General features: G+C 39.4%; 2 protein-coding genes across 4 annotated transcripts in view; one reads left to right on the forward strand and one right to left on the reverse strand.

The window, feature by feature from the left end:
• PEX5L (peroxisomal biogenesis factor 5 like) overlaps positions 1-8,286 on the forward strand; it is a 41,400-nt gene extending 33,114 nt beyond the window's left edge. For all 3 annotated transcript variants that reach the window (XM_029084803.1, XM_010167240.1, XM_010167241.2), the window contains 7 exons: positions 1,514-1,630; positions 2,266-2,409; positions 3,282-3,352; positions 4,539-4,736; positions 6,664-6,829; positions 7,203-7,360; positions 8,082-8,286. In XM_029084803.1, coding sequence (XP_028940636.1) covers positions 1,514-1,630; positions 2,266-2,409; positions 3,282-3,352; positions 4,539-4,736; positions 6,664-6,829; positions 7,203-7,360; positions 8,082-8,286 — 1,059 coding nt within the window. The remainder of the gene's footprint in view (positions 1-1,513; positions 1,631-2,265; positions 2,410-3,281; positions 3,353-4,538; positions 4,737-6,663; positions 6,830-7,202; positions 7,361-8,081) is intronic.
• Positions 8,287-20,908: 12,622 nt separating this feature from the next.
• Positions 20,909-60,378, reverse strand: USP13 (ubiquitin specific peptidase 13). Its single transcript, XM_029084802.1, has 20 exons — positions 60,252-60,378; positions 56,270-56,330; positions 47,032-47,153; positions 46,470-46,612; positions 46,080-46,264; positions 41,637-41,731; positions 39,803-39,990; positions 38,050-38,121; positions 37,703-37,796; positions 33,030-33,155; positions 31,552-31,705; positions 30,069-30,243; positions 28,762-28,850; positions 28,271-28,393; positions 26,117-26,143; positions 25,211-25,354; positions 24,056-24,222; positions 23,397-23,559; positions 21,690-21,774; positions 20,909-21,060 (listed from the first exon to the last, which is right to left on the reverse strand). Exons 1-20 carry the CDS (start codon positions 60,348-60,350, stop codon positions 20,967-20,969), a joined length of 2,406 nt encoding a protein of 801 aa, XP_028940635.1. The 5' UTR covers positions 60,351-60,378; the 3' UTR covers positions 20,909-20,966.
• Between the last annotated feature and the right edge of the window lie 4,207 nt (positions 60,379-64,585).

A 64,585-nucleotide genomic window follows, 5' to 3' on the forward strand; every position in this document is an offset into this window, starting at 1 on the left:
TTGTAGCAAGTCATGCAATCACAGGCTAAGCTCTATTTTTGCAAATCATGTCTGGTTGTGGAGCAGTAGCACAGCAGTCAGTCTTGTAATGAAGGTTCAGACAAAGCTATCTGGACCAGTTTAGAATACCTTCAATTAATTTTGGTTAGCACCTCACTCTCATATAGTTTTGTCTAAACCTCAACAGAATTATCTGTGCTGTTGTCTTGGACATAAATAAGCTGAGAAATTGTGCCCTCGGTAGTGTCTGTTCACTGAAGTTCTGGCCATGACCTTACAGGAACTGGAGAACTTCGCAAAGGTTTGTAGTGCTGAGCATATATTCTACTATGGAACTGCTTTTCAAGGCTTATGACTAATGTGTGGAGGCTGAAAAAAATAGCACCTCAACTTGGATTCTCCCCCCCCCCTTTTTTTTTTTTGTTTTTAATCCTATATTTGTTTCTTGGCATCATTTTCTGGAAGCCACGGTGGTTTCCTCATTCTGGTTGTTACACATCCTAAATCTCATTCTTTTTCATAATTTCTGTTTTTCTTGTATATACATTTTTCCCTCCTGTCTTTCAGCTGAATGTTAATTTTACTGCACAATTTTATAATCTCTTCTAGATTCCTTTCACCAGCACAGTATATGATGCAATATTAGGATTTCTCCACTATGTTAAAAAGCCCCCTTTGTATTAATTCTCTTGTGCAAACATGCTCTAAGCTTTGCCATTACTCTTTTACATAATTAAAGTGATGCTGGATCTTCCAGAGAGGGATGCTTGTTCTCATTCAAATTGTTTTATCTACTATTATTCTTTAGCATGTATTTTCAGATGTTTTTTTCTTTTTTTTCTTTCTCTTTTTTTTTTTTTTTCCCCTTCCCCTCCATAGTTACAGATCCGTCTGGAACAAAATCGGAGACATGAAATCAATGCAGCCAGTGTTGGAATTCATCTTATTGTGACAGAAATATTCCATTTGCCCTAGCTTATATTTTAAATTACTTTCTGATATACCAGGTTATTATTTTTTTAGCCCCTTTGGTTCCTTACATAATTAAATGCCACACGGCTCAGCTTTTACAATTACTTTTACCATTTTCAGAGGAACACTGACACTCAGCAGCTTTCTCAACTTTTTTTTTTTTTTTTTCTTTTTTTTTTTTTTTTTGGCCAGCCAGGGACTAGAAGCATCCATTTCCTTCAAATTTTATGTAACAATTTGCTGCTAACAATAAGATGCAGTGTAAGCTGCTGCAAATCCTGCTTCAAATAGAACAGACACTGCCTCTGAGATAAAGAGTTTTCTGTTGACAAACCGCATTCCAATGTAAGAGATGAAATTTAATTATATGGAATTAGAAATTTGTGCTGTAGTATTTCAGTCAGTATGATTATTAATAGAATTAATACCGCTCAGCCAAATTGCCAGACTCAGACCATGGCAGAAAGAAATTAAAAGCTTACTGTTTTATTTTAAAGTTTTGTTGTTAATTTTCTTCCCTTTTTTCCTCTTTTTCTTTTAGTCAGACACAGAGTTTTGGGATAAAATGCAAGCAGAATGGGAAGAAATGGCTCGCAGAAACTGGATTTCTGAGAACCAGGAAGCACCAGGGCAAGTCACCATCTCAACTATTGAGAAGGTAACACAACATTTTTTTAATACAGTACATCATTCCTGTGAAACTTTGAGATGAACCTCAGCTATTCAAGGGAAATCAAGAAAACTCTTTAGATATGGAAGCTAATTTTACCCAAAAGAGCTCATCCTCTTTAAGCATCTGTGAGTAGGGTAGATTTAAAAGACCTTACCATGGTGAGAATACATTTAGACTGGCACGCAGCCTGTATTCAGCTGAAAGGATTATGAAGCAAACTGCTGGATTATAGGCACTTAAGTAAGAGCACCACCAAATAAAAAAATCTGGGCAGGCACATTCAAACACTGTTGAGGATAGAAATTACAGAGATTCTGTCTCTCTTCTTCATCCCTTCCATTGTATGTTTTAATTTGGTTTATATTATGTGGCTGATATTAGCATACACCCTTCACACTGCAGTGGCAGGAAGATAAAAATGCAAAATTTAAAGAAATTCTAAAATAAACTCAAGTGCTCAAAACACTGCTACAACACTGAGCTTGCACCGTTTTCATAGAACAAAGGATGTTTATTTACATCCTGTTGGAAAATAGTGAGTCATTTAATTTTATAGAGTTGCCATTCCATGCTACAGTGCTTCATCACGGGTCCATTATCTATCTTCCTAACCTATCCAGGGTTATTATTTCCATACTGAGAATCCCTTCAAAGACTGGCCTGGTGCTTTTGAAGAAGGACTGAAAAAAATGAAAGAAGGTGACCTGCCAGTTACAATCCTATACCTGGAGGCTGCTATTCTGCAAGAACCCAATGACGCAGAGGTATTCACTCACGTGCTTTTTATTGATAAAGGAAAAGAGGACTCCCTTTAGCATGATGGAATGATTTTGGGTTCCAAACCCTTGCTAGCCATGACTGACTGAAACAGATTACTGAACACTAACAAAGTTTTTTTTAATAGTGTATGCCTTGAAATAGATAAAGGTAGAGCTCTTCATAAGATGAGAATCTACTTTTGAAATTATAGCATTTCCAAGCTGTCATTTAAAATCATTCAAAATAGATAGTATTTCAAACCTTTCCTTCTTTTACTGATGTTTTCAAACTCTTTTAAACATGGCTATTGAAAAGGTGAACATTTTTGATTTAAAAAGAATTTTGACAAATTTTTTAAAGTTATATCAGTTTCTGCAATATTGATGTTTTCTATTAGTATATATTTAAAGAATGTTTTCTGTGAAACATGAAAAATATTTACTGTTTAAGTATCTAAGTCTCTTCGAAGCTACTGGTATGTTAAATTAAGCAGCAGTATTTCGAAAAGCAGAGAGAATTCCCAGGGTCTCTAGAATCCCTTAAACCTATACAACTTCATAATTGTTTTTCACCATTTTCCATAAAATTCTAGAAACATTTAAAATGTAAAGTAACTCAAATTTAAGCAATCAGCGTGTGATCATACACTGACAGAATTCCTTTGCATTCATTGATTATAAATATTATCAGGTCCAAAGATATTCAAAACCACATTTATTTGTACTGTTGGCATGCACGCCCCAGAAAAATCTGTATTTAGCACTGGACAGATCTGCTGTTTATTCACCCTGCTGCTTACCAGTGATGATATTAGTTGTAACTCTGCTTGCAGTTGGGTATATATAACAAAATAACAGAACGATGATTATTTTTGCAGGCCTGGCAGTTCCTGGGCATAACACAGGCAGAGAATGAAAATGAGCAGGCAGCCATTGTCGCCCTCCAAAGGTAGATGAAGATAATTGTTAAATAAGGGGTCTGATGAGGATTAGGTCATGGTGGCCTGGGTATATTTAATGTGATAGTTACCTTGTAACATGAAGCATTTATTTAGCTAAGTAAAGCATTGACACAGATATAGGAATCTTCCCAGTGACTTCAGAGGGATGACTAGTGATTAATAACTGCAATATTTATTCTAGAAATGTAAGTAGTGGCACAAAAGTTACATGGCCTGATAAACATGAATTAGGCATAATGCAAATAAAGTGCCTTTTTGATATTCCAGCCACTTAGCGTATTTTCTGTAGTTTGTCCTTTAATTAAGAGGTTTTCTTAATTGGAACAAGCTCCCTTCAGCTGCTGAATACTAAACTGACAACATTTTTAGGTTGATAGAGATGTGAAGATCACGGTATGCTTGTATGTAAAATGTCAGTGCTAAAATAGCAGCATTAGTATTATCTTTCTGTAGTGGGTTTTCATGTTTCCATTTGCAGCAAGTATCCTCTCCATATTAATTGCATTAGCAATGTTAACCATCAAGTCATTTCACCTAAGGATACTCTCACTTATTTATATGCAATTTACTAGCTTACTTGGATAGAAATCCAGGGGGTTGCCTGATTTAGGGCTTGCTCATCCCCCCTGCTTTTGAAACAGGCAACAGTGATGTTCACAAAATAGACCAGATTCTGTTTTCTGTTAATGGCACATCACCATAGAAAGACTACTTCAATCCATTGGCCCCAGCTTATCAAAGAAAAACTGAGAATTCAGGATGGCTGCCAAGATTCTTAGGGATGGAAGAAATTTTGTTTTCAAAATATTTTTTTGTATAGCTGCAAACCATATTAAACTGTTCACTTGAATTTACATAGATCTTCTCTTTGTTTACTAGATAAGATACTATAAAAATGAATCTACCTACCTTTACTCATAAGCAGAAGGATGAAAACAAAACTTGTATGCATACATTTATGTACATATGTGTGTTTGCACAGCAATGTGCACTTATCACAGAAAAATAACTTTTAAAAGTCCCTTCTTTAAAAGTATGATTGGGTAGATCTTACTTCTGTGAGTGACTTTTTAAAATTATTTTTATTTTTTTTTACCACAGTTTACTTTGGAAGAATTCAATAATAGTTTTTGGCTAAAAGAATACCTCATTATATTTTTATTTTCTGCCTAGGTGCTTGGAACTACAGCCAAACAACTTAAAAGCTCTGATGGCCCTGGCTGTAAGTTATACTAACACTGGGCATCAACAAGAAGCCTATCAAGCTCTAAGAAACTGGATAAAGCAGAATCCAAAGTACAAGTATATAGCAAAAAGCAAAAAAGGGTCCCCAGCACTTACCAGGAGAATGTCCAAGACATCAGATGAAAGGTAAATGCAGTGTAAATCCTGATGGTGGAAATTTTAATGATATGACTAGAAACGATGGTGCATGCTGTGCCCCTGACTCTGGAGAACTCCAGCCTGTTCACTATGATGATGAAAGACTCAGTGTCTCTAGTGGCAGCAGTGGGAAGCCAACACAGGACATTTGGTTTAGTGACTGAAGACTGTATCTTACGCCATCCCTGGAAGTTGAAAGAAAAAAAGAAAAAGAAAAAAATTACAGCTAAAAAGAGATGCTTCCCCTCAACTCCCATCACTTCCCTCTGTCTTGTCTGCTGACTATTCCCACATCCTCATTCTTCAGCTGCTTCCAAATCCATACCAGGCCTGCATCCTGCTCTACATGTGTGTGTTCTTCCTACCATTCATCTTGTTTCCTAGATCCCAGACAAGCCACTAGAATCCAGGAATGATGGCCATTTTGCAGTGGGACATGGCTTCCATTCACTGAAAATACTGGGGGGCAGCATCTGTTTGTTTAAAAGCCATTCTGATTCTAACCAAAGAGAGAGTGTAGTCATCTTATCTGACTTCAGCCTTGCACACTGTAATGGGAGCTGGCAGTCATTTTAAATAACAAAAAAATTCATGAGTTGGCAGCCCTCCATCATGATTTCATGAGGTTGATAAATAAGTATTTCTGAATTGTGAGATGCATGATAAAGTCATTAAGGGCATAAACATGATTTATAGAACTAAAATGCTAGGGCTATCTCACTGCTTGTCATTTTGAAGACAGGCCTTTTGTTTCACCCTTATCACTAACAAACCCTGGGTTGATAAGATAATTCAGTAGAAGCAAAAATAAAATATGCAAGTTCTGCTTAATTGCTAAATGTGTTATTCTACTTTGGCCTCATCCCACTGACATCTGGTGTTATCAGTGCCAAGGTTTTATGAAGCTTACAGTGGGTATAGAAGTCTTAAATTTTGGCACCTTTCTTCAGGGGTCCTGGCTAGTCACTTGATCTATTCCTCTTAAGAATGACTGCTATTTACTCTTTTATGTCTGAGAAACTCATCCAATTTTAATAGTTTTAATAAGCATGTTATCTCACTTGGGTTCATAGCTGCGCTTTGATGCACAGAATCACAGAATTATTTATGTTGGAAAAGACCTTTAAGATCATTGAGTCCAACCTAACTCTGCCAAATCCACCACTAAACCATGTCCCTAAGCATCTCATCTACACATTTTTAAACACTCATCCAATTTTAATAGTTTTAATAAGCATGTTATCTCACTTGGGTTCATAGCTGCACTTTGATGCACAGAATTATTTATGTTGGAAAAGACCTTTAAGATCATTGATTCCAACCGAACTCTGCCAAATCCACCACTAAGCCATGTCCCTAAGCACCTCATCTACACATTTTTAAACACCTCCAGGGATGGTGACTCCACCACTTCCCTGGACAGCCTGTTCCAATGCTTGACAACCCTTTTGATGAAGACATTTTTCCTCATATCTAATGTAAACATCCCCTGGCACAACTTGAGGCCATTTCCTCTTGTCCTATCACTTGTTCCTTGGGAAAAGAGATGGACACTCACCTAGCTATAACCTCCTTTCAGATAGTTGTAGAAAGCAATAAGGTTTCCCCTCAGTCTCTTTTTCTCCAGAATAAATAACCCCAGTTCCCTCAGCCTGTCATCATACGACGTGTTGTCTTCATTATGTAGGTGAACTTCATTATATGGGTGAACTTTTTTTATTCCAGATGTGAGTTTACAACAGCTCCTGGCAGTAAATCTTTGCCATGTTGAAGAAGCTTATTTTTAAATTTTAGGAGTATATTCTGATACGTTCACTACAAGGATTTTAATTTCTGTCTATGCAATCAATATCGCAATACTTGTAAAGAACTGTAAGATGGAACTTACAGTTAAGTTATTTTTCACTCTACCTAGTGCATTACTTGAAGAAGTAAAGGATTTGTACCTGGAGGCTGCTCACCAGAATGGTGATATGATAGACCCTGACTTGCAGACGGGACTTGGAGTTCTTTTCCACCTGAACGGAGAATTTAACAGAGCAATAGATGCATTTAGTGCTGCTTTAACTGTTCGGCCAGAGGTACATTTTATGCTTTTACATTTTTAAGAATTTAGCTTTACAGGCCATTTTCTCTCTCCCCTCTTGATCAGACGAATATTGATGAGATGTCACTTCAGCCATTAAAATTTTAATACTTGAAATAGAAATCTTAATTACAAGGCAGTCCCATTTAGAAGCAGATTTATACATGTCCAATTCCTATCTCTGTGCTGATTAATTGTCCTAGTTATATAAGGTTGCCTATAATCATGAGTCAGAACCTCACATTCCATGTCAATTAAAGAGAAGATATGATACAGTTATTTTCTGCAGTCCTCCTTACTTGGCAAGCAAAAATGAGCTATTATGTCCCTTTTTGACACCTACAGTAGAAAACTCATTTTCTCACCAGGACTATACATTATGGAACCGTCTCGGAGCAACCTTGGCAAATGGGGATCGAAGTGAAGAAGCTGTCGAGGCCTACACACGTGCTTTAGAAATACAACCTGGCTTCATTAGGTCCAGATACAATTTAGGAATAAGTTGCATAAACCTAGGGGCATACAGGTAAGCTGCAAAAATGTGTAAACAAAAGACAGGGATCATAACTACCAAGTTAAAATTCATTTTCTAGCTCAAGCTATCTAAGAAAAAAAAATAATCAGAATATAGCTACATAATCTCAGCTATTGTAAAACTTTGTAGTTATTTTTTCCAAAGTACTAACAAAACGATGCTTTTCTCATATCCACAAATTCTACAGAACAACTCAATTTCTATCAAAAGAAAACAAATCCCTCATTCAGCAAGCTGCTTAAGCATTTTTTTAGCTCTAAGTGCAGGTACTCTTATACTCAGTGGCATTGTTCTCACACTTAAATTTAGTCCTGTGTTTAAGAGCTTTTCTAAAAGAAAATATAAGACTCTGTCTTTAGAAGCGAAACTTAAGCTGCTTCAAGTAGCTTATGTTGTCAAAAACACTTTCAGTACATCCTTCAAGAATCAAGGGTGATGTTCCAGGGTCCCAACTATCAGCTTAAGTCAGTTAAGATGAATGAGAACTACACAGCAACGAAGACAATATCCCCAGATGTATTAATAGACTGAACTCTGCATTACTACGAGCCACATCCACTAATTTAAAGACAATCAAGCAAGAATAACATAAAGAGACTGATTTCCTCTATTGTAAAATAGTATACTTGAATATAGCACAGAGCTTCAGAAAGTTTTACTGTAGTTGTTATGCAAGTTATAGTGCATGTTTCTTTTTTCTTCTCCCCTACAGAGAGGCCGTCAGCAATTTTCTCACTGCTCTCAGTTTGCAAAGAAAGAGCAGGAATCAACAACACGTCCCCCATCCTGCTCTATCAGGCAATATTTGGGCAGCGCTTCGAATTGCTCTGTCTATGATGGACCAGCCAGAACTATTTCAAGCTGCCAATGTGGGTGATCTAGACATTCTGTTAAGAGCTTTTAATCTAGAGCCGTAATCAAAAGTATCCACAAACTGATTAAATTGTATTAGGAAACAAACAACTCTTTTATTACTCATCTCAAAATGAACACATTTTCCAAAAGATCATGGCTGTAGATCACTAGGGGAATTCTCTTGGACAATATTCAAAAAGGAAAAGTCAAGAGCACAAAATATTGTAAATAAATTCAAGTTCAAAGGACTGAAATGAGCTGCAGCTAAGCTGACAAAACCCTGAACTAGATGAAATGTGAAATAGTCATTTCTGAAGAATGAAATCTTCATCCCATGAAAACTGTATCTCCCTATATATACACAGCTATAAAAAATATATATATTAAGAAGAAATCTAGATAATCGGTTTTGCACACTAGAATGGCAAGCGATGCATCCAAGGAACCTGCTTAGCAGCTCATCGCACTATGCTGACACCACTTTGCCCTACAATGTGGATTCCCTATCCTTTGGTTTCCTCGTTGAAAAGTTCTCAAGGTCCATTTTTAGCATAGGTCTGAAAATAGATGCATGTAAAATGGATGTATTTTGTTTTGAATATATTTATTAGTTGGCAGAAAAGAAAATTTTTGCTTCCAAAGGTACCTTGGATTAATTTGAGCCCGATTCTGCAGGCTCATATAATTGTAAACCATGGACAAAGTTAAGAGGACCATTGTACATGGAGGTCTATGGGATCAGGCCACGTACCCAACGGGAAGGCCAAGCGTTGCCAGCGGAAGTGGTATTTTGCACTAGAATTGTTGCTGTTGAAACCAGCTATCCCTGATCTTGGACAGGGTACGTCTGCTTCAGAGGAGCTCAGAGCAGGGTCTGCACCTATCTATGTACTTATGCACTTTAATCTTTCTTTTTGTAAAATAGTGCTATGCTTTTATTTTAGTTATTAACAATAGAATGTACAGGAAAGCCTTGTTGGCATAAAGGACCAAATATCATTTCCTGACACGTGATGAGAAGGTTTTCAATATTCTTATGTTTAAAAAATGCAAATACAGTATAAACTACAATATCTATTAGAAAGATTATTCTATTAGGCATCCATCAGGTACTACACACATACATGCATGTGCATGCACATACATGTTGTATGTGAATTCTGTCATTTCAGAACATAATAAGCCACAGATCTTTATTGCAAATAAAGTCTTCGTAGGAGTTAATGCCTGCAGACCACGCTCAAGGGAAAACTCCCCTGAAAAAACTGGTCTATATAACGCCTGTAGGATTGATCCTGCTGTTACAGCAAGCAGTAGTATAAGTCTCAGTGATCTCCATGATGGCAGACTAAATCCTTAGATAACATCCATATTTTTAACTGCTTAAAATTTTTTTATATATATATATATACACACCATCTTAATTTTCCCTGATTGGATGAATGGGGAACAGTACTGGGGGCAGTACACTGCCACGTGATGAATGGATTGATTTGGCTACAGTCAGACATTTAGCTCAAGGTGAATGTGTCAATCAAAGACAGGAATAGAAATTTTTGAGGAGGGAATTTTCAGTTGCTGATATTTTTAATATTTTTCCTAAATAGCGAAAGATGAAAACGTGTAATTGGATGGCTACTGTGTTGATCTGTGGTCAGGAATTAAATATGCAGGGTAGCTACTGGAATCTTTTAAAGTGGGACAAATTGCACATTTCCTATAAACAGTGTTAAAAGAAAAATCCAGCTCGATCAGCTGGATTAAAATAAATAAATAAATAAATAAATCTGGCTGCACAGATCACAGAGAAAGCTCTGTGGGAACTGGACAGTTTCACCAGTACAAACTTAAAGTTTCTTACAGCTTCCTGTTATTTTGAGCAACCACTTAAAGGAAAATTCCATGTCAGACAGTGTAATCACTGCATCTAATCATCAACTATAGTTTGTTAAATAAAAATAATCAATTCTCATTAAAAAATAAAAGGCTTACACCTCACTCTCCCACAGAACAGAGATGCTGAAACGGCTACAGGAATTTAATTTTTAAAGTGCTTTATTAATTCATTGTTTACATATATATTTGTATTTATCTATCAAGCGTTGCATAACTGATTCCTGCAATTTTCCCTAAGGATTAGTTCTGAAGGACTGACTGGGAATGTCATTTTAGCTAAGTGGGCTGCTGTATGCATATCTGCTGACAACAGTTTGCTCTTTTGCTTTGACAGCGATGTGTGATGACAGCTCTTTATTGATAAGGCAGAGCAGAAGGTGCAGTGCAACTGAATCTGGAAAGCGATAAGAGAGAAGGGAGGCAGGTTCGAGGAGAGGCTGTAAAGCTAAGGCATATGTGCTTAGATCTTGCTTGATGCCCTGCCATCACACAAGTTCTTGTAGAATAACCTCTGTGCTGTGCTGTAGGATAATAAGTGCTTATCCAGAGGAATTAGCTGTTCAGGAGCTTTATTTTTATACCTTACAAAAAATAATAATAAAAAAACCCCTTAACTGCTTGACTTCTCAGAGTCAGAATGAGACTGAGAAGTCTCAAGGGGCATTTGATGGTGATGGCAGTTCACTAAACCTCTTCTCCTCTAGCATGTGGATGAGTAACACAGCAATTCTGTTAGGAAAGCCTAATGCAAGCCCTAGCCTCCCCAAAAAGAACTGACAAAGTAGGCAGCTTTTGATTTATCCTGGGATGCACTGCTCAAAACTACACTGATCTGCTGATACACATCCACACCCATGTGACTGGTAGGAGGAAAGTTGTCTGTGTAAACCTAGAGACAAATCCCTGGAGCTGAACCCTGCCTCCCAAGGGGATACCCAGCCCCCCAGTTCATCACAAGCACTGCAGTCCTGCTGTACAGGACACGGGCTCCAAAGCCTGCCCAAAGAGCCTGTGCATGCTCTCGGGGATTATCCCAACTGTTCCGTCCTGGTTTAGATAGCCTGGTCAGTTAACCGCTTACTACTGACCGAGATGAAAAAACATGAGGAAAATAGTAAATCAAAGCAGACAGACTTACAGGGGGTGATGGCACATCTCCTCATACCAGACACCAGTTCTGGCCTGGTCTGTGTGGGAGAGTGGCCGATGGCTGAGTTCAGCTCACTCTTAGCAGGTCAGGCTCAGCAGCTCTTGGTACTTCTGGGGACTTCTTCAATATCTTGGGCTTTATCATCCTCCTTTAGTCCCCACTGCCAAGCACCATCAGTGCAGAAGACAGGATTAGATACATCTTTGCTCCAATCTCCTCATGGTGTTTCTTAAATACTCAGTGACAAGCATGTATATGTGCCTGAAACAGCAAAAGGAAATATGTGAGGAGGCTGCAGCATATTAACACCCCCAAGAGGAAAGTCATCTACTCGTGCTTCTAACCAAGCAGGAGGTAGGGTAAATAAGGTGGCTACTGAACAGTAGCACACTGAGCCCTGAAAGTGAGAGACGGGAAATCTGGGTCCTGTTCTCAGTGCCCCCTGTGAACTCGACCAAGTCAAAACCTCCTGTCATCCCCGAGTTGCCCAGGTGTGCAAGGAAGGAAGATGGGCAAACAACAGCTATTGCATGTCATGGCACTACCGGGGAGCAGGGGAGTGCCACCATCTCACAGACAGCATGGGTGAGGCCACCACCCACATAGACTGAAAGGTAACTCACACACACAAGGTTGATCAGGCCTAGGTAAGGCAGCAGTTTTACCCAGAGACTACCAATTTCAGCAGAGAAGAGACTTGGGAGACTTTTCAGGATTACAACTGCACAGCAGCTATGGGGTGATGCTAAATTAAAGTGCTGCAACAGTTTATCATCATCTCCCACCCCTGTTTCACCCTCTTGTTACTCCTCTCTTTCTCCAGAGGTGATTTATCACTGCCAGGTAACTGATTCAAGTTTTTCAGTCTTTCTTCTATTTTCTATTTCATGCAATTAAAAAATGCTTTCCTAACCCCAGCTTGTGACTCTCCCTCTCCTCTGCAAAGCTTTAAGAATACATACGACCTGTAAGTCTGATCCATCAAGCTGCTGAACACCGAAAGTCTGGTCTGCACAGGAGTGCTCAGCACTTTGCATCATCAGCTTGTGCGCCTGCATCCCGTTACCGCACAAGGGCTGGCCTGATACCACTGCACATACAGAACAGGCACTGAAATCAAAGGGATTATTTATGGAGAGAGGAAAGCAAGAGACTCATCTTGCTGATCTCTTTCAGCTGTAATGACTCTAGAAACCTTGTTGCCATAGACACGTTTATGTCAGTTTGAAGAACTGATTTGACCTTTAGGTAAACGCATATATGTATCTGTATCTAATGGTATTTTCTTATGATCTGATAAATCACAGCACTTGTAAAAATAGAGGAGGAGGAGGTTCAAGTGACACAAAACCTCACACAACAATATTGCATGGAACTACATTAACAAATAACCACAGTGCAATATGAACACAGAGCATGCAGCAGAGCTACTTGAGTACGTGTTTACAGAGCGCATGCAGGAGGCCCACACATAGGGTATTTTTAAACTATTGCCTGATACCTTCTATGGGATATTGTAAAAGTAATTTACATCTGCCAAACTCAAAACTGGGTTATGTTGTTTGGAACAGGTTAGACCAAACACAGAGCCCTTTTAAATCCCATCCTTAGAATTCACTTTATTGTGGATTTCATGTTTGCTTCAGTGTTTAATTAATGACAGATATCTGTAGTAACAGGGTTGGCAGAAATGCTTTACTGTCTTCTTAAGAATTAAAAAGCTAAATGCGTGCAGCCTCCACAGCGAAGCTGGGTGTTTGGATTCTCACGTTTTCTCCTCTAGTCTAAACCAGATAGCACCAAACCCAGGAAAAAGATTCCCAGAACCAGTGAAACAACTGTTGTCTCTGTCTACACTTACCATGGGCCAGGCTTTTCAAACTTGCCCACTAGCTCCGAAGGCAGCTCGGTGTCTGACTGTCCCGTTTGAATACGTAGATGTAAAACTCCACAGGATTTGAGTATCTGCTGCATCCACTGATTTCAGCTGCAGACACTGAACTCAGCTGAAAGCTCAGAACACCAAGTTAAGCATGAAGAGCTAATGAGCCAATTTAGAAAACTTGGGCCTGTCTGTGAGATGAAGAGGAGGACCCTGACAACACCAACTGATCAGCCAGGTGATCCCACAAACATCCACAGACCACGGGCCTCCATAACACAGAAGCCACCCTGGCAGAAATAGTGACCGATAGCATTACCAGCAGCCTCAGAGGCAAAGCCTGAGACCTAAATCATTGTCTGTTGGAGACAGTGAGAACTGGAGTGAAACATAAATCGGTTGTAGATCTCTTTTGCCTAAACATGCATCTGGAAAATGAGACATGTTAGTTACTTTGCATCAATAACCGGCACAGTTGGAAAACTGAGGTTTCTGGTCACCAGTGTTGTCAGCTTAGCAGTCTGTACAGTGAATTTCTGTAACAAATGTTTATAAAATACAGAGTATTCACAGATAGAAGTGATAGACAAAATGCACTGCACATTGTGGAAAAAAAAAAAAAAAGGTGGGTATGCAATACAGTATTATCTACTATTCAAACCTCATCTAGGCCAGAAATCAGATCCCTTCATTAAAGTTCTGCTATTTTTGGACTGGTGAAATGAACCAGAGAAAAGGAGTGCCATGCATGAAGAGATCACTGACGCTTTGAACAAACCCAGGCAAAATGAAAAACGAGCACGTCCCAGAATGCAGAGAAAGCTTCAGAGCCTCAGCCCACGAAACAACAGGTATCAGGCATGGGAGAGAGACAGAAGGAATCTAAAGTTTCCTAAAATAAGCTGTAACTTTACAAATGCTTGCACGTGTGACAGCCCATTGAGCAAGCTTGCATGGTCAAGATTTAACGTGCTTTGATCTTTTTTCCCCTTCCACAGTTACAGAATGCCATCGACATTGGCTAAAACTTTAATTTAAATCACCTTTTTAATATCAGTAATCTATTGTAAATTCAGAAAAATCAAAACATTTATAAATATATTTTATATATCAGAGTATAACATATCTAGAGTAAAATAAAACGATATAGTTTTGAGAGGCATTCTGTGCAGCTTCTTCTATATGCTGTAAACCGTTTGAACACCTTTGCAATCTTGCATCAGTTTTTTTGGCTTTATTTTTAAGCCGACATACAAGAAAAGAAGAGATTATAGGGTTGGCAGATACTTTCGCCTGGGCCACCTGAAGAGCCCTGCTGCTGCAAAGACTTACATTGCTCACTTAACTTTTTGTGTTGATAGTTAAGTGTAGGCGCAAGGCTTAGCAGTGAGGCGGGAAGTGGGAGTTCAGCCCTACACCTGAATGTTTACATTCCGTTACAAAGCTTCATATGGACCCAGACTGACAATCTGAGTCTGTAACTACACACGGAGCAAAAGGTTAGTTTCTTACTACAGGTAACGTTGCCTCTGTATACTTAGTGCATTATCAGCTGTGTATAATATTAAACACAGACCTGTAGTTTACTGATGCTTTAATTTGACGTTTCCTCCTTGCACTGCTCTTTAAAATACACTATTTCCTCAAAAAACAAACAACGTGCATATTGGATGTGTTAAATTTATTAAGGTCACAGATGACTATTTGCAGAGCACCACATTTAATGTAGTATTTTTGTACTGTAATGGAAGCATGCCTTCCTTGGGTTCTTTTCCACATATTAAATTGTATTTATTTACCTGTATTTATAACTGTGCAATTTTTAAATATGTTTTAAAAATAAACTTTGTCTGTGGCTTCAAATATTTCAAAATCTCTTTTCAATTTGAAAATGGTCTTGACTATAATTACTTGAAGAGAGGGACAAACTTCTCCAAGTGAAATAAAGGATTTGTTAAAATAAGGTCTTCTATCCTATTGTTTATAATGTGAACATGCTTCTCTGCTTAAAAATTAAGCCCAGAAGAGGCTTTTTTCATTACCAAACTTTTTTCATAAATTCAATGTTACTCTGAGGTAGAGTTATTTTTAGAATTTATTTTTATTTCAACACAGTGATAGATTATACTTAGAACTGGAATTCATACTAGCTGAGGTCTGTCAGAGGGAAGAAAAGGCAAGAGACATTAAAAACAGATCAAACCTTAGGATGGAAGTAACGTGTGCTCTTGACACTGGTGTGTTTTGCCAGGAGATGTTAATGTTAGTTTAGTTCTTGCTGCTCAAGTGTACCAACAAAGAGTCAGCAGCAACGCCCATGAGTTATGTGCTCTGCAGTGAACACAGCACTGCAGTCCTGAAGCCAAACAAAGAAAGTGGTTGGGAAAAAAGCATTAGTACCAAACCCTACATACAAAACTGCTCAAAAAATCACTGGGAAGGATACTGGTAAAGAAATCTGAAAATACAATCACCTACTCCACACCAGCTGTCAGCCACGCATTATCTGTCTTCAATATTTTGATGGCGTTTGTCTTTCACCACGGCTGTCAGTGCCTCCTTTAGTCATGTTATGCTTGTAGCAGACCTGAGGGACAGAGAGGTCCTTCACATTTTAGTGAGGGGGAGCAGTGACCAGAGGTGGTGTTAAATTGTTAACTGCCTTCCACAAGCACTCCACAAAAGCCAGCAGGCACAAATCCTACACAGGAAATTCTTGCATGAAGGCTGAGCAGGGCAGAGCCCTTTAGGTTGCACAAGGAGCCACGTTCTCCCACCTCTTCCAGTTCCTAGAAGTGGTGTGAATACAGTGCAGTGTGACTTCCCATGGACACAAAGGACATCTGTGATAGAAAAGAAACCAAAACAGATCATCAAATTTGGACTTCAGGAGCTGAACCATCTTTACCTTTTGTATCATTCAACACTTCACATGGACTCTACTTCCATGTCAGGAAATGTCACTTACAAGTCTGGTAGGTTTACCTCTCACCTCTCCTCCAGTTCCCAGTCCCATGATCATATAAAAAGATGAAAGAGTTGCTATCCCTTGGTCTTCTTTTTTGGCCTGTTCTTGCATCTACTGAAGAGTTCCAATGGTGACACTGCTATGTAAAGCCCTTACACACGAGAGAAAAAAAAGACATCTCCTATAGTGAACAGCAGGTCAAATTTCCAAAAGAATATGAGGAATTACAGACCAAGATAAAGTAGGAATCTGGGGGTGAAATGGCAACACTCTTCCACAACAACACTGCCAACTGTTGTGTTCAAAGAATGTCAACTGGCTTAAAAGTTAAAAACAACAAAATATCAACCTTAACCTATTTCCTATTTTTGCCATGTTTTATATCCACTCAGGGCCTGGGGATTTTTTTTAATTTTTATTTTCCAATCCATTGAAGTGCTATTTCCTCGCAGGAAATCAAGACTGCCCCAAACCCCTCTGTTCCCTGCGCAGGATTTAAGTAAAGCACCAAACACAATCACAAGGAATAAGAAAAGAGGTAGCATCGAAATATGCTCAGTCTATTCCTCTTCGGTTCAGACAGGAAAGAAAGAAGCAAGAATTCACACAGCCACGAGATGTGAGAATATTTCTTTTTAATTTAAAACAGTTGCAACGATGTCATTCACAACCTTTCTCATCTCAGACAAGTACGCTCCAAAAAGTTAACAGTGCTTCAAGCAAACAACTCTGAGTGGTGCAAAGTAACCCAGTACAGACACTTCCAGGATACAACAGTAAAACCACTGAAGAGTGAATAGAAATCAGAAACTGATCTCAGCCATTCAGGTAGGAAGGGTGATGGCAAAAGAATAAAAAGTTATGTCCAGTTACATATTTTGCATAGTCTTTCAATGCATGAGAACAGCAAAGAAGATAAAAATGGGTGCTGCCAGGATGGAGAACAAAAGGAATGAATTTGAGATGCTTCTAAAACAAGCTAAGGAGCTCTGGTTGCATCCATATTCAGAACGTGTGCTATGACCCAGTGGAGGCTGCCTGAATCAAAGAAACTGGACTGATGCTGGTTTCAGCTACACCAAAGTCAGAAGTAATGCCACTGAACCCACTAGAATTACAAGTGATGGTAATCCAGAAACACCTAGACTTGTTTTTAAACCATAGCTTTGAATAAATTAAATTTTTATCCTAATTATATTTTAGCTAGGAAGATTAAATAGGAGTTTGTGTCTACATGTGTTTGGGAGACTGGAGATTGTGACTCAGAAAGAGGGGTCTATTGGATCCTGCATGCTGGTAGGAATGAGAGGGGAAAAGGAAAACAAGGAAAAAGTTGTTGAGTTTCTCCTCCTTCCACTCTCCTAACCTAAATGTATCATTCAAAAAATGAATCCAGGAAATAAGAGCATTATTTGCTGCCAAGTCCTGGCTTGCCATAATTCTCAGGTTAGATTGTCTCAAACAGCTTACAGTGATTTTTCTTCCTCCATCCTTTTTTCTTCAAGAAGCTCTGGGCACACCTAACCCCCCAGCAGCTATTGCAGTACCCAGACACGTGGAGTTTCCCCATCAGCCGCTGCCCAGGTTGTGCACTGAGGCCTGGCCCGGCACAATTAAGTGCACACAAATTTTAGCAGGCAAAGCCTGAGAAATTAGTCATCTATTCAGTGCAGTCTGCTTGAGTGTGGCTTCTGCATGCTCAAGTTTAAAATAAAACCAAAAAACAAACAAGCAAAACTCTTCTCCCTCACATTACACTGAAGAGTCAGGAGTTTACCTCCTGCTCCTCCAGATCCATGATGTTCTTCACACATATCCCACTGCAAAAGTGAGATGACTTAACTGGTCATTTGAAAAAGGAGGGAAGCCACTACTTTGTGAGATAATAAAATAATTCCTTAAACAGCTGAAGAACTTTAATGTCTTTTCAAGTGCTAAATTTTAGAAGATCCATAAGCCTTTCCCCTAAACTGCTCCCTGCACTTCTGACTCACTTGGTGGTTTAGGCAGGCAGTACAAGAGGGATGAACTGAAAAGAATTTCAGAAGCTGAGCAGCTACAGTTCACCTATCCCAGCCTGCAAACAGCTCTCCCCTTTCATTCACCATTTCCAGTTAAACACCTGCCAACTTTCTAAGTGTGCCTCCTATTAACTGAGAGCAATCAGCCCCACAGCCATTCCAGTCTGCAAGAGTCCAAGCTCCATCCTTAATCCCACGAGACCAGCCGTGTTTCCAGTTTAATAACAAACATGGGAACAACTCTGTTGCCCTTTATTTACTTGAGGTTTCTAAATAAAAAGGTAGTGGCAACCAGATCTTGTTAGTTTATAAATACCCCTTTAAATTCATGAGGCAAAAGGGAAGCTGTTGTGTTAAACTTCCTTGAAATATAACTGGGTATTAAAAAAAAGGTAAAAAGAAAAAAATAAAAAGTAGTCCTTTCTCTACTGCCAGAATGAAAAAGCACAAAATAGAAATATGGAACTTTTGTTCTTTCACTTTAAATAAAAGATGCATTACTGAGTAATTTCATAGAATCATAGAATGGTTTGGATTGGAAGGGACCTTAAAGATCATCCAGTTCCAACCCCCCTGCCATCAGCAGGGACACCTTCCACTAGATCAGGTTGCTCCAAGCCTCATCCAACCTGGCCTTAAACACTTCCAGGGAGGGGGCATCCACAACTTCCTTGGGCAACCTGTTCCAGTGTCTCACCACCCTCACAGTGAAGAACTTCTTCCTAATATCTAATCTAAACCTCGCCTCTTTCAGTTTAAACCCATTTCCCCTTGTCTTGTCATTAGACAATTTGCTGATCTCATTTTCAAATCTTCCATTTTCTGGTGAAATACATAAATATTCAAAACCTGGAAGAAAGAAAAAATTACTGGCAGCTTTTATTTTGTCCAGAACTGGTGGCTCGATAATTACAAGGCAGCTCAGTCTCACTAATGTGAGAACGCCAGGACGCCGTCATTTTGTGTCAGAAAGAGCACTAAGTGCAGAAAGCTTTCCCATTTACACTCTATAGAATTATTGCACTAGAATTTGTCTCATAATCTTTTAAGATCAAAAACTGATTAAAAAAAAAAATCAACAGTGTTTTTTGGCTCTGCATGACATTATATGACTAGAGAGAGAATTTTTTTCCCCAACTGCTGGAAAAAATAAAATGCCCGACTCATAACCAGATTTTTAATTTGAGTTCTCTTCTGTAGTGTGTAGCTGCCTGAAATTTGCTATTAAACTTGCAGGCATTGGCTGCAGAGAAAAAATAATTACACCTCCTTGCCTCTCTTGCACTCTGTAAGGAGGATTTTTTAAAAAAATTTTTTTGACTGTTACAATTTATTTTGAGGGCTCAGTAAGATTATATGAGGCAACTCCAGAAACAGCCTCTAAGCAGTGGCCAATACTTTGAAACTTCGGGGGGTTTTTCGAATCATGAAAGGTTTCAAATTCACCATCGTATTTTTTCTAGAATTAGTGTTTTCAAATACAATTTAAAAAATCACACACATATTCTTGCCTGTGACACAAACTGACACATCTCCCCCCATTCCCCAAAAAGACAGGAAAGGCCAGCCCCTACCTATTCACCCCTTCATCCCTGCTAGAGATATAAAGCCCCTTTTAGAAGATGTCTGTTGAAAAGACCAGATTATTGGTGTGTTTGCAGGTTTTAAGAAAGCTGAAACATGATTTCAAGGCTTTTCTTTGGTTGGGTTTTTGTTGTTGTTGGGTTTTTTTGTTTGTTTGTTTTTTTAAGGGAGGGAGAAGTGAGGGGCAAATCAATCAATCAGCAACTTTACTAAGCAACTTCCCTCACTCATGGATGGAACTAAGTATTTAAGCAATCTTTGGGAGAAAGCAGAATTGCACTGTGAATACTCTGTCAGGGAGTCGACTTCAGCTAGAATGTGAGTGGTCTAGATGCAAATTTTCCTGAAATAAATATAACAAGACATTAACCTCTTCTTTACCTACTTCATAAGAAAAAAATTAAACAATAGCTTTGTCTTTCCTGAAGGTATGTATTTGATTTTACGGTCAGAGAGTCTGCTTCATTTAGCCATCTGTAATCCTCAATCTGTTAGAAGAACTTGCAAAACAAGCATTCAAGAGAAGATGAAGAAACCTATGTCTGCAAAAATAAAATCTACTATTTCTCTTTGGCAGAAAATGTACAGGGCACTGACAGGAGATTGCTTCCACCTCCATTAGTTTCTTAGGTTTATGCATCAAAAAGGCAAATCAAAATACTATAAAACTGAATTCCAACAGATATAACTTCAGTTGACTTTTCTCACTGTACTGAAAATAATCTCTCAAACAAGATATTCTGCTTCGAAGAACACTCACACACCCCCTCCCTCCAGCTTTGGATGGGATATGATTTCTCTAAGTGGTCTGAACTCCAGTTGAAAACATTGGCTCCCAGTTACCAAAGATGCAAATATTTCTTTGTTGTCTTCAACAGATGCATGGACAGAACAGGCAGGAGCTGGGCTGAACTGGGCTACTTTTGTTGAAACTTCCATTTTCTTCATATTCTAGCTGCAAACTCCATCAGTTTGGAGTGGTCTTAAGGTATCCCATAAGGTGTATAAATTTAAAACAATGCGCTATACGTCACCGAATAGAAATTTTCCCTCTAATACTTAAGGCGGCATCAAATGACTTGTTTTAAGTAAACTATAAATATCCCATGTTTTCCTTTGCTTTTTGGCAGTCCAGGGGTTAGGGGTCTTTTGTTGGTTTCAGATTTCTTTTTTATTGTACAATTTTTGGGGCAGGTTAAAAAGGCTTTCGGCTTCTTAAGGTCAGGTAACAGATTTGAAGCCTAACTTGGTATCCTGTGGTAAAAATAAATGTAGCCCAGGTCTTTGGGAGGTCGTTCTGAGGCACAGACTCTAAGGTCATTGTAGATCACCCATCTGAAATGAAAACAAGATTGATTACATTCCATGTGTATAAAAATCATCACAAGTTTATCAGAGGCTTTTCAGACCCAAACTTCAACGAGTTTAAAAATCTAAAAGTAAGCATTGCAACAAGAACAAAAGATCAGAGGAAACAGCTGAGGCAGGTTTACTGGCAGGGTCAGGAACCAAAAAGGAAGAGGAATGTGCGGAGGGATGCGTAGTTACAGTTCAAATGAAGGAAAATCAAGGATTCCCAAGGCCAAATAATGAGAACATATCAAAATCACAGCCAAGATCAGCACTGCAGTAGTAGCCCATAGTCTGATGGGTTTCTATTGATGGGGAATGAAAGGAAGTTGGGGGAACCTCAGATAAACAAAGTTACACTACTGATGGCCCCAAGTGAACAGGGATTTGGAACAGCAAGCACAGGAGAGCCAGTGATACGCTTCACCATAGACCTCAGTGGAATCAGAACTGACTCATCACATCTACAGTCTGTAATAATCTTCATTTCTTTGGTGGGAAATGTATACATAGGAACAACATGTGTGTTTTGTCTGCCTTGAATACACACCCTGCTCTGTACAGATGCACACTTCAAGGAAAACATTTGCTCATCCTTGCACGATTCCACTCACCTTCCTTCTTTTTTGAGATGACAAACATAGTGGCCACTCATTGTGGATGTTCCCATGTGGCTGATGAACCCAAACAGCTCGTATCCTGTTTAAGAAATACAAATGGGACCATAAGCCTTTTATTGCTACCTTTGCAATATGACTCCAGGGGAAACTTACTTTCTAATACTGGAGAAGCAGCTAAGCACTCCTAACTCAGACTCTGCATTCCCAAACACAGTTTCTGTTAAGATTGCAGCATATTCTTGCTTTAACTAGCGGTCACATTCACTGTCAAACATCAAACCAATCCAAATCAAACCCACATAGATCTGTGCACATATAGCAGGACTGTGATCACAACCCCTACTAGGAAAGAGAAAACAGCAGATTCATTCCCAGTTTGCAGAGAGTACCACAGAAAGTGCCAGATATGGAGTTCATCCTGCACACAAATTTGCTATGTCTGTAAGTGTGATCACAGATCCCCTATAATCAGTCAAAATCCAGAAGTATATATTTCAGCAGCCCATAAAAGAGGACAGGAAAGAAACTTCTTCCTTTAATGCAAAGACAATTTTTGTGCTTAATGTCTCTGGAGAACTCAGCATTGGTTCTTGCTCCCCACCCATTCATGCCATTCACCCAAATTACCACCAAAAGTAAAAGGGTACCTTCTTTCAGGATATTGCATTAGGACAGGGGCCTGGATTTTGGTGGAGAGGGCTTTCTGGAGCCATTTTACAGTATCATGTTGGTTATCAGGATTTCAGGCACTCAGTAAATGGTCTCAGTCTATAAAGGCTAAGTACCACAAAAAATAATTATTCCAAATATATATATTTTTTTAACCTAACATTAATCAATGTTTCCCATGTCTCCAGGAGACTTAAGATTGGTCTTTATAATGTTAGAAACACAAATGAATGTTCTTATATAATAACGGCAATCACAGAAACAACAATCGAGTTGGCTGTTAATTTATTTTTTTTAAATATGACCTTTATAGTCAAGATCAGAGGTACAAGTTTAGAAGATACTATAGTTATTAGAACTGGTCACTGAAGACCCTTCAAAAAACGTCAGGAGATCCATATGTTAGAACCACCGCTGAGCTTTGGCACTCTAGTGCTTTTACACTTACAGTAAGTTCTCTGCCTACTTCACAACTTTGCTGTACATTAGCCCCATCTTGTGGTTTATTTCACAGTATTATGAGTGAGGATCCCAAAGAAAAACAAGGAAAGAAAACAGCAAAGCAGTACACACAGGATACCAACTATACCTGACACATTTAGAATAAGGTACTTGGTTGAAGGGATTATCAAACCTCCCATCAGACAGAAACTCAGGTGGTCTGTAACATCAGTGTTATCTTCAGGATGCTCAGCCTCTGAAGATTTAAACATTCTAGCTTTTGTCTTTTTAATCTTACAGCAACCAAACAAAAAGCAAAGCTAGGCCAGAAGAGACACATGATGCAGCAACAAGAAACTTCGACTCAAGTTATTCGGCAAGTCCAGGGAAAAAGTTTTCTGAGCAAACACAGACCACTGAACTTAGCAGCCCACAGAGCTGGACTCAGCCTCAGAAGTAAGATTGGAACTAAACTGCCTGGATCACGTCCAAAAAAACCATGGTAAGTACTTTCAAAAAAGAGGGGAGCTCTACGAATGGTGTAGGTATGATGCAACATGATAAACAGTTCTAAGCTGAAGGAGAACTTACTTCCAGACCCATCTTTTATCCTGGGTCCCTCTGACCCTGTCTCTGCAAGGATATTGGCATTAGCATTGTTCTCCATATTCATCATGTCCAAAGCAGGCTCACTTTCTTCCTCGAGTTCAGGGTGGCTGAAGATCCATTCCAACGCACGCTCCAAATTATTGTTCTGTGAGTCAAACAAGCAAAAGAGCAGCCTTTAATTCATTCTCTAGCATCATGCTACTGCTCATCTGTCTTTGAACAGAGTAAGAACCATGTTCAACAGCACTTAAAACTTGTAAGATACACACTCTACCTCCATGGAAAATAGTATTCAACAAGCACTCTGCAGAAGCTTGACAGATGGAAAAAGAAATCCTCCCACAATTAATCCCCATGGCCCCCAGATTCTCAGCCTTTAGGCATCCAGGTTGTTTCTCAACAGATGGTAAAAGAAACTAAGTTTTCCTCACTTTCCTCCACATTTTAACATTCAAGTGAAACACACAAACTCCCTTCCCCACTCTAATCCAGACAAGTCAGGCATCCCACGCTTTGCCAGAATAGTTCTATGTGCATCATCCACTAACTGGATTTTTATATGCATGTTTTAAAGGCATCCAAGGACAAAGCACATGATATGAAATGAAACTCTAGTGCTACCAATAACTCATGGAACTCACTGTTGCCTTCAGTGCTTGAATTGCTAGGTTCCTTTGGAAGCCCATAGAAATGATAATTGCAACCATCTCTTCTGGAGGTTGGTTATCTAACCCAACAGCTCCAAATGCAGCTGCTCCACTGGAAGCAACTTCTCCAAATGCAGGTACAACCAATGGCTCAGCAAAGTCTGGAACAAACAAACATTCATCAGTTTCTTCTTTTGCCCCACTGAACTGGAAAGCCAACAACAAACACAAAAACACCCAACAAACAACCTCAAAAGCCATTCTGAAATCAACATAAGTTCATTTCACTGGCCCAGCTGGGATTCAGACGTGTGGAAAGCCTTAAGATAAACACACACACTACAAAATATCTAGGTGGACAAACTCATACTGAGCAGGCTGGAACAACTTGGCACATCACAGAAGTGAAACAACTACAGGAAAGTAGCAAAGATGATTGGTATAGAAGCAAAGATGACACCAGAATAGTACACAACCCAGCTGATACACATATAGACGTAAAATGAACTGATTCCATAGCTGAAATGTGTCAGTTAAGCCCAAGTGAAACTCATTCCCCATTTACACAACCAACACAGAAACCCACAATGAAGTGTGAACTCAACCAAAGCTGGAGTTCCCTGGCAAGAGAGTGCTCAGGTACACTCAGTGCTGAATCAGGGGTCCAGACTTTGCGTGGATGAAACACAGGAAGGGGAGAACATCTAGCAGCCCTGTACATCAGTAGATAGCCCAAGTTCTAAGTATGGCATGAATACTCTAGCCTGAGCCAGAGAAGGCTGATATGGAAGAAAAGCATCTGGACCACAGGATTCTGTGTACTTACACTTGATCACAAGTCAGCTTCCCCCTTAGCAGCGCAGACCTAGCCAAAGGGTGGAAAACAGAGCTGGCCCACACCATCAGGGAGGACAGAAGACTGTACTTCTGGTGTAGCTTAGGTTTGTTGTCTTCTTCTAGGCAGAGGATGCCACATAATGGTCAAGATCTGTATATCCCAGAAGCACCTTAGGAAAATTCACTCACACCTCCAGGTTTCCTGGGGTGGGGAAGGGGGCCATTGTTTCTGTCACACATTATAAAATTTCTAATGACCACCAAAATACATAACCAGGAGCTGAATTTAACCTACACCCTCCAATTACTGACCTGGTTCTTCCATGTGTGCAATGATCCAGTTAAAAGCAACTTCAGCACCCAGGTTGCCTGTATAGTACACAGCTTTCCGACATGCTTCCAAAGGAAAACCCATCTCTGCCAGTTGCATAACTGAAGACTCATCAATATCTAGAGCTACAAGAAAGAATCTTCTAAAATATAAGTCTAATTTCATCCATTGCATAGTATTTCTTATTGTTGTTCATGATGCCACATATTACAGTAAATATCTCTTGTTTTAGTATTGCAATAAACCCACACCATTAGAAAACGGCCTTGCACAAAGCATTAGAGTATTTGTTATGGACTTACTGGCAATCTTTTCTCTCTGTAATCTACATAGATCCTTAAACCTTGATGAATTGCTACAGGACTTTATATATTTAAAAAAATCACACCAGTGCATTTCAAGGGGTGAAGTTAGGTGCTGAGCTTAGCTAGAGATAGCAGTCAAAAGCAGTCACCTCTCTTAAAGGCAGGATCTTACAGGCGAGAGAAACAACAGCTGCTGGATCTAGCAGTCTCCAGCTGAACTTCATCTCTGAATGACAGAGAATGAAGTTCATCTCTGAATGACAACAGCTTCAGCTGAGATCAGAGTCCAGAGGGAGCCAGGATCAAGCAGCTGTGACACTCAGAACTGCAAGATCATGCTGATGAGCAGCAGATAGGGGAGCAACTCATATTCTGGCTACACTGATGCTACTACAGCATCTTTAAGAGTCCTGCACACATGCAATCAATTGCTGAACAAGTACAAAAATCTGCTCTTGCTTAGACACATGCAGGGCAATACTCCATGCATCTCTATGAGGACAGAGAAGCCATTAGCTGAACAAAAGCATGACAATTTTTTAAGCAGCTGAAATGCCAGTCTCAGAACAATGAGATACGTACACTCCACAAAATGGTTTGTCATACGATCTGAAAATTGAGAATGGAAAAAACAGGGAAAAGGATTTATATGAAGATTAAGGAGATTCATATGGGAAAAACAATTCCATGTTTTTAAAGTCATAGAAACATTTAAACTCATACAGGCAGGGCATGTTCATCCTTACATCCCTGATGCTTTTGTCATGAATTAGACCAGGGATGTTTCTGCCCAGTAATTTCCTTAACTCGGAGCAAAGTGTCACTGGTACTATAAACCAGCAGGAAATACAGCTGATGGCTGACCTAAACCAACTTAAGCAAGAATCTATTTAGTTATAGATAAGGTACCATTGCCTGTGCACTTACACTATAACCAGGTCAGTGTGTTGAGAAAGAGGATTAAAAAAAAGAATAGGCCTTAGTAAGGAACCTACAGATAAGGGACAAAATGAAAACCTTTAGAGAACTGAATTTTGCCACAGCCTTTGCTCTGACACACAATTTCAGGTACCAACTTCCTTTCACATGCATAGAGTTTGATATTATACCACCACTGTTATAAATATCCAAGAAAATGGGGCAATCATGTCATCAGAGTAGCTGCATTACTGGTTTCCTACTAAACACCGAGTCATCCAAACTTCAGTCACCTGGAGGAAATGGCAATAACCTGGGTCTAAAGTCACACTATAAAAACATGATTTTACTTGCTATAAACCATTTCATTCTCCAGAGAAACCCAGGGAATAAGGAAATTCTCATATTCTTGTTTCTGAACTTTAGCTCAAAAGAAACAGTATTTAAGAAAAAAGCAGCATAGCATGTTAATCATTACTCTTTCCTTCTGCTCTACAGATATTTTAGTCTGTAGTTCGACATCAACTCCTTGAGACAGAGCCTTTTTCAGTGGGCTGTACAGCCCATGTACATCCAGAGAAGTGCACTATGCATACATGCAGAGCTGCTAGGGCCTACTGCAACCTAACAGTTCTTGTAATTTAAAAATTAGTAATATCTGGAAAGCTGCTTTCTTAAATTGTAGTCATTTGTGTATTAAGTTTTGTTGTACTGGGTATGAATCAATTCTGCAGACATGAAGTGTTTGTTGTTCCACCTTGAACCAAAGTGTTTCAAGTTATCCAAGTAAACTCTGCCACTGAACAGAAGCCTATCTGTTCAGAATTGCAACACTAAAATCCTACAGCAAATAACCACAGTAACTGACAGATTTTAAAATTCCTTCTGACCATGATGGACCATATACTGTACACAAGAACCAAGAGATTGATTTAGCTACAGTACCACCCAGACTACTTTATGATGATGTTTTAGACAAAATTTAGTACAAAAGTGCTCAAAAGATAACAGCAGTTTAGTAACACCTCTTATGCAAATGTAAGAAATGAGTGGATTAATGGTCCACTCCACTTTTGACACCTATCATGAGACTCAGTGTAGGGGTCTGAGACCAAATTCTTTGCACCAGGACAGAAGGGCACAGTGACTTTACTGAAAGGGAATCATGAACATGCACTGAAGGTCAATGAATGGACAGAGGATGGTCTCTGCATGTAGCTGTTTTTCATAGATGTAGATGTCTTCACACAATTCTCTATCCACTTAAGTCCTAGATACCAATCAACATTCAATAAGGATGACAATAAGGATGAGCACAAGGACTTCATCCTTAAGTAAGGATGATCATCCATGCAAATGGAAGACATGGAACAATTCTGCTGGTAAAGACAAAGAGATCATAATGCAGCAGAAGCTGCTCCACTGAGCAGCACTACACTGTTGCAAAAGAAGCAACCACCACACAGCAGGGTAAGTAGGACACTACAGGCAGTAAAGCAAATGAAATAACGTGTTCACAAAATACAATGTCTATCCTTGGGCACATCAATTTCATAAAAATATGAATTATTTGGAGAGAGTACAGAGCAACAGTATCAATCATAAATCCTGAAAACATCAAAGTAGAAAAGCAGGAAGAACTAGGGTTGTCTAGTATGGAGCAAAAAAGGCTATGGAGTGTTGCAACAATCTCCAGTTACAGAAGCACAGAACTACTTTTTTGATCATAGCTCCAAAAGGTGAAGATTAAGGAGAATCAGTATGTGCTAGAGAGAAAGGGGAATACAGCAGAGAATCAGGAGAAAAGTCAGTAAATACCTTTTGGGTCATCAGGAATGACAATGGGAGGAGCAATGTCTGGAAGTTCCTCTTCTCCTGGCTGGAGACCCCTGGCCCGAAGGTGGCTGATATCTAGGAAATCTGGCATGTCTATAGAAACATCTACAAAAGCAGAGAAACAGGCTAAGGTTATAAATCCAGCAAAATGACCTCATGGTGCAACTTAGCCTAGAGATGGGACTCGAGCTACAAACACAGCCAGGATTCTCCTCCTGAAAACAGTTATTTGAGAAATTCAGAACACTGAAGACAATTTAACTAGGGGGTCAGACTACATGAAACTGTACTTTAACTCCATAGACCTGATGAATTGTTTTAATTTGTCATAAAAGAAAACAAGATTCAGTTAGGATCTGCACAGTATAAACTTGAGACTCAAGCCAGGCCTTCAGTTCTATAGACCAAAGCATGTATACATTACAGATTATCTCGGATAGAATGAGAAAAAGGTAAATATAAAAAGCACATACCAAGCTTTTTGGGTATCCAGTCAAGGCCAAAGGTGAATTTCTTTATCTGCACCACTAAGTACTCAGGAAACGAAGCAAAACGAGAAGTCCTGGGAAGCACAAGAAATACAATTCGGTGAAATAAGGCAACAAAATCTCAAGCCACACAGATTTCAGTACTTCATGCCCACTGAGATGAGTAACTTTAGCTCTGAGTGAGATGAAAAGTGATGGATTTTATAAACATAAATTTCACAAAAAAGTTCTCAAGTATAGTGGAGAAGTATGGTAGTAGCTTTCTAGGCATTTATATCCAGAATGTCAGCCCAAACCCTTGCAGACAATTCAGCTTGATGGAAGATTATAGAAGACAACTACAAGTACTATTAAACTTGCTTACTCAAGTTGTTCTGAAGTTGAATGACAGGAAATAAATTCTGAATGACATATTGGCTAGAACTTCAGGGCATGGGCTTAAAACACAGCTCAGACAGAATGGAGTAAAAATTCAATCAGCATTTTTTTTTCACTCCCTTTCTAGTAACAGTAGGATTGTCCATGAGGTATCAGTCCACCTATAAAGCATTTCATTAAGCAAAGATTAAAAAACCTGTCATTTGTAGGTTTTTTACACGAAAGTGCTATAAAAACCCTACATTATATTCTTATCGAGCTACTATAATATTTATCAAAATAGAAGATGACTCTTCAGTTTAAGGGGATCCCTGATATTTACCCCCTAAGTGAAAAGAAAAGGTTTAATCTTGAACACAATGTAACATTAGATATACCACCATTCTCCTTCTCTATGCTCCCGTTTTTCCTCCATATAATCTCCTGCATCCTTCCCTTTATCTTCCATTCACACATATCATCCTTTTTTCTAATTCACCTAACACTGGGTAAAATACAGTAAATGCATCATAAATGCAATTCCTACCATACTATGAATAACTACTTTCTAAATTCTCGTTAGCACCACTCTACAATTTCAGTAACTTTATCATCTGCAGCACAAAACTTCTGAATTTTAAATAGTAAATTATTCTTTGTCTTTCAATGCTTTTAAAGACCATGGGGATGAAGAATAGCTAAATTACAAATTAACTCTGGATCTGTTTAAAACTAGAATGTTCTTCTAACATGTTCAGAGTTAATACAAAAAATCTTTAGATTTCTGCTGCATTTTTCTCCACCATGTGCACTTGTCTCCCAATTTTCAGTACGATGTCAGTGAAACTGAATGCTAAGACAGCAATGAGCCATTGATATATCAAGCAATGACACTGCCATACAGGTTTTTAACAGGCAGCTAGACACACACTTACTTAACTCCTGCAGATTTTGCTTGAAGGGCACTGCTCCAGAAATCCTCTACATTGTTAGGTTCAGAAAAGGCCTGCAGACAAGCACTAAACGGGATCTTGGCACGGACAAGCTCTGGCGGAGGTCTCCTTGCAGTTTCTGCTTCTCGCCTCTTCAATTCATAGGCAATTAATTCATCTGAGAAATACACATGACACTAAAAGCTAAATGAATATTGTCGTGGTTATGATGTCCCCCACCAGTCTTATTTTTGCAAGTTTTAGAAATGCAAAAACCTACTTATCAATAGAACTTTTACATGGCTCTAACTAGACCCGAAATCTTTTATCTGCATTGGGGTCTGGAGCTATACACTTAAAACCACATCACTTTTTGGAAGGTTCCTGTTCATGGAGAAAACACAGACCTGGAAGTACTGGGCAACAGGCAATTAAAACCAGGAGAGCCAGAATCCCGTGATAATAGTTAAACCAGAGGCACATCCCCCCTTTTAGCATTCCTGTAATGTCTCCTTCACTTCCATCTCAAGCATACATTTCTCATCTTAGTCTGTAAAACTCTTCTCTACTGGTTGCAGGGGCAACCAAGATTTGTCAGTACCTCCCTCCTGCTTTCAAGTCTTCTAGCCTCCTCAGTCATTTCTCCTTTGAGAACAAGAATGCTTTCTCAGGCAGCTCACAGGCATTAAAAAACCACTCCTGTATATTAAATCAGTGTCCACCACTTCATCCTCCTTCCCTCCTCTCCTAAATCCCAGGATATCCAAATTATCAAACAAACTATCTTATACTCCTGTTCTCTAATTTCACATTAGATCTTACAATCTGCTGCTAATGAACACAAAGCTGATCTGGTTTTTTTTGTTGGGCCTTTTTTATTATTTATTTGTGTGTGTTTGCTTTTACAAGATATCCATTAGCTAGTATGTTCAGTCCCTTTTTAGGATTAAGAAGTTTTTATATACTCGTTCACTGTCTAGGACAAAGGAAATACAATCCTAATGTAGATCTTTGGGCACACACATATGCACAAAAAACACGGGTAAATAAATTGTAATACAAGTGGTGTGGCACATCCCTGGGTCAAATCCAGGTTAAGGTTTTAAACCACAATCTCTGACATTTTTATCATCCAAACTGCTGCCATTCTTGGTGATATATTCCTGAGTGGTGATGCTTAATGCTGGACCCACAGTCTGAGAAGAAATCTGCCTGAAAACATGCCAAGTCCATCCAGGTAGAATCCTTCTTCCCTAAAAATATAATTAGGGATGGTAAAGCCACAAACTGATGTGTGTTTAAAATCTCTTTTAAAGAAAACCAAACCAAGTAACTTTCCCCTGTGATCAGTTCATTGGTTTGACTTGCCACATGGCCTTGAACCATTCTATCCATACAAAGAGAACACAGGTGGGTGAGAACTTCATTCCCTCATGGTTGAGAGAGTTACCAGAAGGTCAGTCAATGGACCAGTTTCTTTCTTTACCTTTGTTTGTTGCTGCCTCCATGGCAACAGGTAACTGCATGATATAGTCCACCCTCTCGGTGTAGCGGACCTTTCTGGACTGGCAGCATTGTGTGCGCTCTTCCACCAGGAACCGGAAAACATCGCTAGGGTTTTCTGAACCTACAGGGTTTCTCTGAAAGGAATATTAGATCCAACCATTTAAGTGATGATCATTAAAAGGACCAGAGAACCCAAAGGCTGCTGCTTGTTTTATGGAGAGTACAAAGACATCAACCTTGCACCCAGATCTAACAGCTCAGCTTGCATTTTCTTGCATGCAGAACTCTAGCACCCACAGAGAATCCCACTGAAGTCCACAGTGTCTGCATACACAGCAGTGACATTAGGTATATACCTAAATAATCTGACTGAGTCAAGGTGAACAGAAGGTAGGAAGGTGGCAGGTTACAATAAAGAAAGCAAACTCAGGTAAATAACATGGAGCATCCTTTCAGTAAATAGATTTGCTCCTACCACTCCAAATCTGCCTTGAAACAGAACAAGCAACTTGTAGTTCATTATCCAGCTGGGAATGTCAGACAAATAATATATCTCCTCTTTATTGTTCATATTAATGTCTATTAGCATGCAAAAAAAACCCCAGAAAAATATCTTCTAAACACCCTATAATCAGTACATGAGTTTTGGGATGTGGAACATTATGCATGCAAATGTGAATAACTTCATCTAGACTGTAACACACAAATAAATACCCTCGATTCTTGGGGAAAACTGGAAAAAGAGGGAGCAAGGGCAGAAGAGAACAAAATTATTTAAATCAAAACTGCATATATTTGTAAATTTCCTTTTCAGAAAGACAGCATTAAAATTCACAGTACTGATTCTTTTACACAGTATTGAGCTGGAGCTCAGTGCAACTAACATTTTGTACAGGAATATTCAATTGAAAAATAGTCACTTTGCTTTCGGCAGGGAAGTCCTTCCTCCCGTAACGATTCAATGGTGTACAGCTGGGATTTGTAAAAGAACTGGACATAGCAATTAGTTTGCTTCCAATGATGACATAAATTTGGAATAATAATCATCATAATCATAATACCCCATTCATCAATATTCCAAGACAGACTTCAAGATGGTAAATAAATGGATAGCATGTAATCATAAAACGAACAGCAATTTGAAAGGACAGTCACATATGCTTATAAATCTTATAGCCCATACAGTGATGCTCAACCTCTCTACATCTCTTGCAGTTGTTATCAGCAGCATTGGACCTGTGTGTGGTCAGTGTGTGGTCATGCAAGGGTCTGAAGTAAAGAGAAGGGAGGATTAAAGAAACAAATGTTTCTAAACCAAAATACATTTAAATTAGTGCTATTTTCTATGTATCCAAGGCTAAAAAGAGTGTAATAAAAAAATGAGCCACTCACACAACAGCTCTATCCTCATTGTTGAATATAATCAGGGAAAAGAAGTAGTAATTGAGCTTTTCTTACCTCTACTAAATTTATAAGATGTAGGAAAAATTCCTGCGCATCTTGTTGTCTATTAGAGGAAAATTCTGGATGGCCTTTACTTATAAAAGCTTTAAACATTCGGGGAGATATTCCGTTATGTTGAGGCTAAATTAAAAAAAAAAAAAAAAGAAAAACCTTTTAAAGAAGGATTTTTATTCATTCCTGGACCAAATATCCCAAAGTGACCCCATTAGATCCATCTATGGCCTATTTCTGTCACTGGAGAAATGCTAGTTTCAGTTTCATCTGGTTTTCCACTTTAATAAAAATGGAAAAGGGTCCTGAAACATGATTTGGGGGTTTTATAATACGTTTTATGACATAGTTCCAACAGGATTCACTTTATCTGATTTTTCTATGTCATTTTCAAGTTAAAAGAGACTACTGAAGGTTTGATAAAGGCTAGTAGTTTTCAGAAAAACTAAAAGCCTACACTATTTTCTAACATTTGACATTCTTTTCAGAACGCTGTTCCACCTAAAAGTGTGTGGGCATTGAAGCACTTTGATATATATAAGCTAGCAGCTTGACTCAGGCCAAACCCTTTCCAGAGATCTCTACAGAATCAAGCAGAGAACAACTAATGTGTGCAGCACACACTCCCAGATGGGCTGTTAAGAACAGACACGAATTTGCAATTTGCAAGTGTCGGTCAAGTTGAAGGACCAGAACATACTGCCTTTAGCCATTCAGTCACATCAGTACAAAACTACCTTAAATCAGAAAATCTCTAGCTTCCAAGAGTCCTAGTTTTGATTTTCTCACCCTCTATACCACTTTAAGAAGCCTCCCCAACCACCCCAAATTGCATCTTCAAGACAACACTAGCTATTATCCCTTTTAAATAACACTTTTGAAAGGGTTAGAATCTTTTACTCAGATTTGCTCTCATCCTCCATGAGACCAAATAATTCTCAAGACAATCCAAGCAAAAGTGTAGCCTTTAGGACATGTCAGATGCTGTTAAATACTCAGCCAATCTCATTCTTTACTACAGTTGTGCTCTCATACCAACATAAAAACAGAAAAAGGAACATGAAATGGAAGGCACATAAAACACACAATAAAAGAGCAAAATTTTATTCTTGGTTTCACCAGGGTAAGATATTCCTAGACCCACTGAAATCAGAAGCAGATTCTTAATTCTAATGCTATTTCAGTTTCTGGCAGCACACCAGCAACCACATTAGGCTAAGATGCTCTTTAAAGGCTCCCAGTAATGCTTGAACAAAGAGATGTTCTAGGGATTTCTGAATCTTGAGTTATATATCACTTCAGTGTCCTTCGGTGCCTTTCATCAAAGCTAGGACTTGAGGAAAGAAATGTATAAAACAGCTCAAATTACTATATACCAGGCTTCTTTCTACGTCAGAAGCAAGAATATGGCAAGGTGGCACATTTGCCCTGATGTATAATGGAATGAGTTTGGAATTAAGCCTTGTTTCCATCTATATATTTTTTACTCAGCCATTTGAGCAGGGAGAAGAGAAACACGCCATGTATGACAGTCTATAGAAGAGGATCAGGTCTTGCTCCCTTTCCACCTCAAGGACTAGAAAAATAACAGAAGAAATGACAAATCTCTAAACAGAAATATCAAGTCCTAGCTGATGACCCTTTAGGCTTTCAGCCTGTTTTTAATGGTAAAGCGGGTCCAGGAATACTGCTGCCATTTCCAGACTAAACTCCTATGGTGAAAAATTTTAGCTCCACAGTACCATGAATATTTATAGAATACCTAGCATACTTCCCCATCAACAGTTGCAAAACAGTTTGGCTAAATATAGACTGTGCTGGACCACTGCAGATCTCATATGAATGCTTTTACAGGCAACAACTCCCCAAAACTTTGGATGAATTCCAAAGACCCAGAAAGCTACAGAAATTCTTTGCATGTAGGAAGGGAAAAAACAGTAAAAGAATAAACCAAAAATGAATAACTTCATTTATAGACACAAACCAGAAGCACTTGAAAATGATGAAGACTTAAAATCCTATGCAACTGTATTTATTATAAATGTCAGTTCAACCCTCTAGATGGCAAAATACTATCTGTATGTATATTGGTGTTACTGGGGGAGAAGACACCAACCAAAAAAAGCACCCCCAAATTGACAAACCACAGACTTGAACACCCAGAATGAGGGAATGGATGAAATATCTATAGTTGATTTTTCTTCCAAATAAATCTTCAATACAACAAAGAACAAAAGCAGTAAGAGCTGTTTCAAATCCTAATACATGCTATGAATTGCTTGATAAGGAATTCATCTGATGCACCTAACTACAATTTCCTTAAACTGAACTTGGGAACAACACAATTATTGTTAAATGCCAGTAGATGGCTAATACTACCTGACAGTTTTATACCATCTGTCATTAAAAAGTTCTCAACATCTCATTGCTAGTAGTGGCTGCTGGGCTAAACACGGAGGTTAAGTTTTATTTGAAGGGTTCAAGTCCCTGGACTTCCAGCACATTATTCTTCATTCATATCCTGTATGCATTTAAGAAAGCAGGTCAGTCTGTATACATAATTTAATGTGAGAAGTCTGCTGAAATCTGTTCTACCATTCCTTAGTCACAGTGACGTGTTGGTAAGTTTTGAATGTATTTAAAGAAAACAAGCAGGATTCATTCATTGTTCCAAAACAATGAACAGCTACTGTACAAAGCAATTACTCAGGAGACATAGAACTTTCAGATCATACAAACTACTCTGTACTAGATGCTCTATTTTTGTTCAAATTCTCAGCATTCTGATTTCAGAAGAAGAAATTCCTATACCAATAACCAATAGATGAAGGCAGAAGAAAATATTTCCTCTATGGAATCTATCACCATGCTTCTGTGACAGAAGCACATGACTTCCACTGTGTGTAAAACTACAACTTAGTAGCAGAGATTCTTTGTCCATAAAGACAGTTCCTTTCTACAGATAGTATACTCAATATTGGTTATTAGTTGACCTTTCATTTCTAAATATCCCATATGTGGAATCTGTGGTTTGACCCCACATGCCGCTTGGGGTCACAGTAACAGAAGTTGGCAAGGACACAAATATGTTCTAGGTCCAGTTTTTCCAGCATCAATTTAAACAAGATGTTTCAAGGTAGAGGGTCTGACTAGTAAAACAAACCTAAAATAACAGATTTGCTTGGGTAGATAACATCGTCCCAACAACTAACGATTTGCTTAAGACAACTGTTAATTGGATGACTCTACAGAAAACAAAGGCTATTCCAAAAGCAGCAGAGTTTGAACAGAAATCTGAACTAATCTTCTCATTCTTCAAAGGGTGATGAAAAGTTAAACCAACTTAAAAAAAATAGACAAAACTTTTCCATCTCACCACAAAGCTACTGACAGCTTTTCTTCTTCACAAAAGCAAGTGTGAACAGGTAAAAATATAAACCAATGAATTAGGCAGTACCCATGAACCTTGTTATTATCAACAGATCAGTCAGGCCTTCTTCAAAACTCATCCTTACTGCTAAAAACCAAGACTTTTGGACAAAGAATATGAAGATGCTTTCTGATTACTGAGAGTGAATGTATTCACTGCTGGGTGAGGCAAAAGCACAGGCAGATGAAGATACAGGTCTATGGGTGTCACAATGCCAACACACACCTTACTGATTTTTGCAGCGTTAAGAGAAACAAACAACTTTCATGACGCAGAAGAACACCACAAACATAGTATGAAGATTACAGAACCAACAATACTGGAGTTCACAAAGCTAGATACAAGCTAGATATAATGAGTTAATATCTATTTTGCTGCAAAATTACCGCAAATTACAGTAAAAACAAAAGCACAGTCTACCACTGGTATCACTCACTGTGATGGAGAAATAAAATTCTATTTATATAAACATGGGACAAAAGGTTATTTCATCCTCCAATGCCTCTCTCCTTTGTGTCTAGCATGTTAGCTATACAGTGTTTGTCCATCAGTACACCTTTGTTCTGAAATTGCCTATTCTGAGAAAGCTGATTCCAAGGTTTTTTCTATTGTGAATTATTATAAATCAGGATATATACATTGTTCTCCCCCGGTTGTCCAACAATTACTTTCAATTTATATCCAAAACCATATATACTGCTGTTTCCAGGACAGATCCCACTGGCACAGGCATGCTTCTACATGGTTTCTGTATCATGAAATAAAGCCCCATGGGACATGGCTTTGCATGGCCCCTCCTCCATCAACATGAAAGGCTCGAGGACCACCTAATCTTGCATTACCTAGACAGCTTCTCCTGAAATGAGGCGGAATATTGTCAGACACTCCCTGGAAACTAGTCTTTATACTTCTTTCTGAAATTTAAAGACAATTTAAAAGTTTGCTTCCAAATACTCAAGTTTTGTTGTTGTTGTTGTTCCTCAGACAAGGTAAGTTGCAAGTTCTATGAACTTTTGCACTCATCACTGGAGCAGCAGGATTATTTCTTAGCAGAACCAATGGTTGCTTTAATGCTTTGCACAAATAGCCCCTGACTAATATATTCCTGACTAGAATCCTGCACATTCCACCTTGCTAAGCATCCCATGCTGGATCCACACGTGTTCTTCAATGCCCAGCACCTGTTCCCTTTTCTCAGGATATCACTTTTACCTAGTTACCAGGCTGCACAAACTCAGTCAAATACCTTGTGTTCTTCTTTCATCACCTGCTCAATAAGCTCAGATTTCATGGGTGGCTTAGAGTACTGGCCTGAAAGGAGGCCGTGTCCCAATTTAGCCCTGTAGGGAAGAAAGTGGAAACAAACACGTGAGAAAAACAGAAGAGAAGATTTTTACTCCAGGCAAAAAAGAAGTTTATTATCTTTCACTCCCTGATGAAACATCATTACCTGCAACTAAGCAGTCAAATCCCATTCTACCTTGTGCCATATCTCACATTCAAGCCCATGCAGAGGTGTTCTTTTGCCCTGCCATTGAATTATTTTGATTCTATTTAATTTGACCAAGTAAATCATTGAGAAGTGTCACTTACATCTGAGTGTTGAAATCTTGTGTTGGATCAAGAGGTGAGTAGTCAAATATTCGTGGAAGGTTTCCCACATACCTAGAAAAAAAGAATAAAGCAGAACCACTCACGTATTGCAGTTAGATTTACTCAAGGATATCCTAACAGATCCTCAGCCTTTATCAGTGATGCATCAGCAGGCTTCCTCTGTGTTAACAAGTCAAATTTTGCATCATAGCAGTGACTTAATCTATCCCTGGTGAGTGCTTCTATCATGGAAAAATAATAATAAAGAAATTAGGAAATGGACATTTAAGTTTTGCTTAGAAGCTCCTAGCTATAAAGGGTTTGGCACTGTTGTTCATCCAGAATTTAAATTCTTTTCCTTGATCTTGAAATAGCTGCTTGATAGTGTCGCTCAAGACCTTAGAGCTGGGTTGAGAACCAATATACTTTCTACTCCTAACCAACATTGCCAAATAAATTCCAAATTTGTATCAGGATCAAAACACATAAAAAGAATGTTTCCATTGAGTTTCTTCAGAGAAACAAAGGCTAACCCCTGACAACAAACACTGAGGTATATATTGTTCTAGTCAGCTTGCTGGAAAGTGAAATATTTAGTAGCACACTATGTGAGCATTGCTTCCCTTAAGCCAAAGAAAAATGGGCTAGGTAGGTACGGCAAAGATGAAAGAACACACCTAATTCCTGCCTGGTCCTTCTTTCATCAAAGATCTCCACTACTTTGTTGATACTAAGTGTTCCAGGTAACTCCAAGGATCATGCTGTGGAAAGCAACCTCCCTTAGTAAAGTTCATTTTAGTATTTTTTGAAAATGCAGGTAGAAAAGCTGGCACTTAATGAGTCTACAGACTGTACTCCATATGGCTAACAAAGTAAACAAACATAAGTTTTGTCTCTCTTCTTCTCCAGAACACAATTGCTACATGAAAACCTGGGAGGCTTTCCAAACTCTAAAAGCCTTACTTCCAGCACACACACCACTAGGGCTGTGGAAGGAAAGAGCACTCTGAATTTTATTGCAAACCATAGACTGTCCTTTATAAAAAAAGCTTCTCTCCTTGGAGTGATGTGTTCAGTTTTGATCAGTCAGGAATATTTCATGTTCTTCTGTTGTGCTTATGATGGATGACAGGTAGACTCAAACAAAAATGCTTTCGTCCTTTTACTCTCTTAATTATCCTGTGGAAGAATATGCTCAGACTACCCTTTTCATGAAATGAGATTTTTTAAAATATAGAATTTCAATTTAAAAATGCCTCTGATAGTTTCCCTCTTAGCCAGACCTGCATGGAAAACATGCATTGCTTTTCACTAGCATGGATCAATATTAACATGTTTGTGCCACTACATTGTTTGCACAAATGACACTAGAGCAATGAAATGAAATGATTCCTGCAGCTACACGAAGGCACAGGCCAGTACAAAAAACCCTAATGTGATACTGATGATACCAAGATAAATTGAGATATGTACATATCTATGTAAAAAGCAGAGACAGAGTAATCAAGTTTACAAGGTGGCATGTTTCCCCACCACTGAAGCTAAGTAAGTTCTGATTTCAAAGGCAGATTGAGTTTTGTGTTCCAACTTTTTCCAGAACAGAAAAATACAATATTAAATCCTCTAAGCGGCCACTGAACTGAGAGAGACTTGTTTGCAGGTGAGACCAAAATTAAAATATCATTTTGCTTAGAAAAACAAAAGATTGAGGAATGCAGCAGCTAGTGACAAGAACTAGTTTGAAGCTACTTACGCTCTCTGGAACTCTGGGATGCTGAAAATGGCTTGCATGACAGCATTGAGATAGCAGCTATTTCCCAGATTCTTCATGCCGGTGTATCCTGGGCCGTACATGGGCTTGAGTTTCACGCCAGCTTCCTGAATCACTTCCCATTCAGAGACTCTTGGTTTTATATCATTATCTCTTAGCCCATTCTCTGTCTGAAAGCAACAAGATTTTTTTATCTGTTTAACTTCTGCAACAATTATGCTGCTGCTATCATCATCAACAACTTTGTGATCTATACTCTAGAAAAGAAGAGCCAAACTAATGAGCAAAGGGGGGTAAATCCTGCATGGAGAGGAGATCAGAAGGCTAGCAGCTTGGTCTTCCAATATACCTCTTCACTCTTTATCACAGACCACAGGCTCTCTGAGTGTTCCTAGTTGTGACCTCAGTCCCAGCTGGGAGCTTCACTTCTCTCAGGTCTGTAACCTCAAGCTCAGCATAAAAACACTGCATTTTTTCAGGTTTCATATTCCATTTGTAATGGCCAGAAATATCTGCTGCTGTAGAAGATGGTCCTAGGAAACAAACCAGATGAAATGCTGCAGATCCAAGAATTCTTTCCTTCTTTCAAATGGGAAAAGCCAAGATTTGTGATGCTGAAGTTTCTCCCCTTACAGCTCAGTTTTCAGCTTGCATGTAGGTAGCTTGTTCACAGCATGTAGGCACAGGTCACTACAGTGTCATTTGCTGCTAGCATCACTCCACCACTTCACCAAGAATTTTTCAGACTGGTCTGAAGACCAGAGGTGAAACCTTTGCAACAGCTCAGACTAAGCTCTCAAGGTTGCCAAGTAAAACAGGTTTTTCAGAAAGACCACTGGATAAAAGAGACTTTTTATCCATTATATTGGCATGGAAATTAATATACAAAAAATATTATTAGTACCATGAAGGCTTTTGAAACTGCATTTTAACTCTTCTCTATCATTTTAGAGTTATTATTGGTTTTCTTTCCACTTGGACAATGAAGTACACTAAGCCAGTATCAGGTTTGTTCATTTTTAACAGTTTTCATGTTCAGATTGATTTTCAACCAAAACACACACCAAAACCAACCAACCAAAAAAAATCCCACAAAAACCAAACCACACCAAAACACAAACCGCCTGCTTTTATAACCAGATTCCATTCAGACTTCTTAGATGATTTAAACAGAACTGGAATCAACATCCACTAAGATACAAATTATTAAAAGGACTTCTCTACCAGCACCATGTTCATGACCCTTTTTGCCCCAGTCCCTTTCTAGTGTTCCACACCACAGATCATGCTCTTTTCTAGACTTGAGACAATGTATTCTTTCATTTTGTAATGTATTCATTAACAAGGCCTAAACTGCAATTTATAACTTTATATAAAGAAACTTTCAACCACATTTTTTACTTATCCATTGCTTAGCTTATTTTTGCTTAAGATTTGTATCTGTTTACACATGCAATAGACTTGCCTTCACTTACTGTAATTAATTATTCTAGATATTCTTCTCTAATTGAATGATGTTTTTTATCTTAAGGAAAATGGTACATAACACACAGGAAGTGAAACATGTAAGCTAGAGACTACAAGGAATTCTTTTGGAAGACAACTTTCAGATTTGAGAATAACGATCCACTCATCTCAGACCTCAGAAAATAAAACATGAACTACCTGGCTGAACTTTACAAAACTAAATACTGTCATAACAGACTAAAGGATCACACAAATACAAGCTATGAGCATCATTCTTCTCCTGTTTCTCCTCCACCTCCAACTAAACACACAAGTAAATAACAAACTAAATAAAAGGTGGTTTTCCTACCACTTGCATCTGCAGCATATCAATTCCAAAGTGTGCCAAATGTTTTGCTATATGTGGATCTAAAACTGGCTCCTCTTCATCAAAGGAATAAACATCTACAAAAGAAGAGAGAAACAGATGTAGTATCAAATGTTATCCCTTCTCTTTGTTTACCAACATTGCATTCTTGGTACAGGACTGCCTGTATAAGATACCTTATTCATATTCTCCAAGTTTGGTTACAACCAGCAGAAAAATGCAGGCACCCATACAGCTCAGTAAATATCTTAAATGTTCTCAACACAGTCACCTCAAACACCCTCCTCAAAAGACATTACCTGCACTGACAGTATTAAAACCTACGAATATTTATAGTGATCATAGTACTTCCCCCTCAAAAATAAGAAATTTGTAGGGAGAACAAGGAACAGGGCATGCAAAATTCTCAGATATGCGGCCAGTCCACGTTTTGAACATGGCAACTAGAGATTTTGAGTTTTTGTGGAGCTACTAGATACAGGCAGACACATTAAAACTGTGAGTACATGGGGCTGACTACTGCCAATGGTATTTTAATTTCCAGTATGGTTTAAGGAATCCACTTATGCCCTTTTCCCACAGGAATACACAGAGAACTGAGAAATTCTTTATTAGAAATAAAGAAATGTTCATTGGATTAGACACCATTGGACTGGACTTGGAAGATTAATCTTGTGGTTAGGGAGAAAGGCCAGTTTCATGACTGAGGTGTCTTGCTTTATTGTACAGGAGATACAGATTTTGGTTCTAGCTCTAGGTCCTTACAGCCATAAGTTAAAGCCCATAAATATTTTGTCAGGGGAAAGTTCAAACTGTGGAGGGAAGAAACATGTCTAGTGATATTTTCATTATGAAACCAAGTTTAATAAATCCATCAGAAGGACAAAATGGTTGAGAAAGAAAAAAAATCACTTAGTGTTTACCAAGCAAGTCCTGCAATGAATCTTAGTCCAGAGTAGGTTTCACCTACTTGAGCAAAGAACTCTAAAGCTGCAGGCTTCTATCTAAAAGGATATGAGTGATAAGACATTGCTACGAAGACTTGAACAGGCCTTCCATCTTATCTGGCCTCTTCCTCTGTAGTGAACAATGACTTTCCTGCTTTGGTCTCTATTCATAACAAAATCCAGAATCCCTCTGCCAGCCTGCCTGCACTTCTCTCAGACAAGTTTTCTTCATGCCCAGCAGAGTTTTTCACAGTGACCTTGCCCTATATGACCAGATCTTGGCTGACAGAGAAAACTTAGCCAGGAGAGACATGAAAAAAAAGTTAGAAGAGAGCAGGACCTCAGTTAAAGGCTGTTCACAGCACAAATATCACTTCTGAAAGCTCCTTACCCTGCCCTCTCCTGGCAACTAGAGACCCTTGCTCTGACTCAGCCCATTGCCTATGTAAGACTTCTACAAAAAGGCAGTCTCCTTGAAGTCTACTACTACCAAACCCACACTGAAATGATAGGCTGGAAGTTAGCCAAGACCTCAAAGACCTAATGCAATTTTTAAAATTTATCAGCCCTAAGAAAAACATTAACTTTCTCAAACCACAGAACTGTGCTTTTGAGTTGTGCTGCCAGCTGCTGATTAGCCATCAGACCCTTTATTAACACTGGTACTGATGACCTCTCTGGCATGCGTGTGGCTGTAGCTGCCCATCTGCTGGAATTCCACTGTGTGGTGGCAAGAAATGACTGTTCATCCACACACACGAGATCACAACATTCCCATAGTCTTCTGGTGAGGTCACAGCGCAGCCAAAAGATCCTGTAAAGTTCAAACACCTAATGGAGTGAGATTACACATCAACTGATCTTCTGTGACTGCTTTTAATGTGGAAGTTTTGATTTTGTCTCAGCGCTGGCAAACGAAGAGAGAGCAGCCATCTGGGACTACTGACCCAGAGCAGCAGAAACAGAACACAAGACATATTAATCTTTTGCTCAAGCTCTTGCATCATATACTTTAGTACTTTCTGCTGTGTAGCCCACCTAAATTCATGAGAGACAGAATTCGCTTATTTCAAAAAAGTCAAAGAGCAGCAAATCAAAGAAAGAAGAAGAGAGTCCCCAGACACAAGTCTGCAGTGCTGTCATATGGATTCTAGTAGATAAGGAATGTAGAAAAGTCAGCAAATGTGACACACAGAAGAAGGTAGCATTATAGTGAGAAAGGGGAAGAAGGGAGGAATATAAGGGGGAAAATTTCTTCAAAAGCAAGAAAAATCAGAGACAGACAACAGAGAATATTATTAAACAGAGAATAATCATTGTTATTCATATTACGGTAAGAAAGAAAAATGACGATGCTACCTGTACTTCCCTTTCTTCCACAGCTCAAGATTTACACGTGATCTGGCTTTGTAGACATCACTCCTTCCTCCTTAAAGGATAAGAGGCAAAGGCAACATTGTCTTTGAAGAAACAAGTTGCACAGGATCCCCCAAAGAAGCATCTGACAATTGCCGAGATTGGCATCCACAAAGCAACTCATTCAAGTACCTGTCAGACAGGGCTTCCCACTGACAAACCCCCACTCCATTCCTCAAACCACCTTCAAATACGAAGCCTCACAATGACTTGAAATGAAATCTAATGGCATTGTTGGGAGAGGCAGCAGGTAGCACAGTCTGCCAAATAGTACTTAACCTATTGAAGCAAGCAGCTTTTCTGACTCTCTCATACATCCTGTCCAAGGTCCAAGAGTGGAAGACAGAAGTTTGGTTCAATTTCTGTCCTGGTCTCAGACCTGTTTGTTGACAGAACACTACAAAATGGGGCTAATGCCTGAGAAATCTTTCATAATGTATACAAAATAGATTTCTCAAGAAAAGATAAGGAGCTCTCCTCTCCTCCCTCTGTGTACACACAGGGTAAGTGTAAGTGGAATACTGGCAACACCTCTTTTTCTTACTGGTGTGAAAAAGGAGTAAGCTATGTCACCAGAGGGACTAACATTTATTACTCCTCTGCTGTCACTTCTTCACCTCCAGTCCAGGGAAGGAGAAACCAGACAGACTTTGCATCACCATCAGCCACAGAGGCTCTTTCCTGAAGCTCCTCTATCATCCAGCCCTACAGAGAGGTTATGACTACCACGCACAGAGAGAGAACAATTACTGAAAATTCAGGAAACAAGGAGGGTTGGGGGAGGGAAGTCTTTTCTATAGGGAAACCAAGTAAATGCCCTCCAGAAGAACAAAGGTCTGTGGAGAACAGCTGGTGCCCCTCATTCAGAAGGAAGGATGACAGCCTGTCCTTTGTTATCCTAAAGGCCACATAAGAGAGGATGCAGCTGATCAGTGAGGGGCAGGACAGCAGCAATAAGGAACCAAGTACTGCTGCTAAAGATGAGAATTAAAAAAATAATTGAAAAAACACTAAAGAATATTCTGTTTATTTCGTAGATACAGTTGAAACCTACAGCTGGGCAAATTCTAAACACCTTAAATAATTGAGAGATTCAGATAAAAATCATCCAAGACCAGGCTCATTCAAGGAAACAATATTCCATCTGGGAGACAAAAGACTGAATTTTGTTCAGTGTTTCTGTGGCACAGCTGGTTGAATCAGACTACAGTCTCCTTTCCCTGACACTGAACAGGACTTAAAGATTAAAAACTCTCAACTGATATGTGTTAAAAGAAGGGGTTGCTCTAAATGGCTATTTTTTTCATTCATATGATCATAAGTACTAAAACCAAAGTATAATCATACTGTGTGTTCTTCTGTTTTTCATTTCTCTATACAGCTGCAGCAAAGGATCTCTTTGCTTATGACTTTTTCAGTTTCTTGTGTTTTTAATCTCACACACCACAGCAACACGGCAGAACATCACACTCAGAGAATATGCAAACAAGGACACATCCATAGCTTTTTCCCCCTCTCAAGATCACCAGGATTTTTACAAATTAGCATTACAGCAGCCCCACAAAGATGAGCGTTCATTAGACTGAATAAAACGTTACCGAAACAATAAGGAAATTAGCACAGTATCCAGTATGATAAACATACATGCCAATAAGAACAGACTTTTTCTGAATTTAAAAATCATTATCCTGTTATTGTTTCCATGTTACAGAAGACTGAACACTTTGCCCAAGCAAATGCAGCAGAACTGGAAAAAATACTGCTTCTCTGGATTCTGCTGCTTCAAAATAATATCACTCTACTATTATACAAACCCAGAAAAAACTATTTACACCAATTATAAGACAGAAGAAGAACAGATGAAAAAGCTAAGAGCTTTCTCCAAATGGAGTGCATGTCATTCCCTCTAACCTTGATCAAGATTCACAGACTCATAGGGTTTTCTTCCCATACCAGTCTCTCAAACATTGCACTAGAAGCACAAACCCAATTGGTAATAGATGTACACTATCAGTCTCATGCATAAAAAATACTCCAGCTCAGAATCTGCCAGGTGGCTGACCTGCTCCATCAGGAGTGATGGTTCCCAACTTCACTGCCAGGGGATAACCTGTCTCCTTGTAGTGCTCCATGGCATGCCCATTCCCCCCACTGCCATCAAAGAACCACTTGCCACACAGCACCGAACCATCCGTCAGGTTCAGCCATAGATTCTCCCTCAGGTCACATTTTGAGCATTTCCAACCACTGCAAGAGAAAACAGGAATAAACAACAGAAATAAGTAAGGCAGGAACCAGTCCTGTATTTCAAATTACTGTAGGTCAAACCAAACATACACACCCAGCTGGAGTCATGCAAGAGAACTGTTGGCTGAGTTGCTGCCTTTAGTTCTGTTACTCTGGACTGTATTAGATTAGAGAGCCTACAACGAACAAACCTTATTACCCTCACCTGGGGGGAATTCTAACACCATTGTCTAACTGTACAAGTGTTTTGGCATGTTTAGATGCCTGTAGCTCTTCTTCCCAGGAGTCAGGGTCCTGCTTCCTGTAGGGTGACTTTGCACTGAGGAGCGCATCACAAGCTATCGTCACCTGGAAGACAAATGTATGTCAATCAAAACCTAACACGATTAAGTGACTTGACAGAACCTGGCATTCAGCACGTTGCTAATGACATACAAAACTGGGTATCAGTCAGACTATTTATATACTTAAATACGCGTGTATTCTAGATTGCAGCAGTTATTATTTTAGCAGGAGAGTAAGTGCATGTACTATATAAGCTTCCCTGGGACAAGATGGCATCACAATAAGGGAAGGAATACAGGAGGTAACAGGAAATCCAAGAAACAAAGACAAAGCAGACTGATAAAAATGACTGGTTCTCTATTACAGCTGCTTAAGAGAGATCTTTATGTAAAACAGTTGCCATACATAAGAAAACAAAGCACCATCTTGAAAAAACTGAAGCAGGAGACAATTCCTATCACCACTTGCACACACTCACTGACCAGTGCTGGTAACTCTTCTATATTGGGTAATGAGATTTCATAGTGATCAGGAAATATAACAAGTTTTGCTTCATCTTCGTATTCAAAGTCATCACTGCTGAGATCACCGTTTGTCTCTAGATCTGGAAAACAAGATAGGGAATGTCAGGAGATTGTCCCAAGATCAAGATGCTTAAATTCTGGCGGGGGTACCACTACGAAGCATTGCTTGCCTGGCATCCACCTGCAAGTTCGCACTGTCAGTAATTTCTCCTGGCTAGAAATGTTTGTGAAATCCTGATCTAAACTGAAATCTGACCATCTTGCAAGAGGATGTTCTGAGGACCAAAATTTCCACCTTAATCTAATCCCCAGTCACAGCTGATTTTGCCCCTTTCCAAGCAATGCACTGTTGCTGACGTCACATTCTGGGAAGCAGCTAACAAAATTCTGCTCATTTTGGACAAAATCAGGATGTAATACTGCTGCGCCTTTTATCCAGGATCTTGAAACACTATACAGTGTGGAGCCCCAGGTCACACTACCCATGCCCACATTGCAGAGCAGGAACAATGCACCCGTGTTTCAGTCCCCAATATTTTCCAGATGACAGACCTGGCTGAAACATGCTATGGCTCCCATCCATCTTGAACCTGTGGCCTTTCCTCCCACAAAGACATCCATGGCTGGAAGTATTCCCACATCTCATCCAGAGTCTCAAATAGTTACAGCAAGTACAACTATACCAGCATTATCCCTCTTCTGCTAACTCCACTCTGTAACCAGTGAAACTATCTGTTTAATAAGCACTTATTAACTAATAAAGCTTTCCTCTGAAGATCAAGCCTTCCGTAGTGTTTGTGTACACTCTTACTACAGTGTAAGGATGATTTTTTTGCTTAAATATGAGCCTTGATCCACAAATAAGTGGACTCAGAGAGAAGCCAGGAGAGTATATACGTAACTAAATGGCTAGTGTTTACATCTCTGGCTTCATCAAAAATTTAATTATCCCATAGTGACAAGACTGAGTTAAAACCTTGCACAGTTCTTTCTAGGACAACGGAAAAAGTTAAGACCAAATGCGTGAGTGTTGTGTCAGACATTTCACAAGATTCAACTGCAAGAATAGCCTGGGAAAGGATGGGATCTTCTGGATCCTTCTCCATCTGGAGATTCTGGATCTACTGTATTCTGATATACCAGTCACTGAGAGAATAAGGTTCATCCAAGAAAGAAGGTGCCTTAGCAGTAACTAAAGCTAGCTCTTATTTTCACTCCAAGTACATGCACATGTTTAAAGAGTCACTCAACACTGAATGAGCATTGGCTGTAACCACTGCACCCTGGGAATGCCCAAAATCTCAGATGTTTATCTGGGAGAGAGGTGAGGATGGCAGAGGCCAGACTCAGATAACTAAGCTCTCTGTTTACCCAGTGGGCAGTAACAGCCTGAACATCCTAAGTGATAAAACAGGTATCAAAAGAGATTTTAACTTGACCTGGACAGACCACCTCTTGACAGGAATGTAATCCAGTTTCTATTCAATTCTCGGATCATCTGCTGCACCAGTCAGTCCTGAGGGGTGACAACACCCACTGTCAGTGACTTCCAGCAGCATCACCTCTTTCTCAGCTGCAACCAACAGAAGCCCCTTCTCATCAGCTGAATATAGACACAAAAGCAAGAACTTTTTCTTATAATGAAAGCACAACATTTATGAAAAAAATATTAGTTCATTACTAATTCCCCAAATCACACCATTTTCATGATGCTCCCTTCCCTTACTGCTGCATAACAGAGATAACCAGTGAGGTCACTTTACTCCAGGCTTCTTTCCCAGCTTGTATTAAAATTCTGTATTTTGATAAAGGAGTGAATCTCAACAGATACAGTCTGCAACAGTAAATTCTGCTGCTCTGTGAAAAAAAAGAACCTGCGTATCTCCAGGCTGACGCATCACAGAGAATTTTCAGTTAATGCCTAGAAATTTGACGGTGGCCAGCATAGAAAAAACAGAAATATTGACCATCTCCTAAATATGACAGAGGTTCCTCAGGGAGGACAAAACCTAGAGGACAAAACCTCAGTGTTTAAAGGCAGCAAACGCCTCTTCCATGCCCTGTGGTCTCACCCTCCGTCAGCCACCAGATGGAACCTGAGGACAGCTCACGTCAGCCGCTGTTATCTGTAGACATGTGTAAGACATGCTGGTATTTTCATTTGCTTATGATACCGACATTAAGTTTAGGGTATTTACAATCTGCTGTATAGAAACAGCAATGATACAGTTGCCTGGGTTCAAAATTCAGACACACTCATCTTACAAGCCAGCGACAACAGCCAGAGAGTAGCAACTTTACTGCTACTGATCTGACCTGTATTTGAACCAGTGATCCAGGGATGGAAGGCTGAGTATCCCATTAGCAATCATCCGCTGCCATCTAAGGACTTCACACACATCAGCCTTTTTTTGTGCAATGAGTAGGGAAGGAAAGTTCCTTTTTACCTTCTCAGGCTTCATACCATTCACGTTACCAGAAAAGCAGAAAATGATGTCCTGTCAGCATGGCATTTTGGATGTCTGACACATCAGTATGGCAGCATCATACTTCTTATTTTAAAGAAAAATACACACAACTTCATAACAGTTCCAGGAAAGAAACATGAGGATGTAACTGGCAATTCCACTTCTGAAGGTGACCAAGTAAAGTTGGTACGCTTCCATTCCACGCACCTACTCTTCTGAATAGGAACTAAAATGACCACCAGCACTTTTTGACAATTATCACTGCAAAGAGTTTCTCGGGATTCAGATTTGGTACGCAGAGCGGTAAGGACTTCTAAGGTCACTGACTGAAATCCCTTGATACAGCAGATGACTATATAAACTAATCCCTTTTGTTGACTGTCAGACAGGTCCCTTAATGACATCCAGCTGAAAACCCCCAAATCACGACTCATATTTTTAAATCTTGGCTTGTATGCACTGAGAGCCAGAGCTGCTAAGTTCAGTAAGAAGTTCTACCTGCACTGTATCTTCTGTGCCTGCGCAAGGGCCAACACAACTAAGAAAACACGAGCATAGTTACAATAAAATCAGATGACTATTACTTTAGAAGGCAACAAAGCCCACACTGAATGAGGGCAGAGGTGGACTCTGTAGCCACTAGGCACCATGTGCAGTCAGCATGCAGTTTCGAACTTGGATTTTAAAGCTACTACAGAATTTGAGAGAGGAACAAGAGTAACTACAGGAAAGAGGAGCAGGGGGAAATCTACTTGCAAATGGAGCATATTTGATTAAAAATTACTGTGACACTAAAGGTACTGAAAAATACAACTTTCAAGCAACTATACTTCACATGAAGCTGTTTCTTGGACAAGGACATTCTTCCAAGATGCACTGTGAGTAGAAAAAGCTCTGGGCAAAAAAGGGTTTACTCAGTTCTAAGACTGAGCCACAAGACACTCAGCCAGTTTGTAATCTTTTTAAAGACCTGGCAGCTTGATGGTGAATGTCCACATGACATTGTTCCTGTTCTAGTGGACTAACAGTTTTATGGTGCTCCCTCAGAGCCCCAGTTAAACACTGTGGTCACTAAAACAAAGTGTCTGTAGGTCATAAGTGTTGTTGGGAGGCCAGGACGACAGGTAAAGCAAAATAACAGACACGTTAAAACACAGGTTTGACTGATGTTATTATTTTGGGCAAGTGGTCAGCAGATTAAGTTTACTCCAGCTCACAGGCAACCACTGAAGTGACGGTGAGAAAGGCATCACTGCTGAAGTGACTGAAAACAGCAGCTGGAAGTGGAAGACAGCGTACTGTAAACCAACCCACCAGAGGGGAGGAAAAGGAGTGGACATGTCCAGATTAGATTTAGACAAGTTACCAACTGACTGCACTAATAATAGTGGCATCAGGAGACTCCAGGCAGGACCCCCAAACAGGATTTCCTGTGCATATGGATCTGTCTGTGTGCGTATGAAAGGGAATACAAATGTGAAAATCAAGTGAGGATGTTAACTAGTGAGCCTACAACTAATTTTGAAACTCTAGAAAGACATCTTAGGAATCTGGGCTTGATCCTGCTCTCACTAAAAGCAATGGACAAATTTGTACTGACTTGGAAGTGGAGGATTTTCTTCCTGAAGCCTCTAAATAACAATGAATTATAGCAGCAGCACTTTGCAAGCTATAAGCTATTCAGTTCATTTTTCTTCAGGCACATCTGAAACATTGACCTCACTGGATGAACTATATAAAAGATTAAAAAAGAAAAAAGAAAAAGATGCACTTTGCAGTCATAACACTCTCTTTTGTGGCAAAAGGAAAAGCAAAACTTTCCAGTAGGATCACTTGGATCATTTGCTACTTGTAAAATAACATTCACATTTCTTGCTACATCTCCAAAGCATTAGCACACTGTTCTTATTTCTAGATAGAGACCTCATCCCTTGGATTTCTGGCACAGTCACGTGTTAAACAAGCAAAGCTAAACCACCAAAATTTGAATTCTTAACTATCTTGCTAGCAGCATCAGCCTTTGTTAATCTAGCCCAATTTCCACAGTCCTACCTAAACCAGCAAACTATTAAGACTCTATTAGTGTACGGTATCTGCTCACCATGCTGTACTCAACTCAAGCTTAGATGGCAAAGCCAGAAAGCAACAGGTTCACTCGTGGTCTAATCAGCTCCACTGCTACTGCTGGGGAGCACGCACAACTTGTCTGGGCTAAAACTTAAACATATTGTCAGGAAACACTCAAAACTTCCTGATTCACAACTTTTCCTTTCATAGACATATACTTCATACGTGTTTACTTACATAAATACAAACTTAAATCACTTGTGGTGAAAGTCCTCTTCAGAAGCTTACCAAATAAAAACATCCTTACTGAAAACAGGGTTCTGCTACTGCTGCTATGAGATCTGGGAGAGGTAAGTAGAGCTGTGCTCAAACCCAGTACGGTCACTCTTATGAATGGTCTTTACACTTGGAAACAGCAGCCCGAAGTGCATTCACTGCCGTAGGCTGCCATGTGCCATCCAGGAAAAGCTCAGCAAGTTTACACGTTCTCACAGACCAAGTGGAAGGTTTCCTTTCCGAGGCCTTCTCAGAGACTAGCTGTGTGTCATGGATACTGCTCCTCACTGACACTCTTCTCACCAGCAATTACCATCCTTACAGATCTGCTGACAGGGCTGTTCATTTGAGTACTTCAATTGATGGTCTTTTAATTGATGGTCTAAGTTAGCCCTGACTTTGCTCAAAACAGAGCTCACACAACGTGCTGCACTGGCAGATACTGCTATGGTAACCCATCTGGAAGAGGACATCTGTCTATGGAGAAGTTTTATGATGGCCACTCTGCCAGCAATGTTTAGCCTAGAGTTCAGGCTCTGGCATGGACTGACAGATGCCCAGGAAGAGGGTACTAGAACAAGGCAAAAATGTGATGATTCCTCCCTCAGTGTATAACTCCTAGCTTCCAGATACCTACCTGGGGTTTTTTGCTTGTTGGGGGAGGCAGGTGTAAGGGGGTGTTGTGTGCGTGTGTGTGTGTGTGTGTGTTTGGTTGGTTTTGGAGGAAGAGACACAGGGGGAGATACTACATGCAGCTGTGGTTCCTCTATTCAAGAGAGGTTCACTTCTTATTTATAAACCAAAATAATAGAGAACAAAATATAAAATGTCACTCTACTCCTGATGTTCCACTTGATTCTTTCACTGCCGCTGACAATTGAGTTGACATTTTCAGAGAACCATTCACACCATCTCTCTCAGAACTACCTTTCTGAACAGCAGTAGCTAATTCAGATCACACCACTGTGCACACACAGTTAAAGCCCTTCTCTTGTCTGCATTTTTCAACATTTACTTCATCTATTGTTTAGTTATTCAGTAAGACATTAAAAAACACTTTCAGATTTAATCTCTTAGATAATGTTAAATCAACCAGTAAACTCTAGTTCCTCATTTTTCAATCCCTTTCCAGACCATTTATAATCACATTAATTCTTCATAATTAGAACATTATGAAGGGCTCCACTGATAACTCCTGGGAGTAACAGGTCCAGAGGAACTCAGCTGGTAACTTTCTACTCTAAGAACCGGGCCTCCAATCCCTTCAATATGAGGATCTTCCCTCTTATCCTACTACTCCTTTTGACCAGGACTTTGTAAGAAAGATCACAGTACCTCCTGTTAATTAAACTGCTCTTATTCACATAGCCACTGAATACATAGGAGGACTAGTACACACAGCCCTAGAGTATTCTGGCAGATCCAGAACCATTACTTCACTTTGGAAAATCCACAATGGCTCTTTTCTGTTCTGTCACATTTAAATACAACTTTCTATCAATTCTGATCCATTCTTTTTCTTCCAGATGGGTTAATATGAAAATTAAATTTAGTGATTATATTTTTCCTAGTCCCACTATGTCTTTTTTTTTTTCCCAAAACTGGTATCAAATTTACCATACTGTGGCTGATTTTAAACAAGAAGTTGCATACCAAAGACAACAGTGCTGCTGTTTCTTATCTGACAGCCTTGTGAAGTCATGGGGAGCTATCATCTTGTTCCATCAATTAATTTCTTTCCATTTTACAGACTGGATCTAAAACTTCTTTGTGTGATGGCCACACATATTGACAAGCACAAAGTATCTTCAAACTTGCTAGCCTAGATAACAATGCAGTGAGGATACTACTCTATGCATTGTGATGCAGTCTGCTTTAAATATCACCCCAAATCCCCTGGAAGCTTGCACAATCTGAGCTAAAGTTACCATATCCACATTGCCCAGCGGCATCTAAACATCTAGATTAAAGGCAGTTCATACATTTCAATGCACAATGTTATTATGCTTCTTGATTATACACAACACTCAAAGCCAATACCCTCCAGCCTTTTCCAAAAGAAAAGCAAAACAAAATGAGCCCAAAAGTTAACGCACACATGCACACACATTTTGCTATCGACCTTTTAATGTTTAGGGAAAGATAAAGCTTCCAGTTCAGTGACCCAACCAGTCTGTTTCTATTGCGTTTGCTGGATAGCAGCACTGCTAGAAAGTAATCGGTGAGCGTCCAAAAGATGTTTTCCTAACACTAAGGAGATTGAAAAGGGTTTAGTATCTTTAATAGCTTTACATCAAAGAGGATTATAAGAAGCAATGCAACAAATGCCCAGACTGGATTGACTTTGTACACAAAGCTTAAGTCTCTGGGCCTTCAGGGAATTATTTAAAGACACCTAGAAACACAGTGATGTTAGAGTCACCCATTGATCATCGCCTATTCTTGATGAAATGGCAAGTTACATACATGGGCTCATAACAGCAAGTTTGGTGCAAACCTCTACCATAGGTGCCCATGGTCACAATAAGAAAGACAGAACTAAAATGACCTGTTAAAACAAGAAGTCCAGCAGCTTTAAACCAACGAGGAAGATGTTGGATTAAGAGATAAAATTCTAACTTTTGCTAACCACCTCTGCTGCTGTCACATGCAAAATTATAAAATCAGCTGACCTCTCTGTGCTTTCATTTCCTTGGCTATGAACAAGGACAGGAATAACTCTTTGTTCTTTTCTTTAAGCATGGCTAAAAATCTGCTGAGTCAAAGAAGTGGATACAAAGCATTCAAATGCGTGGAAGTACTATCTCAAGGATCAGAACAGAGAGTTGATAACATTTTACTCCCAGCCAGCAGTGGCTGCGAAGAGGACAGCAGTAGGACAACAGACCAGATGAGATACATTTTCCAAAGCGCATTAGATTCCAGAAGTGCTGGATTAAATGGTGATAGTTCCACCTAAATCCACCCCAGTGAAAGCACACTGCCTTCAGAAGTTCACCGGGGCCGGGACACTTGGAACTGCTGCACCAGATCTACTCAGCTGGAACAAAATACTCACGTGCAAGGATAGAATTTGAGGAATCCAACATGGCACATCAGAGATATGACGCCATGTACACTGTGTGCTGGCATACCGCAATGAGAGCAGCCTCAAAAGGTATGCAGTAAATCAGCAAGAATAAAATCAGACCCTGCTTTTGTACTTCTTGTTTACATGCACACTGCTAACACTGTACCACCACTGCTGCATTGCAGCCAGCTTTGTTTCTGAAACAATTATTTTACAAGTGTCTAGTGACAAACATAATACTCAATGTAAACTGACAGTAAATAGCATGTAGACCAGCATCTGCAACTTAACAGTCTCTCCCTACAAAAGAAATTTCATTTCTTTATGACTCAGTTTACATTTTTTTTTCCTCTCTAAGCCCTCCTTGCAAAACTTACTCTAGACATTAACAGCAACAATTTAATCGATCACAATCTGCAAAGGCCTCTTAGGGACACATTCCACAGATCAAAGCAATTCCAAAGGGAGACCATGCTATTGTTTCCCCTTAGCCATAAGAGCTGGCAATTGTAAAGAAAACGTTTAACCTCTTCATTACCAGAAGAAAAATTCACTATTACTACAGAGAGAATCAATAATAAATGAATAAGAGAAATACTACAAGTGGTGGGAGGAAGGAGAATACAGACATTGCATCAAGTTCCCCTTGTCCATATTTATGAGGCACTCAGGTTTTCTGGGTAATCTGAATCAATGGATATTGGATGAAATGGACATGGTAAGAAAACTGCTTTCCATGAAGCAAGGGGATAAAATTGTGGATGTAACAGAATAAGAATTGGTAAGAGACACTCATGAGATATGTACTGTTGCATTTGTTAAAGGAGAGACCACAACATCACTTAAGAACATTTACCTGTGTAACAACTCTGAAATTATAACAACCCTTCCTGTGACCAGTGGCTGAGCAGAACAGTGCCACACTGAGACCCTGTTATATCTAAACATTAGGTGTAAAGAAACATTTTAATAAAAGGGTGCTTTGTGGATATCACAAAGAGAGAGAAAGGACAGAATTAATCAGAAAATACCTATCAAACCCTAGGTTGTTTGAGAATAGTTGAGGGCCTACTTTAGATTAAAATGTTTCATGTATACATACACATATCTCTAAGTATGCACCAAAATCACTAAGAATTATTTATTTTTCTGGACCAACTTTAAAAACTAAAACCAAAAGTTAAAAAAAAAATAACCAAACAGAAAAAGTAAACCCACAAAGAGCCTCGAAGCCAGACACAATGGTGGACAGAACCCAAGCACACATGCAGACAGGGTCAGAAAAGGACTGTGTGAAAGCAGCTGTTCACAATACCTAAAAATAGCTTAGCATTCCTCCTTTTTGGTAAAGCTCCACCAGATGCCCCTGGTACCTTCTGGAAAGAGAGAAAGAAACAATTAAAAACCCATCAAGCAAGACAACAGTAAATCAGCAATAACCCAATACCACCACCATTTCTGACACACATCTGTCTGTTTGTGCCCCTTCTGTTAAATCAGTCCTTGCTAAGCAAGAACATAGATCCTCTTCATTCACCTCTGACAACGGGATTCAACTCATCATTGCCCACTACCCTCATGGAGTAAGAAAGCCACCAACTGAATCCTTCATGCTTTGGTCACCATAGGTGACTGATGTTCTACCAACAAGACAAGGATATCTACCATCACTCAGACCTCTCACTACCAGATCCCCTACAGAATTTCTTAATGACTAAAACTGAATTAGAGAGAGGAAGAAAAAGCTATTATGTGCAGAAAAGCTTCAATCCTTCATACCTAATTCCAGTATGACCACTTTGCTGTGATCTACTAGTTCAGCTAATTTTTTCCTATCCAGAAAAAAGTGTCCTTTCTGTCAGGATCCTTGTCGGCTTCCGTTAAGACCAACCCAAGTTACCACTATGCTTTCTTAATACTAGAGAGTATGGAGGAAACCTGACAACGCCCAAGCTATTGTTTATTAGGAGAGATTTTATTTTATTTTTTAATTTAAACTCCACAGCAGAGAACAGTAACTTCCAAGTGACATTCAGTTTCAAGCACCACTTTCCCAGCTCAAAATATCTCAAACTACTAAGGAAAACTCTAGTAGCTGAGGAAATGCAAACGTCAGTGCATTTGCTTCTTCAGCTCTTTATTAACAGGCACCATTAAATCAAATCAAATTAAATCAAATAAGCCTCTGTGGCTATAATGCCAACGTGATGCATTATGTAGCGTGTAACGTCAGTGTAACTGGCGAGGTTGTTAGGCGACTTTCTTTTTTAATAATAATATTGGGATACAACAGGTGGAGAGAAACCAGCCAAGAACCTGTCAGCCTTGGGCAAGTTCATGTTTGCCTCTGCCCCCTGGTAGGTGAAAGGGTCACATATTTTGGGTGGTTCCCTTCACCATGTAAATAAAGCTTTGGCCAAAGTAGACCGCTTGAATCATCAGGGAGGTCTTATACATCATAGGAAAGTTTTCCATTCTTAGAAAGAGCAGATGCCAACACTCCTTGGCTGCACTTAAGAACAGAACCATATATATGAGCAACTCCAGCATTAAAAAAAAAAAAAGTCAATGAAGTGAAAGTAACAAGCAGAACACTATTTCCTTAATACTACTGGGAAGTCTAAGAAAGTAGTCAAGAATACAAATGTATTTTTAAAAAGCAGCAGCAAGATACAACATAACTCGCTTACAAATAGGTTATGAATAAATTACACATAATCCCAGGAATATAAGCTTCAGAAATAAAAAAATGTTGCTTCCAATACTAGGAACTGAATTCTGATTTCACCAAGTGGAATGTTGTAAAAGTCATTAAGAGCAGAGACTTCAAAAATGAAGAATTCACATGGAGTGTTTATCACTGCCAACCTGACATTAAATATTTCAGCTTGATTTTCCAAACTGCTGAATATATCTGAACCGAGACTGCAGATGCTCAATACTCCTGAAAAACCCAGAACCTGACAGTTTTTTATCTTGCTTCTTCCTCTGTTAGAAATCATTTAAAATGTTCTCCATTCACAAAACAATTTTAGCTTCTAACAGATGTGACATGCCCAGCAAATGGAAGTCCACACAATGCATCAGTAGTGGCATCAAATTCTGTTTGTGATGCTGCTCCTACAAGGTGTCAGCGTAGTCTATTCTGCATTCTCTTTAACTGCACCATTGCCACATTTTTTATAACAGCACCATCACTGAACCCAGCACTGTAGGAAACCTCATGCTTCTCTGCCCAGTGTTTTCAACAGGGCTGAGGTACCACTGCAGTACCAAGCTAAGGCTCTGCCCGGTGCCGAACACTACCCAGGCAGCTGTATGCAAGCCACACGCTACAGGAAAGGGGCTGACTGAAAAACTATGAAGAGTGGAAAAAAAAAAATCCATTTTCTCAATTTAGCTAAGAATTTTACCAGAGGGTGCTCCATAACTTGCACTTACACACACTTCTGATGATTCAGCAGATGCCTCTACTGCTGATCTGCCACTGGCAGAGATACTCTAGCTCTACTTAAGCCAATATGCTGAAGATCTGACCCTTATTTTCTAATTGAATTGTGACAAGGTACAGGAATCGTACTTAATCCAAACACCTTTGGAAGCAAACAGGGATTTCTGCAGCAATGCAGTACATTCTGCAAGGATGATGCCAAGGGAGCCACAGGCCAGAATAGCAGCCACACTGAAAGAACCTTAAAATAGCATATCCAATGCCTTTGGCTTTACTGTATCCCACACCATCAAAAGCTTGGCTTAAAAAAACCAAAACCACAATGCAGCACGTGCCAGACACTTCATAAAATCGTTCCAGTGAAGGTCTGATGTTTCACGTTGCGCAAAGGAATACACAGATATTCCATAAGCATAAGCAGCAAACAGTAATGGTAAACAAAATCCACCGCTAATATATGAGGAATCCTATCTATGAGCCATGTTAGCTGACACAATCTTCATCTGCACTATAGAGTCAAACATTGTTTCCTACCGCATGACCCAGTGTGGCACCACCTTCAAACACAGATGCCAGCCCCCTCTGCTACATCATGATTCACAAGGAGAAAAATAGGAACCACTGAACTAGCTCAGCTGAAGGTGCATGCAACACCAAAAAACAGCCGATACACTTGTTTCTCTTTTGGGCTTCTTCAGACTAATCTTTATCCAGGAAAGGAATTTTTGAGGCCTCCTTTTAACCCCAGTTTACCTTAATATTGAAAATTCCCAGGTCACATGCTGGAAGACAGTTGTATACAAGGAAAGCTGACAGGATTTCTGCCCACCTGTCTCTAGTCCTAGGTATCATCTTTCAAGAGTGTTAAATTCAATCAGAAGACCTGTTGCTAAAACTAGACTAGGCTCTCCAAAAAATCAGTTAACAGTGTGAAAGAAAATGTTGCTATCACCTTTAAAAAGTAAGACAATTCTAAAGTATAACAAACATCATTAACAATCTTAACCTGGGAAACATCCAATCCATCTCACTATCATTCTGATAAAATATGAATAATCATCTATTGGAAATAAGTGCTCAGGGCACTTTACATAACTCAGGTCCTTCATCACCCAGGGGAAACATTGCTGTAGAATTCGAAATGTGAAGTATTCTATCCTGCTCAGGCAGCTATTTTAGGCCCTCTAACTTGCCAAAAGAGGCAGAGCTTGTGGGAAAGTGAGCTATAAGCAAACCTAGCACCTTTCATATAGCTCAGGTCACAAGTCATTAACAGCCCATTAAAGATGTCAAACCACGCACAAACGTATGTTATAAAAAGCACAGGTTATATGTGTGGCATTAGAATCCAGCATGAATTTAAGCTAAGCTTTAGATCCCAGGCCAGGTCAAGATTAGGGCTCATGATTTAATTGTACAGAAATCTTAGGATGAAAAGAAGTCCTACCACCCTGAGATGAAACCTCATACAAAATAAAAATTAAAAAAATCTCAGGAACTTCCACCAAATCTGAAACAAAACCAGTACTTCTACACTTCAAAGGCAGGTCTCAGAGAAGTATTTAGTTACCTACAGTATGCACATAATATACAGACAATATGTATATAATACGCAGAAGCACGTAGTGAAATAGATCAGTGGAAGTCAGGCAAGAAGATTCATCTCAGAACTGAAGATATAGGATTGGTTGGGATCCAAGCAACTGAATTTGACATCCAGCCCCAAATCTGAACATGTTCATTTCCGTCATTCAGGATTTGGTCTGTGTCTGAAATGAGTTACATAAACCAGCAAAAGAGAGCCAAGAACTGCCAGGGTAGTTAGTTGGGAAGCCACAATTCTCACCTCAATCACATGTCGTTTCAGATGCAAATACACACACTGTCCTGTTTTCCGGTAATGCCTTTCAATGTGTTCCCTTCCAAATCCCAGAAAGGTGTTCATGCATACATAGAGACCTCCTTCTGCATCCTGAAAGGAACGACACAGATAGTTACAGCACAGAAGAAACAGAACAGGACAGAAAGGACTCAGCAAGCAGGGAAAAAAAATAAAATATTGCAGATCCTTTCTGTTATCAAACAAGCACTTAAAACACTGCTTTGATAGCACATCATGGAGTTTGCATTATCAGTCCTCTATGAAAATTCCACATCATATCACAGTCTATAGAAGCTCATTGAAATGGGTCACTTTATGACTACAGATTAGTGAGTGTTCACACTGGAGGTTTAGAAGCTACTCTTGAAAAATTCTGCTTGAGCGCCCAACCCATGGATATTTGTACATGCAGAAATTTGTAAAGCATTAAAACAATGAAACACAGACATCTGTTTGAAATAGAAGAACTTTTTTTGGCCATTTGATTGCAAAAACCTAAAACAATGAAACACAGACATCTATTTGAAATAGAACTTTTTTTGGCCATTTGATTGCAAAAACAACATTTCAAATCAGAAGTGTGGCAAAGCTGACAGTCCAGGGGATTCAGTCACACCTCCTACTGTTGATCACAATCATGCCCAAGAAAAACTGATCTTGTGATCTTACACCTCTTAGAACTGGCTAAGAAGAAAATTGGCAAGTGTTTTATGAATATTCATCAGTATCCATCAGGGTTTCTCTCTATTCACGCAATTAGAGTTGTTGGAGATAAGGGTCCTACAAAGGAAATATAGAGATATATATTCCTGGTACTGATCACAAATGCTGACATTTCAGTAACACAAACTGGCAGGAGTCCCATCACTTTTTGCTCTCCCAAAAGCTGGGTGTTGATGCTGGCTGTTATCAGGGTCTTGCTCCATTTTAGCGCTGCTCCCAGATCTCCTCGATATCATTCAGATTGTCAGGAGGACTTTCAGCCATCTGGCTCATTGGTGTTGGATCAATTTTTTAAGCCCTCTCTAGCATGCATTGTTTTGAATAGGTGGTGCATAACAAAGACTGAGCCTTTCAGAAGCACTGTGACCTTCCTTCTGTTGCGAATGTGTTTGTGCTATCGGATAGCACGAAACATCTCACATTAAACTTCCCAAATAACAACATGAACTAAACTCATCCACAGGCACCTTAGAAGGAAATCTTAAAAAAAAAAATAAAATTATCTCCACAAACTAGTCATGTGCATAATCGTGTATTGAGAATAGTTACAGCAACAATTGCTTTGACAGAACACCACCTGACAGTGCCACACCTGAAACACATTCAATACAGTAAACCAAGATGCCCTCTCCTGCCTGGCTTACCTCTCTTCAAGGCTCTGCCAAGAAGGAACTTCCACTTCACCTCTGAGCCCAGCCAGACCCCTCTCACGCAGCACAAAGCTGCCCATCCTGCTGCACCAGCCATGGCACAAGTTCTGTGGACTGGAACAAGTAGCAGAGGGCAAGTCGGACGGAAACCACAGCTGATCTCCAACACTTTCCTGACCAGTGCCAGGTTAATACACCTTATTCTCTTCCAGAAAAGGAAGCTGAAGGGCTAATAGTGTTGAGCAGTTCTTGCTCATTTGATACCTGGCACAGACCAGCTGGGGCCTGACAAGTCTCTTCCCTCCCACCACTGCCCCAAAACCAGGCTTGAATGTGCCACTCTAAACCCAGTTAATTCTCCCCATCCTGTTTCAAAGACCAGGACTGAGTATTTCTGTAGGACCTGAAGGAATCTAGACTTCCAGCTTACCTACAACCCTCATCCAAACCTGTATGCTACTCTTCCAAACATGCTGGCTCTTATCAATAGAGCTAAAGACAGAACTGAAGAATTGCCTCAAACAGCAATAAATACTGGTACCTCCACAGTGGCCAGCAGAGCCATGGAGCTGAGGAACAGAACGTGAAGGGAGACCAGAGAATGGTGTTTTACCCAAAGACTTTAGAAGAGATCCATCTCTTCTGCTTTTCTTAGTGTGAACCAACACATACAAGCTTCAGCTTTTCAGACTTAGCTGAAAGCTGAACATGTAATGAACTATACAGCTGTTGCTTTACCTACCTCAAAAGGACAAAAAATTGCACTGAACATTCCAGGATTCAAATACAAGATCTGAAGCACAGGTTTGGACTATCTGCCATTCACACTTCACACCATGAAGTCATTATTTCAGCATCTAGATATCACAATCATTCTGTCTCTGACAAGTAAATAATAAACTATTGAGCCATCTCATTTCTGATCCACAGAATTCCTATCTGAGATGCTATTTGGAAAAAACAACATCTCATTTGAATTTGAAATATTCACAGCCTTGAGAACAGGGCTGATACCTACAACTGTGCTAAAAAATAATAAAGTGGTTAAAGGAAAACTCCACATCTGGTATTAAAACCGTTCATAAAATGAAATGGTATCTAAAATGTATTACATTTATTATTATTTCCACTATTCTTTCACAGATCTATCTACTTTAAGGCCCATTAGACCTTTGCTGTGTGCTCTTACATCCTGTACCCCAAATCCTTTTGCATTATCTCTTTCTGTGGAAAAGTCATGGATGTGTCCTTTACAAGAGAATTCTATAGGTAGCCAGCCTAAATAAAAATATACAGCGTTGTCACTCTAAGGTCTCAGGAACTTTGTTTACAATTTTGTTTTCTTGGAGACCATTCTCTCTTTTTCTGGAGAGAATCCAAGAGGCCACTGAACCGTTTCTGATAAGCAGCCTATGACAACAATCTCACACTTTCAGTGTATGAGCTAAATGTAGCATCTGAGTAAGTTGGTTGTGGTTACTAACAAAACAGTTATTCCTCCTGGAGAACACAGGCAGACTATTCTCTCAGGCAACTTGGAAAGAAGTGGACAGACTGTTCAAAAGCCTAAAAGGTCACAGCAAAACAGGCACGTGTGAAAAAGCCACCTCTGCAGAAAGCTGTATGAAGGATCAAGCCCCTGTTTGGTACTCAAAGAACTATGATCTAAGACAGGCTTTGTGCTGATGATTTTAACCCTACTGAGCACACAACCAGCTCTGGAAGGAATAATATTTTACATAGGCTGTGGCATGTAAAACTTTGTAATTAACATTCATTTTAGATACATGTGAAAGTTTGTGCTGGAGGAAGGTAACATATCTAAAGTACTGAAGACACTATTTTACACCAGAAAAAGAGAGCTTGTCCCGAGAGACAAAACAAGGAATTTTAGCTGGATTTTTTTTTTCCTTCCTCACTCCTGTCTCAGTAAGTAGAGGGCACGTAGTGTGAAGTTTAGGATAAAGTAACGTATAAACATTGTCTTCCCTTATTACTCCAATCTAAAGATATTATTGGGGCAGAAGCTTGTACTTGTTGCTCAGGCTTTGATGACTACTCAAAGGACACTCGAGAGTAGACTAGTCTTCTTGCCCTCTAAGCAGAAAGAAAAGTGATTGCTCTTCACTGCAGTTCTTCCTGTTCTTTGCTGCTAAAATGGTCACAGTATGCCAGGTGCTGTGCTGATATAGAGGGAGACATGCAGTCCACACCACGGAGAAAACTTCTAAAAGAAAAAAAGTTCTTCTTACTTATTTGGATAATAATTCATGTTTTGCAGAGTTAAGATGAGGAAGGAACAGAAGAAGGAATCCACAGTGAAAGAGGGCTAAAATGCAAGTTACTCCCTCTCAGACCTGAAAAACAGAGCAAGGAAGCTGGTGGATGAGAGAGGTCTGGCAAACACAAATGCCAGTCCACAAGAAAACAGAGAGAGATCACCACCTCACTTCATACTCGCTCATGGCACCAGACTTCAATAGCTTTCAAACACTACCAACCTGATCAGGACTTGAACCAATAACCTATATCCCGTTACCAAACCCCCGAATCATTTAGTTCCCTCAGGGAAATCCAGGGTTTAGCAATTTCAACTCCTGAGGTAGCTCAGACAATAATGAATTGATAAAAACACAATTGCTGTGGTGATCTACTAAGATGGCAAACAGTTACAGACTTGGACACAATGTCTACTACACAGGTGTTTGCTTTACATCCACTAGAACAATGGTAAAACTTGCTAATAGAGGCAGCAAAGAGAGTAAAATGGCACCTCGAGTCTTCACTGTATATTCCTTATAAAGAAATATAAAGAATGAAAATTTTGTTCATTCTATCACGTATAAAGCAAAAAGTGTCAGTTACAACAGAGGGTCACTGTCTCCTCTGTGCATTCCGCTATGGTTTCCATGAGAGTGTTTCCCT

This window comes from Antrostomus carolinensis, unplaced genomic scaffold (genome assembly GCF_000700745.2).
Source record: "Antrostomus carolinensis isolate BGI_N321 unplaced genomic scaffold, ASM70074v2 scaffold19634, whole genome shotgun sequence".
In the NCBI taxonomy this organism is placed as follows: domain Eukaryota; kingdom Metazoa; phylum Chordata; class Aves; order Caprimulgiformes; family Caprimulgidae; genus Antrostomus; species Antrostomus carolinensis.

Coding starts and splice junctions, on each gene's coding strand:
- USP13 (XM_029084802.1), bottom strand. CDS start 60,350: ATGAACACCTTTCTGGGATTTGGAAGGGAACACATTGAAAGGCATTAC. Junction 46,265..46,469: donor GGTGTTAGAATTCCCCCCAG/GTGAGGGTAATA, acceptor TTTCTCTTGCAG/TGGTTGGAAATGCTCAAAAT. Junction 30,244..31,551: donor GGAGGCAGCAACAAACAAAG/GTAAAGAAAGAA, acceptor TGTATTTCTCAG/ATGAATTAATTGCCTATGAA.